This window comes from Pagrus major, chromosome 14 (assembly GCF_040436345.1).
Source record: "Pagrus major chromosome 14, Pma_NU_1.0".
NCBI lineage: Eukaryota > Metazoa > Chordata > Actinopteri > Spariformes > Sparidae > Pagrus > Pagrus major.
Genome location: NC_133228.1, coordinates 7,400,350 through 7,471,810, shown reverse-complemented (window position 1 = coordinate 7,471,810; position 71,461 = coordinate 7,400,350). Strand labels below are relative to the sequence as shown.

Below are 71,461 nucleotides of genomic sequence, written 5' to 3'. Positions count from 1 at the left end.
TATACTTTGCTGTCAACCGTACTTATACAAGTAGTTTGGTTGCCTTACCAGATTGAAAGCTTACTTACTAAGATTTGGCCACCTGTATGACTGACTACAGCTGCACAGAGCTGCCAGCTCTTAATGTTGTTGACCTACTAAACCTAGACATACAATGTCTGCATAAAAGGCTCTTCTCATGTCTAGATTTGCTACCGAGGGTGACCGTACATTTGCTTTTATGGTAACCAAACTGTTAACTACTGTTCACAATCCAATTTATTTAAACATCAGCTAGGAACATCTCATTTGGATTTTATTGTACTATTTTATTTCAACTATTTTATTTACTTTGACATTTTACTGAATAATTCTATTGCTGCTTGTCTTGTTCCCGAAGTACTGTTTATGTTCAGAAAAGGGCGATACAAATAAAGTTATGTATATTGTGAAGTCTTTGCTGTATTGAGGACATTGTACAGCAAATAGACCATTCCTGTGAAACAACCCCTGGATGATTCAAGGCTGAATTGTTACAACAGACACCTCGGACCAGTACTGTTTTATATCGGATTACTCTGTTACCACTTTATGAGGATTGAAGCCTTTTACAACGCCGACTGTTATCTTAATGGTTAGAGTAATGATATCCCTCTGAAGATTACTTCCTGTGGCTAAGATAAGATCCCAGAGTGACAAAAGGATTGTGACTCATGATGTTTTTGAAACAGAAGTTTACAATCCAAAATGACATACCAAACAATGATAAGTCATCTTTTCCTTGAAGTAATTTGAACAAGGCGTTCAGTTCAAAGGTCACTGCGAGACAATTTGTCCAAATGGATAATGTTAAGAAATAGACTTCCCCACATGAATGTGCCAAAAATTCCTCAGATAAGCTCCTAACAGTACAATGATAGGTTAATAAATTATAAATAGTCTTTGATTAATCACTTATTTCTTTATTCAGCATCAATCACTTTTTAAAGTAGGTGTTTATGTTGTATCTTCCATTGGACTGCTTTCTCTGTGGGTCTCTTATGAATGGCTTTCCACAAGAAAACACAGCCAAGTGAAATGTAAGTACTCATCAAAATTAGATGCATCTAAGATGACAGTTTACCATTGAAGCTTGGCCAAAGCTTCAGATGAAATAAAGAATTTACAGTAAATAGATGCTCTGTAATTTTGCACTTACTGTGACCATTTTACAATCTCCATGTCTGCAGTCCATCAACATGTAAACACATGACACGTCAATTGAAGGGACAAATAAAGCAGGCTGAGGCAAATGTTGACGATGATCTTCGTTACTACTATATTATGGGTTGTGTTTAGGTTATTGCAAATGCCACATTTCAATTTCACTTTAACATTTAAACATTTTTCAGCTTCAGTTCATACAGAAGGTTCAAAGGTCCATTTTTTCGAAGGTCCATTTTTCATTTGTTTCCAATGTAATACTTTATTTTTATTTTTTATATTTTTGATAATATCAGTATTATATATATATATATAGTATATATCAGTTTGAATGAAAATTAATCTTTAATTTTTTTTGGTATTTGGTGTTTTGCCCTTTGCTTTAATGACAACATGCACTTGAGCTAGCATGGACTCCACAGGTTTTTGCAAAACCTGATGACTCATGTTATCCCGGCATGATTTGACAGTGTTCCACAAAGCTTCCTGTGTCGTCAGAAAATGTTTGGCTTTCTCAAGCCTTTTCAGACAGAGATTCCGCAATATCGGCACAACGTTCGTCCACACTGGACCAAGGAGCGCCGGCATAAAGCCGCAAATTGTCAGTTAAAGTTTTTGCTCTAAATCACGTCACATAAACTGTCAACCCATTCCACCTCTGTAACTTTCATACAGACCACGAGGCAGAATAATGGCACATTATTCCCACCTTCAAAAGGCAGTGTAAAGGGTCTTCAGTCTCAGTGCACTCATGTTCATCATCAGAAACTTGTGGAGTCCATGCCAGCTCGAGCGCATGCAGTCATTAAAACAAAAGTGGGACAAACACTAAGATATTCTGAAATGTAAGAACATTTTTCAAAGTTCCAACTTTTCACTCAAATTGTCAACCTGATATTATCATTTATAATGAAAAAATAGTACAAACATTCATAACAAATGCAAACTAGAAGTATTTGACTTTTTGACCATAATGTACGTCTGAGTGGAGTTTAGCAAATAAGTCTGGTTCAGCTAGTTTTAACATAATTCTCTTCCAGATGCAAAACACAGCAACATCCAGTCTGGCTGGTGTGACCTACTCTTGCACATGTTGTGCAAGTTCCCACTTCACAAGTACAGAGTGCAGCTGACACAGGCTGGAATAAACAAGTTCAGGTTCAATCTCAATTTGGAATTTTAAAGTTCACTGTCCCGAAAATGAACTAGTTCACATTTATTTCACTCAACTTGTTGTTGACGAAGGTCCTCTACAAAATACTGAGCTTGACTTCGGTGGAGGAACTTTACAGCTGTTGGCTCGTGGCTACGGCAATATGGCTGACGTTGTTGTTTTTTCAGACCCAGTGGGCAGAACATGCATTAAAGTGTGAAATTTTGTTCTGTTGGAATCTGTATTGATTCCTGGTTCTGATAAATTCTGAACAAATAAACTTCCCATTAATTTCAAAAGTGAAATCAAATTGAGTCTTTCCATGCAACGCTTTTTAATAATTTTTAATAGAAGATCTTGTAATTTTTCAGCATTCTACATTCAGTTGACTGCTAGTCTTAAATTATTTTGCAGATTATTCACAAAACCCACGATGACTCACTGCTGTAGTTCAACTACAGTTTATGTGGTAGTTCAGTCGAGCTCCACTTGACGCAGCTAAAACTGTAAAAAAAAAAACTGTTTGCACATCAGTGTGTTGGCTTAATCACACAATCCTCAGCAGATTAATACGGCAAAATGTAAATTCCCACGATTTAAGATTGGTAAGGGGTTTAGGTTTTATACATCAGTTTGGAAACTGCTCACAAGTGCTCTTTCTGTCAATTCTGCTGGAAAAAAAGTAGTAGTCTAAAAATATCAAAATATTAAGTAAATGTGTTCATGTAATGGTTTCTCTTATGCTACATGTACACCATCCTTTGAAACGGTGCAGTAAAAACATCCCTGTGAAGCTGTCCTGTGGTTGCTCCACTTCATCTTATGAAGCTCCTCCAGACATTGTCGGATAACTTAAAAATGTTTTGTCGGCACGAGAACAGAGAAGGTATTAAACCCCTTTGATGCAAAACCAATATCTTTAAAAATTCCAAAACGGAGAGAGGATTTTGCGAGAATGTACAGTTGTCATTTAAAAAGGCTTAGTCGTGTTATTTTCATGAAAGAGACAGTCACAGCCAGAAGGAAGTATGTGAGTTATTGTACAAGCAGGGTGAAGAGATTCAGACGGAGTCAGTATGGAGCTCATAATGTAAATCCACGGAGCGACCGAGCACCTGATGGTACTTTATTAAAGCGAAAAAGGACCTCTGGCAGCACAAAAAGGTATTATCATTCAGTGTCTGTTGTGTTTGTTCAGTAGAGCTGCTGTTCACTCTGCTCTCACCCTCTGCTCTCTGCTGTTATTTCCTTCAGGTGCTTCAGTCTTCTTAAAAACCTGCCATGACATGGCACAATAAGATGGCAACGCTGGGTTGATGTGATAAAAAGATAAGTGAGGGTGGAGACCGGAGAACAATGAACACTATTGTGTTCATGGTGTTACAGGAAAAAAAGTGTTTTTATTTTGGTGCCATTTGGTGCCAAGCACTCTTGGCTGTAACATTTCGGCACTGCACTACCCATATATCACCTGTCAGTCAAACTATTAATTACTGTGAACTATTTTCTTTGCCAGTCAGTCATGGTGGCCAGCTCTACTGATAATACCAATGTATGAAACGTGATACAGATCTCTTTCCCTACTGCGGAGCATTTCACCAGAAAGGGATCAAACACAAAGTGTACAGCCAACTTTTCCTGAACTGGATTCAAAATTTAAACAAAACAAAGTTAAGCCCTTTCTTTCTTATAAAAAATGTTGCAGGCTTGTTTAACACAACGTGTCAAAGACACTAAATAAGCAACGTGAAGATATTTTTAACTTGTTATACAGTTTTGCTATGTCACCATGCATCATCACCAAAGGGGGTGTGTACTGTACACACTTATGATGGTTTATGTAAATATAAATCTTAATATAATCTGCCTGGGGCATCTTTGTCAGCTGGAAACTACTGCCAACAATTGTTCAGTTTATTCCCAATGAGGAACCTGTGCAGAACAGCAATGTAGCTGGGAAATGCAACAATCTTTTGGCTGAATTCACAAGACACCTTTCAGTATCCCATCATCATTTGCCTGCCAGAATATTGTGTAATAGTGCGTTCAGGCGATTATTACGAACAGAAAACGACATGTGATCCTATTTTATCTCATTATTCGCAGGCAAATGTTCAACTTGGAACTGAGCAGTGTGTGATCTAATGCAGGATATAAACAATGGACAGCAGAAATTAACTGTTAGCTCATGGCCTGTGCTTATTGTTGAGAAACATTTGCATGTGTGGATTTACAATAAACCTGCTCCACCGGATCATGTGTGGTTCAAACATCGCATCACGTAAACTCAGGTGGCACCAAGCTTGTCCCAGTTTTCCTCTGGTTTTTATACTTTGTTGACCATTTGAGGGTCACTTCCTAAAGGAGTGTTTCATAAAAGGTGGCTCAGAAAAGCTTGGCTTATTGTGAAAAGCCTGAATTAACCAAACAAACTTAACCTGGATCAATCTGTTTCATGTGGTTGGAGCAGTTTAAGTCTGGTTTATTTGATGACTTTGAAACACAGACTTGAGACATCAAGCAGAAGAAAACACATGTTCAATGCAGCCAGAGTAACACATGCAGTATGCAGAAATATATTTTCCATAAATGTAAATCAGAGGTGCTCAAACTTTTTCCCTTGGAGGGCCAAAACTGAAACTTAAAGCAAACATCTATTGTATTGTACTGTTGCGATTCAAAATGGTACGAAGATCCCAAGTTTCCTTAATTGACTTACTGCCTTCACTCTACCCTCCAAGTCCAGATCACCTTGCAGTGACATATTACAGTCATATGAAGAGTTGGCACAGACTTGAACATGTTGGAAACATTTGGGATCATTTAGGTACACAACTCAACAAAATATACAACACACTTTTAAAAGTTTTTTAAAGATGTTGCATGTTTTTTGAATGTGGGACAAAACCGGAGCACCCGGGGAAAAACCCACATCAACACGGGGAGCACATGTTAACTCCAGAAAGGAAAGGCTGAGAACATATATCATATGTTCAACCTTCTTTTTATGAGGAAACATGTGCTCAGTGCTGTCCTGATAGTCGATAGTTGATTGTTGAGTCTCATCCCCAGGTCATCAAATACTGACGCTTTGGATTAGCGTCTGACCCGAGCTGCCTCAACATCACCCTGATGTGGGCCGGATGACTGTGTCTGGTACAATGTTGCTATCTGGGCATGGAATGATTGGACTTGCAGAAGCAGAGAGTGGATGGGAGAATGCAGTCTGCCATTAAATCCTACACACTAGAAGAACTGAATGTAGGATCCCTGCGTAAGTTACTCATACTGTGGTCCACAGCCCATGAAGACGATAAATGATGTCACAGCCCGAGATATGCGAGAGAACATCCTTGTGATGGCGGGCCTCTTCTGCTTCTTCTGATGCAGCGGTGTTGATCCATTACCAAGTTGGAAGACTTCACTGTCAGGCACTGATGTGTGAGTCTCAGAGACTAGAGCAACGTCTTTGCTTTGAAGCTGACTATTAGAGTTCAGTGTTTCAGTCTCAACAGATTGAGAGGTGGTTGACTGTGTGATAACAACCAATTTGTGGTTCTGATTATCGAGCACTTCTTCCTCAACCAGCTGCGGCTGTTGTTCAAAGATGTAAGGTGTCAACTCTATGTCTTTATATTCCTCAACCACGGTGACCTCAACTGGAATGGATTCCTCCATGTATGGCTGCCTAGGTCTTCATCATTAAAGGTCTTAGCGCTCTCTCTGTTGAGGCACTTTTTCAATATTTGGGTGACATGATGATCCTGCTGGCTCCTGATTGGTTGGTGCCGTTGTGTTGGAAGCTGTTCTTTTTATGGAGAATATTAAAAAGCACTGCTCAAGAAATTATCCGTCTCCGTCCTGTCTCTTTTTTTATAAAGAGTAGTCCGGTCAGCACCAACGAACCCTCACGTTGCACTTATGTTATTATTGTGAGAACTTTTGATTATGGGCTTTTAGTTTTTTCATATAATTGCCAACTTGCTAACTAGTGAGATTTTTACTGTATGCTTCTTTTTTGTCAACTGCCCCCATTTGGTAACGCTAATCCGAGCTCTCTCTTAAAGAGTTTTTCGGTGAATTAGTTTGACTCAGAACCTCTGCAGATCTGTGCTTCTGAGGCTTTTTTCCCACACAGATAGTGGGTTATTAACGGTGACCGTATTCCTGGAATTTACCCCACTGTACAGAACAGTACAGTTAATCCTCATAAAAAGAAGATAGAGGTGAGGGAGGGGGGGCGCAGGGAGAAAAGGGGTTAGGGAGAGGTGGGTGGGGGGGAGTGTGCTGCACAGTTGCAGAGGAAAAGAGGGGAGAGGAGGGAGAGAGAGGAGAGGAGAGTGTCCGGCAGAGAAGAAAATAGCAGAGGAGCGGGGAATCATGAAAAATTGAAACAGGAAGAAGAAGAAGAGGAGCGCACGAGTCAAGGTGGGTTGTAAAGAATTTGTACAGAACAACATGTCTACATTCGGCTAAACTCACAAAGAACAAGCAGGTTGGTTTGGATTATTCTCACGGGAAGGTGATGAGTCTAATGTGATGTCGTGTGCGTTGCTTTATTGATTCAATTATTGAACTATGTTCTGCATCTGAACGTCCTTGTAGCTTTCGCAGCAGCTATTTCCGACATTCAGAAACAATAGATCAGCTTCACCGCCTATTTTCCCTGTCACACTATGGCACAGTCCATTGTTGGAGTACAATGATTAATTTCAAATGGCTGCACTCACAATGAGTCACACTTGGGCTGAACATCGTCTGCATCCTGATGTGTTATGGTTTGTTATAATGTGTCTGTGTTGCTATCAATCATGCGCCCAAACCCTCCCATCTGCTACCACAAACAGGATAAATCAAATACGAACAACAAAGTTGACTCCTGGGAATGAAATGGGAACACATAGTCATGCATACTAAGGATCCAGTCTGTATGGTCAACTGGATAATAGACTGTTTCTATACATATATGAGAATAGAGTGATGGAGTTACACTGCATTTAACGTTCATGCGTCAAGACAGGGGAGAAGGAGAAACCAAAGGGCAGAGGGTTGAATGTAAATGTGTTGATGGAGTCCTGAGCATGGAGGAGAGTGCTGACAGTACAGCGGGGTGAGGGGAGGATACAGCAGGTTATCATCCAGAGGTCAAAGCTCAGCGCTGTTGTGTAACCAGATTTACAACAAAACCGTGTGGTGGAATGTGACCTGCATCCTGATCTGGCGATGCTGCCTGCGTTCACACTCACTCCGCATGGCCTTCTCAATGCAAACACACCTGCAGCCTGAGCTACACAAACATGCCTGTGTAACCTCGGTTGCACAACATACTTTGGATGATTTCCATTTTGATGAAATGCTGAAGCATTTGCTGAGCCACACCTAATGCAAATTGTATCAGAGGAGATTGAACAGTCATCAGATCAATTTAAAGTACTGCGGTAAAAATATTGTGTACAATTTCATTCTATTCACCAAAAATTGAGCAGTTTGTAGGCACAGATTTACCTTTATCCGATCAATGTGATTGTTTAAGTTGGATACAAATCTTACTGGTGTCCAGAACAATTGACCCAGACGAGATGTTGCCAAACACTTTCTCAGCGGGCAGCATGAAAGTCCTCAAAAAACCTTGACATTAATGTTAGTGAACTTGATGACCATGACCTTACCAGTTTGCACACTGACGTAACAGATGGCAGATGTTTTTTCATTTAAGAACAGAAAAAAAAAAAAGTGTAATGCATTGTTAAGCGCATCACATTGTATGTTTTGGACTAGAGACGGACTGATGGGACTGGTTTAGAAAGTAAAAAATTCCAATATCAATGCGTCAGCCGATAAACACATTTTTTTGCAATGATACCTCAAATGGGGTTATCAAACTCTTTTGACAAGGATATGCAACGGTTGAACAATAAACTTTATTATCTAAAGTTACACAAGTGCACTGAAACAGTAAACCAACTGGGAATGTAATCATTAAAAATCAACCCAAGCATCTGTTTCTGCTTTATGATTCAAAAAAGAGTTTTCTTATCGGCAAATATCACAACATACACACTGATACCGATATTTCTGAGGTAGGCTGATAATATTGGCCAACGGACATATGAGTCGACCTCTATTTTGAACTTTAAATCTCATTCTGAACAAAACTAGTAACTCCAGTCATGTAGTCATGTAGAAATTCTCAAGTACCAATACTAAAAATTAAACTTTAATAAAACTATATAAATACAAAGTCAAATATAGAGAAAGAGAAGGAATAACTTTTTGGTAGCAAAAGTCATTACAGGTTTCTTTTAACTAAGCACATGACTTAAAAAAAAATGTTTTCAAAGGTGATAACAACATCTTCTTACAATAATGGATCATTATTATTTTATTATTTAGAATTTGAGGACTCCACTTTCCTTGTTTTTTTAATTTTTTATTTGAAAATATACTTGCTGAAAACTTTTTTCCCCATTATAACCATTTTCATGGCTCTCTATGTCCTCTATATGTTTTGACCAGTTTGACTTTGGAGCCCAGGTAATGTACTTGGAAAGAAATGGAAAGGTTACCTAACTCATTCCCTCCCACCACCTCTTGTTTTGATCGTCTGGGAACATTACAAGCTGGTGTTACATGTGAGCAGTAGATGCTAGCTAGACAGACACATTTATTACTACAGGCCTAATATCGTTTGATCATTATGCCAGAAACACGGCTTTGGTTGATGCATCATGGGGCGCCAGGCTGGACAGATGTTATGTAAGTCTTGGTTTGACAAAAAAGGATTCTTTTTAGTGTTTGAATGTGGCAACTTATTCAAAATGTGAATTACATAATAGTGCTTCTACTGTTTGTTAGCTTGCTTAGACTTGGAAATGTTCTTTATACAGTCAACAGTCAAAAAAAAACGTTTTCATTTCACATTTTTATTGTTCATCATAATGAAACAGCATCACTGATACAAAAAACATCCCCTTTGTTTGGGTAAAATTACAAATCTGAATGTTCAGCCGGATCCACAGGAAGCAGAGACACTGTGATCAGCAGAAACATCGAGCAAGTGCTTCTCCACGGCTGAGGGTCATACAAAAATAAGGCAGGTGGTTCTGCACTACTACTTTCTAAACACTGTCAAGATGAGCTGGGAACTGATTTTTACAAAAATCCACAAGACGACTTCTCATCTAGGCCAGCACGATATACAACAGCATTGTACAGCTTGGCTCAATCATGCAAAAGGTGAAGAGATGTGAAGTTATCTAGAAGTGAGAAGATAAAATTCATCCAGACTGAATACCTGAGATACTAAAGTGGGTAGAGGTGCTGGTGTTGAGCAGAATAAGCCACTGATGGCAGGAGGCTCATGAAGTTACAGCCAAACATTCCTTAAAAAAATTTAGAGAGCGTGGGCCTGATTTTCAACTTGAAAAAACAATCCATGATTGAACATTCATAACGAGTACTGAAGGGGCTTGTGTGGCCCCTTCGCTCATGAAGCTTGCTGACTTTATCAGGCCGTGGAAAGCTTCAGTTCAAGTAATGTCACGGAATTAAAACCTCAAGGAAACTGGGTTTAAAAAAGGTTTTTCTATGACAGCAGTGATATAAATTAAAAGCCACGGTAAGGTGTGAACTACAACTGTGTACGATTGTCCTGGTAGAGCTTCAAAACTGGCAAGCATGGAAAGGTTCTTGTGCATTTTTTATACAGCAGCACGTTAGCATAGGTGTACAGCTAAACGATAGCATAGGTGTAGTTATATGTTAGCATAGGTGTACAGCTACATGTTAGCATAGGTGTACAACTACACCTTGGCATAGGTGTACAGCTACACGTCAGCCTCGATGTACAACTACACGATAGCATGGGTGTACAGCTACACATTAGCTTAGGTATACAGTTACCCCTTGGCATAGGTGTACAACTACACCTTGGCATAGGTGTACAGCTAAACGTTAGCATAGGTGTGCAGCTACACGTTAGCACAGATGAACATCTACATGTTAGTTTAACTGTACAGTTAAACGTTAGCATAAGGGCTATGCCATGAGATAAATAGCAGAAGAGCCATGAACTCTTTTAACAAATGATCCAGATCCTCCCTGTAGTGTGGTCATGAAATACTTTCGGATGATCTCGTCTTGCCTCTGTCAAGCGTTACAGAACTGTTTTTGAAAAACACATTCAACATCAATACTGCTTACTTGTGGCTTTGATTACAACCCAGTGTTGGTCAGCATGAGCCAATAAGCTACAGAAACGCGTCGCCATGTTTCTGAGACTTCTGGGAAAAAAAACGTGTTTTGAAGTAGGCCGTTGATTAAAACATCCTGATATGACAAATTGACATTAAAACATGAAAATGGATATATAGAGACCAAAATTTCTACAAATATACAAGCTTCAAATAAAGGAAACAAACCTACTGTCATACAGCAAGAAAAAAAAAGATCTAATACATGTTATATATTTATATATATACTAAAACGAACACTGGATTGCAGAGGCAAGAAACCCACAACAACCCAGTCACAGACAATGAGTGTCAGTGTACCATAAAATAAAGATTATTTACAGAGCATATACAATTGGCCAAAAAGACCATGTTTGTAATCCAAAAACATGAACATTATACACTATTTCATTTGAAATATCTATTTGTTTCACGTACATAGATCCACAAAGGATCTATTAATGTTGTCGACTTTGGCTGGATATGTCCGTGACACGTAACGGCATCGGAGAAGAGGTGAGATGAGGTTAGGATGGTGATGGCGATTATTTTACCAAAGGCACCGGTATAAGAAGCCAGTTATAAGGAGAATATACCAAAGGCACAATTTTAAAAGCAAAACTGTTGAAGTTCTTATCTGATAATTGAAGACCAGATAATTTAAATCTTGATCTTGTCAACTAAACAGATTAAGGGGGCCGATGTTTTTAGCTACAAAATCTACTTGAATTTGACTTGTCCATTTAAAGACAGAGATAGATAATAAGCACAATTTATCAGCTTGTTTTACACAAAATAAAGGGTCACATCCTAGCTTAATATGAAGCTAGTGCGGTTAGCTAGGCCTGTTGTTAAGACTGAAAGCGAGGGAAAACAGCAAGCCTGGTTTGGTCTAATTTAAATCTGACCAACTAGCTCCTCTAAAGCCTTGTAATGTTGAAATATTATATTTCATTAGCTGAATTTGAAAACTAAAAGAAAACATTGACACTGTAAACAAACAATTGTGGTTTTCAGTGAGTTAGCTAGCTCTTTTCCTCTGCTTCCCGCCTTTTGGCCTGCTGGCTGTAACGTTAGCTTAATATGTCGCATCAAAACATGATGTATCAATCTTTTCATCAAGCTCCCGGGAAGAGAGCACATTCCCCAAAATATCAAACTATTTTTTAAGCTGAATAACATGAGAATGAGGGTTTTATGGCACGAGTTTAACATATTTCAGTGCGGTCTTGGCACCTTGTGTACGGATTTTAAATCAGCTTTTTCACGTTTGATTCTATTGGTTGAATTTAATTTATTTTTTAATTGACCAATTGTACTTTTCGAATTGTTTTCATCCATACTTTTGCCAATTATTTATAAAAAAACAACCTATGGTTTTATATACCTTTCAGTCCAGCCCTGTAATGCCTAATAAATTATTCCAGCAGGTGTAGATATGAGTGTTTGAAATGACCTTTAACTTCGTACAACTTGGAGAGCCGTACGAGGCCAAGTAAGATTATGTACATCATGCATTTTTTTCAGTAGACACACTAAATTATGTACATTGATACCTGGCGTGTTCAGATCCCTCTGTGACAGTAACACTGAAAGCATCCCCTTGCTTCGTGTGCACAGCCGGGATAACAACAGCCGTCGAGGAAGCCCCAGCATGAACCAGAACGACTAAATCTGTATGTGCATGTAGACTTTGGCAACGCTTCTGATTGTTAATATGTAGCAGAGCAGCAAAATAAAACAAACTTATGAATAAAAGTTCTACATGATTGAAGTTGTTTTAAGATGGACCGACTGCTTGATTCATTTTGAGAATTTTCCAGTTGCTTGAATGCACATGTACAGGGGTTGTGTGTGTGTGTGTGTGTTAGCTCTGCACACAGAGTGAAACGCTAGATGCTAGAAGGGCTCCTTGGTTCACGGAGGACGACACACTCGACCTCCAAATGTCTTCTTCAAGTGCAGAGGACTGAGGGACTCGTATCGTCTTTCCAGCCCTGCAAATCACAGTCCACAGATCTGCTCCATGTGACGGCTGCACGACGTGTGTTTGTTCTGTCTCTTTACAGCTGGAAAGAACAATGACGATGACAATGATGACGAAGATGATGCTTTCAGGCTGTCTTGGTGGCACGTTAAACAAGAGTCTGCTTCCCCCCTCTCCAGGTTTTGATTGCGTCGTTTGTGTTGTGTCACATCCATACATTTACAGCAACAAAAATAAGACAAAAAAATGAAACGGAGCAAAAACTCTCCCTCCAGTGATTCTCTCTGGGAGGAAAAAAATGAAGATATCTTAACCTGGTGCAGCACTTTATGTCTATAAGTTGTGGTTTTATGAGCAACGTTTAAAATCTGATGAAGGGAAGGGGACTGCTGCTGGTGAGCGTTGATCCCTCGTCGTTGGACCAGATGATGGAAAACCAGAAGAGAAGCGGTGCGGTGGATGTGGAGGGGGTTTGCTGCACTCTTTAATGCGAGGAGAGAAGTGGGGGTCTTAGTGACCAGAGCCGGAGCCTGAGGGGTTGTTGACCCAGTCGAGGACGATGAGTGACAAGCTGCTAAACATGAAGACGAATCCCACGACTAGGAAGATGGCCGCCTGAAGAGAAAGAGACAGAGGAGGGATTAAATGTAGTCGGACGTGTGATGACACACAGCAGGGGGGGGGGGCGATGTAAGTTCTCACGAGTCACGTTTGGAAAGTGTTATTCCCCTCCTCTCCCCTCCCCGGGGGGACAGAGTGAGAAAAATGATACAGTGAGAAAGGTGTTGATAAGAGTGTGTGTCTGTGTGTGCGTGGTTCTGCACACTCACCCCGATCTTCTGCGGGGAGCGGAACGGCACTGATTTTACCAGGCGGATGTAAAAGGCAGCAGGTAGGATGAAGATGAGCATGGTGGCTGCAGATGAACCTGTGATCAGAACCAGGAAGAACACAGAGTCAGTTCATCAGACATCAGAGCTGCAACGATTAATTCAATATTTGATTAGCTGATCAAAAGGAACTTTTCTAACTCTGCTAACTTTTCAAGCTAAAATGTCAAACATTCACTGCTTCCAGCTTCTTAAATGTGAGGGTTTTGGTCTCTTTTGGTCTCTGGGACAGTGTGATGAGCCTTTTTCACAATTTCTGACTTTTTATATTCTTACCAATTAATTAAATGTCTTTAAAAATAATCCTCAGATTAACTGACGATGAAAATATTTTTAAGCTGCAGCCCGTCAAAGTCGACACTTAAAACTTGACCTGAAACTTCGCTCAGCCGTGTGACATCACATCCTGTTAAAATACCAACAGTGTTGCATCCTACATATATTGTGTTGCATTTCACAGCCTGCAATGAACCCAAATATTAAAGCCCGGCCTTCAGCACCTACGAATAGATAAATTAATGCTCACAATGCACAGTTGTAGCATGTGATAACGAATGAATCTGGGAAAGATCTGTGCTGCATTTTTCCTGTTGTGATTGCAAAGAGCTCCACTTTTACAAATTTCAAGCACAAAATTCGTTCTATTTTTTTTGCCAAAATAGTTTAGACCTCATTTTCACCAGTGATCTTCTCTCCTCCCACAGATTGATTCACATGTCTTTGCCGTTACGACATCTTCCTCTCTCTTGGCAACTCCTCACAGTTTAAAAGTCCTCTTGAGATCTCCTAAATATTGGCCTGGATAAGAGTCATTTCCTGGGTTTGGGAAATTTGATGAAAGTAGAACCAAAACCTGAACCACTCTGAGAATGTTCTGTCCTCTTCCAACTAATTTCCCACTCTAACTTCATAAATTGGGCCATTGTTTGACTTGCTCACTTACTTGGTAGGGAAGTAGGACGCCTCTAATTTACATGGTAAACCATTACCCATTTCCCTTTTTGACTTTCTAAGAGTATTTTAACCTTTGAGATGTGGTTTGTGCAAAAAGGGCAGCGGCTAAATATCCAGCAGAGACGTCTACATGTGTGTGCTGGCGGAGTGAACGTGAGCGTTTGGAACTAGTGATCACAGACTGCTCACGCGACCGCACAGCTGACTCGACCCGACACGTTAAGCTGCTGTACTTCCAACGTCTTTACTTAATAAAATGACCCCTGAACTTTAGCTGTTAACAATTTTTCCATGCGGTGGACTCTTTACGTTCCACGCTTTTACTGTCTTGACATCTGATCCTTACATTACATTCATTTCAATACAAATTTTACTTTTTATACAAACTATTCCCCGTGTGTCAAAGCTTTCGGGGTTGGACTCACCGATGAAGCCGAAGATGTCTCTGATGGTAGGTACGAAGATGACCAGCATGTTGTTGAAGGCCAGGATGGCGGCGGCGATCAGCATGTGGCGAGTCCAGCTGAACTCTCGACCGCTGAACAGCAGCGTGGTGATGGAGGAGCGGATCTGGGGGGAACGCAATGGATTCACGTTTTTATTCAGTGCAAATCATATTATAACAAAGATGTATATGTTCACCATCAGCTGACGGAGAACAGTTTTGTTTGAATATAACAATATTGCATTCGACCTACTACACACTGGATTGTAACAAAACATGTGCCACTGGTGTGACTCTTCTGTGTACAATCTGTCTCCAAAACAGAGCCAAATCATTAACAACTACAGTCTGCACGTCTACTGGCCTTTCCCTGAGGCTGATTCCAACACTTGGCCACAGACTGAAGTGTGTCAAGTCCTACAAGGCTACTGTGTGTGTGTGTGTGTGTGTGTGTGTGTGTGTGTGTGTGTGAGCGAGAGAGAGGGAGAAAAGAAGCAGGAGATCCCAGCTAAGAAGCCTGGTGCTGCTGAGCCACAGGCAGCCTTATTCAAGCCTCCAGTGGGTGAAAGGTCGCACGGATCAGGTGAAACCCAAGGCACCGTCGGCTCGCAGGCCACACGGGGAAAGGTTGCAAGGGGCGGCGCTTAAGCGGCGCCCATTCAAAAAGGCAGGGGATTATCTCCCGCAGCGCAATGGAACCATGGGATTGCATCAGCCAGTAGTGAGAGCAGGGCGGGCTCGCCTGCAGGGGGGGAGGTGTGTTTTAACACAAAGCTATCACTTGCAGTTGACTTTTTTTTTTCCTCCCCTGCCAACTTGTCTTCCTTCCTCTCTTACTTACTAGTCAGATATTAAAAGCAAATGAGGGCCACCAGTCGCCATGACAACACTTTAATTACAGCTGTGGCTGACAGAAAATATAAGACGGAAGAGGAGTTTCAGAGAAAGTCACTTCTGAAACAAGTGCAGAGTTGTTCTTTTTTAAGAGCTACTGCTGGCACAACACCACAGGCCTTCTTCGGATCCTTTTAAGTTTGACTTAAGCACAAGATTTATATCCAGTTAGCATGGCACAGTGGAAAAAAAAAAAAAATCACATTAACTGGATTTTCTGCGCTGTCAGACCGAACCAAGTGACCTCCATCATGACGGTCAGTAGGCAGAAGGATGACGCCTGGGCTTCACTGCTCACTGCCAAAAAAGTGTCACCACTGAAGACCGAACTAATTTCTTATTCGAGATAATGACAAAAAATTTAACCGCATCTCTCGGTTAAGTTCTACACCGTACCCCCACCGCTGTCTCGCCTTCCCGTCGGCCATTGCATAATCAGGCCGGCTTGGAAAACTAGAGCCCGGACGCGGCATTTCTCTCCAGGGCTCCAAAGTATTCAGCACCCGCCTGTTACCTAGGGTAAAGCCTTTGGAGTTCACCGTGTGATATTTGCACACTATTTACTCCTTAGTCTTTACCTGTCAGAGGCCTGCACACACACACAGAGTATGTTGATGGACTAGTTGTAGGCAGCCGGATTGGCCCGGTCACATCTGGGTTCAGCCGGTTAGCAACAAACCAGGAACACAGCTACGTAAGCTACTTCAGCAGAATGTTTCCATCCTGGAAGCAGATGAACCATGTGCACCTCAGCTTATTTACTGCAAACAAGGCTTGTGTTGTCTCAGTTAAAGTCAGGATTTGTGCACATACAGTATGAAAGTGTGTTCATAGCGAGAGAGACAGCAGCAGGCACCGTGTGATAGCTGTTAAATATGAGTGTTGACCTGTCATTTGTACACCAGGCCACTGTTTTTCTTTTCACAGCCACGCGTTTGAGTTTGCACTGATGCTGAACGTGAACTGAAACTTCACGCGGCAGGGTAAAAGTCCCCTTAACATTAAAAATATGAACAGGAAAGCCATATCAGAGAGACACTTTCTGACCACAAACTGTGAGCAAGAAACCATACGTTTCATGAGGTGCACTTCACTGCAACCGAAAACAAACTCAAGAGAAAGACAGAACAAAACATGATGCCATGAGCTCTACAGTGGCAGCACTGATACTCTGCACCATTTCACACCCGCTCTCGCCCAGAAACCTCACTTTTGCAGAGTTTAAACCACACACAGTGTGTCACTGTTTCAAAGGATTACTATAAAATGTCTTTTGGGTTGCCAGATTGTGAAAAATCTAGGGCTGGTGTTAATCCTACCAACATGTACACCTGTGTTGTTTTAGGACCACTAATGACCGTTTGACCTCAGACCTTGAGGAGACGAGCTGCAGTGTGTCAGGACCAAAATGATTTAATAAAGTACTGATTAACATTTATGAATGGAGACTTAATAGGTTGTTATTAATGACTCACCAATAATTATTTCTGCAGACTTGTCAGGAAGTGACTCACAACCCTTAATTAATGACTTTATGAACACGTATAACTTCAGAATTGATCATATTAAAAATTAGACCCATCCATATAAATGAGTAGGGAGAACCGACAGCATGAACAGGATTTTACACAATCTGGCAACCCAAAGTTGTTTTTTTCCACTGGCTATAAGCTAGCCGCCATTTTGTTTTATTGTGGTAGATCTGTAAAATGTGAGTCAAGTTATATTAACCATTAACAGGAAGTGTGACCAAAATAAATGAGCATTTAACAGTGGCGGAGTCTGCCATTCCCATGAATGATTCAAACTGCCTTCCTACACAGGAGGGCTTCACAGGAAATGATGCAATTTAACTTATTGATATCAGCCTCAGTGTTTACTTGGAAGGAAAAACTACAGTTAAGACATTTTGGACTGGACAAGAAAAACATGTTATATTGTCCAAATGTCATTCAAAGGTTTGAGATAACTACATCATTTAAGCTAACAAATACATATCACAACAACACACAACAAAAGCCTACTGCTGATAGCATGGAAGCTAATTGTTACATGCTAATATCTAAGCTAAATATTATTGATTGAAAAGGGGATATAATTAGTGTTATTGTTCTGTGTAGGCTTAGAAAATCAAAGACCATTCAGACGATAATTAACTAGCCTATAAGTATTCTTCACTTCAGTCACCTTTACTCATGTTTAGTCACTTTTCTCAACGTTTTTATTGTCTAAATGTCTGTCACAAGTTTAAGCTAATGACTATTGGTTAGGCTAACAAATACACCTCATAAAAACAGTATACAGTGGGTTGAATAATAGCCTCCTGCTAATAGCATGCAAGCTAATTGTTACAAGCTAAGAGCTAACTAGATAAATATAATTGTTTGAAATGGTGATATAGTTAATGTGTTATTGTTCTGTGTAGGCTAAAAAAGAACAAAGGTAGTCAACTACGTTTTTCTAGAGAAATTACCAGGAAGAAAATGTTTAGCAGGATTAATTAACTAACCTACAAATATTCTTCACTTTAGTCACTTTTCTCATTTAGGTGATTCTACATGTGTAACAGAACTGGACTAAAAACTTTTTTAAGTAAGGTGAAACCATCTCTTGACATATGGGACTTTAGAGACAAGCACTCAGGCTCAGTTCCACATAAATAAAGGTGTGAATGAAGACTGCATAATGTGAAGACATAAAGGTGACGGTGGTGCCGTTAATCAGCTCGTTTGCGGACCTCTCCCATGGTTTCGACCTCCAGCTGGAGCCTGAGAACTGGGGCATGTTTGACTCCACATAAAGCCCTTTCATTATATACTGGATCCTGGCAAAGCCCTTTGTGATCTGGCCTCTGCTAACATCTATCACATCTTCACGTGAATGCACACCCACACACACACACACTTGCATGCCTAAACACATGTCTCTGAACCCACACACCCACACATACATTCTCTCATGTAGCACTTCCCCGCCGGAGCCGAGGACAGTCGCAGACAAAGCTATTGTTAATCTCTCGCTGAAGGTCGGCCCCATTTCCCTGCAAAATTAAGGTCAGGGGGATTCAAGGCGAGATCCTCAAATGTCAAACGGAAACTTGGCAGAGCGGTGTGACTAAGTAGTTCGCTTTAATCTGATGCCTTACATGCATCCATGTCCGTCAATCTGTCGGCCACGTTAGAGTACACCGTTTAATTTGCTGCAGGAACAGTGATTAGTTGATTAAACATTCCTCGCTGTGCACAAACGCACATATCCAATCAGGAATTCATGCACACATTAGCTAAGTCAGCCATTGACAGCAACTAGTGCCGACTTCACTGATTCACCGGTGTGTAACGCCGGCAGTGACTCACGTCTTCTCTTAGGTATCCATGCAGGTACACGCAGGCTAAAACCAGTTTTCTATACAACCTCAATAAAGGAATTTGCTTGACATTTCCTCCTGCACGAGACTGCAGTGGAATCTGAACCCCTAACCCTGGCTGTGTTACTGCCTTGCTCTTTTCACTGGGCTGCATTTCATCACAGCTGCTCGCGGCATCCCATTTCAGTCCTGTGCTCCTCTGTCCTTATCAAACTTTTATCCCCTCTGTTGTCTCAGTTCTCCTCACTCTCACTTTCTCTGCGTTTGTTACTTTTACACCCTCCACTTTCCCACATCAATTAGATTTATTATGAATTAATATTGAATTGGAATCGAGTAAGACTGTTTTATATCAAGTGCCCTCGCACGTGAATAACAAGCACGTGCCAGAAGAAAACAGAAACATGCAAACAACATAATTGCATATTTGCAGTTAACCACAGTGACGATGTGTGCGTTCCTTAATCCAGTCTGAAGCTCTACACCAAAATGAGAGCGTGGCTGTTCAAAGTATTAGAACATGCTCTTTCTGTAAGAAGTAACAAACGGGTCAACTGTCAGAGAACGGATGAATCATAAACTCTTCTATTGATACAATACACAAGGTAGCACGTCTTGAGCAACAGCTTGTATACAGTAGAGAGGATGATGGTGTAAGAGATGATGAGACATACTACTGTAACAATATGTCTCTCAAGAGGACTTATTACTCCGTCTAATGGGTTATGTTTTCACCTGTGTCTGTTTGTTTGTTGGTTTGTCGGCAGGGTTACATAAAAACTACTGAGCAGATTTCCACGAAACTTGGATGGAAGATGGGTCTTGGCCCAGAATAGACCCAATTAATTTTTGGTACAGATCTGGATAAAGGAATGGATATAGGAATTTTTCTCACTTTTTTTTTTTTTTTATCATTTTGAGGTGTATTTAGGTGGCTGGTATCTATGAGTGAGTAGAAAATGACTATTGACTTTGTCTTTTTGATTTACTGAGAAAGTATCATCTGATAGAAAATCCTATATCTGCCAATAAATCCCCCCTAACTTTAAAGGTGCACTATGTAGTTTTGGGGAAGACATTTTTTATCAAAAGAGACAGATCTTCATTTCCTACACAAACTAAATAAACAAACTGTCTTCATTTTCACGACTGAATAAACAAACTGACCCTAAAGGACAACACAATTTCATACTGTTTTGCTTCGTTTGTATTTGCTGGACCCTTCATATGGTTTTCTGGGGACCTTATTTTCCTCTGAGAACAGCTTGTTTATTCAGTCATGGAAAAAAACAAAAATAGTTTGAGTTTATATCATTACCTCAAAACTATATCGTGCCCCTTTAAAGTGAAGTTAGGCTACGTTTACAGGGACATAAATCAGTGATATCTGACTCTCTTTCACATTTTGCTAAATTCCAATATCCCAACACATCCCAGATGGGATTCAGGTGTTTTCTCATGGCCACCATCATCCAGTCATCAGATAGCTTCTCACCATCTCTGACACAGATGCAGACTTCTAAGCATTTTCAATCGTTAACCCGTTGTACGCAGAGATCACGCAATACTGCTGCAACCAAGACTTTGCCATTACACTGGCTTCAAATGCTTTATTACATGTGTGTCCTACCGACTATCTCACTGCTTTTACACAGTCGATTCAGCAGAACAATAACACCCCCCACTCCTTGTTCATATCTTTTATACAGACTGGCAAAGTGGAATAACGGTGCAACATCTCCGCCTTAAACAGGCAGTGTAAAGTCTAACACAACATATTTCGAGGATTGTGCACGACACAACCTGATAAAGGTTTGTGTTTCTGTCCCCCTCCTCTGCCAGCCCACCCCCCATCTCACTGGCTCCGCCTCTCTGTCTCCCTGATGGTAGCGGTCAGGGTGAGGGTTTTTCCACTGTCCGCTCTGAGGCTGTAAACTTCCACTGCAGAGAGAGGGGGATCCTCTCTCACATTCCCCTCCACAGAAAAAAAAAAACAGCAGTGGATGCCGAGAGAGGGGGGTGCGCTTGTGTGTGTGTGTGTGTTAATCAGAGCAATATGGGGGAGAACATCCAGTGTGAGAATGCAAGCATCAGCTAAATGACTAAAGACAAAATGTGACATCACATTTGACGCCTGAAGGTGTGTGTACGTATGAGACAGTGGATATATAAGAGTACAGATAAGTGTGTATATTTATATTCTGTGACTATGCATAAGTGCGTGTGTGTGTGTGTGTGCGTGCGCGCGCGCTGTGTCAAGCTGCGTATTTCCTTGGCATGCAGTCGCTGCTGCATCATTCTCTGTCAGCACTTTCCCGTGACCGAATATCAACAAATCTGCTGCCCCCTTGTGGCTGCCGGCTGTACCCGCAGCCACTTCAGAAATTATTCACAAATTATCAGCTGCTGGTCTTTACATGAAATAACACATGTCTGTGTGTGAGCATGTGTGTGTGTGTGAGTGTGTGTGCAAGAAAGCTAAAACGGGGCATGAAAGCTCCTCTGGCTGGCAGCCATTTTTGTTCTTCTAGTGTCAGACAAGGGCCAAGCTAAAATTAGCCCATGAACATATATGGACGGGGTGAGAAGGCAGAGGAGTGTGTATACGTATGTGTGAATGAATGTGACCGAGGCGACATCACACACAGGCTAACCTTTGACCCCCATCTTGAGAGAAAAGGGAGAAAGGGACATAAAATGAGCAAGAGGGGCGTTACTGTTGATATCTAAAGCGTGCGTAAGTATGTGTGTGTGTGTGTGTTGGCGTAATTAAAAGGTGTGGCCGTTTACGACCTCAGCCTGTGTGCGTTGGGATTTGCGATGAAGACACAAGCAGAACAGTGTGTTCTTTTTAAACCAAACTGCCAGGAAAAAACAGCTGCATCCAGAAAACGACAAAAAAAAGGACTGACTGCAGCAAACACAAAACACAGTCTGTAAGCAGAATGACACAAAGTGGCAGTAATGTTGCAGTGAATGAGCCGGTTTACAAGGAGCTGGCTGCTGTTGGGCAGAAAGCTCAGGGGGTGGTGCGTGTTTGCCCCAAGAACATGTTTGTGCGCTCTGACGTGAATCAGATTATAGCAGCGCTTAAATGAGGTTTAATTTAAAGGCGCTGGAAGAGATGACTCATGAAAAAGACGGCGGTGTAAAAACCCCTTGACATTAACCCCCAAAAAAACATGTTAGGCTTTTTAAGAGACAACACACGGACTTTGTTTTTCATGTGTGATGTACTTACAGGGAACAGCACGATGGGGACAGTCAGAGTGACGGCAGTGAGGACAGCCAAACGGACCATCAGCAACATGGTGTCGAACTTATAAACCTTAGTGAAGGTGTGGAGCAGCTCGGCCTCCACGTTGTCTGTGTTGGAGGAGAAAGAAAGGAAAATAATGTTAAAGATCTGTAAGAAAAATGTATCAGGAGCTACGGAAAAGCTTAATTTTGGCACAGCAGAGACAGGAAGAGTAGGATACTAGAATACTGTATACTAGAGTCAATGTCAAATTTGTAGCGGTGTATCTTCAAGATCCTTCTTAGATCACCAGACGATCAGTGCTGGTTAGTGTTCAAAGCTCTGTCACTGTTCCCTCACAGCTAAAGTCATCATAATGGTCTAGATAAGGGACCGACTCCGTTGGCGGTTACTTAACACACACAATTCTAGGCTATTTAAGGTCTACGATCAGATGTGACCATCGCTGCTTTTGCGCGTCGTCACTCTTACCATAAAAGGTGAGGTAGCCAAACAGCGCTGACAGCATGTACATGATGAGCATGGTTAAGATGGACAGGTTGGAGACGTTCTGCATCTTTTTCCTGCTGCGACTGTAGAAACAACACACAAGAGCACATTTCCCTTATTAGTTCCACCACACATTCAGTACATGCAGGAACAATACAGACAGGTTGAGATACATCCCGATGTTCAGGATTAGCTTTTTTTGTAGGACTAATGCATCTGATTTTAAAGAAAGCAACTTCAAAAATAAGTATAAAGAATAAAACAATGAATACAAGGTGGTTCTTGCTTGGAATACATAAAAAAATCGAAAAAAAGTGAATATTGTCTTAAAAAAGTCCCATTTATTTAACTGAAATGCTACTTTCTGAGCAATTGTGTCTTGTATTGAGTGGAAAATCTGACAAAGCGACTTTACTTAAAAAAATCATGAAAGTAGACTCAGTAGGCTCGTTCAACTATCATTTAATAGTCCACTTGGTAGTTCTGACGTAATCGGTTTCCTGACTTTTTTAAAGTAAACTGTTAAAATTTACGTCAAATTTAGACAAACATACTTTGTAAGATTTTGAGTTTCTGAAGTGTAATTCTTCTGACGCAGATATCCTGTTGCCACATTTTCACTGCATACCTGAGTGACACATTTCCGAATTCTTTCCCCCCTTTGTCACGTCTTAAGAGCACTTTTCTCATTATCAGGGAAACCACGTCACTGACCATTGTCACAGCTCATTGGAAAACAGAAGAAAATACTTCTGCACGTCGCCAAAAAAAAATTGTATTGTATTCATTGTTCAACAGCCTGCGCTGCCCAATGCCACAAGAGACGTACTGCATTGTCCTACACTGGTGCTTATTATTGTCACATTACTTGAAGTGGAGTACAGCTTGTCTATTCAGTTATGGAAAAAATAGATATTTCAGAGTTTGTATTATTACCTCATTAATATTAAAATAAAAAAATATATATAAATATTAAAATTCTGAGTTCTGAGTTTTCTCCAAACCTACATAGTGGCTGCATGGCTCCAAACCGGCCTTTACAGTTTGTTTTAGGAGGTGGTGATGGTGCTTCACTGCTTGATGTAAGAGGAAGGAAGTGAACTTACTCTTTCAGCTCGCTGTAGATAGGCAGGACCTCGGGATGGCAGACAAAGGCGAAGGCCAGGATGGGCACAGTGTACGCCGTCTGGGGAGGAAAGGACAGAAAAAACGAAGACATAAGAATTTGGCTCTGTGCAGTACCAGTCAACCATGGCGCCAGCATTTTATTTAGACCTTTACTACGCCTCATTATTATGTAACGGCAGTCAGAAACGTTCTCAGCATTTAAAGGTCTTGCTACTTCAAGTTGACAGATGCCATAAACATGTCAGGACATTGGAGTTGACATGTTTGTAGTTTTTGGTCTGAATCCAGCACTGTCATCTTTAGGTGGAACTGCTGGCGGGCGTTCTGACCGACCAACCTGCTCAGTCATGGACCGAAGCTAATGTCGAGCGTTTGATCAGTCAGGACTTGAAGGTTGGCTCGATGTCTCAGTGCCTTTAATGATTCGGCAAACTTTCACTGCAAGTGTCACTCCCCAACTTTCTCATCTGACTCACTCAAGCTGCAACTGGCGAGTGTTTAAAAGTCCAAAATAGCACAAAAGAAGCAGGTAGACAGTAAAATGACTGCTTCCATCTTTCGACGCTCAGACAATTACAACCTTGGTGAATCAAGTTAGCGCAACTAACCCTTTGTCGCAGTGTGAATGTAGCGTCGAATTCTTAGCTTGATTTATGAACACATTGGCCCAGGCACAAATCCCTACGCACACACAAACAGGAATGCAAAAACACGCCCTAAAACCCACCTTTACCAAACATGTCTTAGCAAATACTTGGCATTCAGTTTCTGTTGGATTTATAGGTTGTAAGATGCGTTTCCATGTGAAAACCAAACAGTCTGATATCGTTTTGTGCGAACGTAGTAGAATATTGTGTATCTCTTCATTTAACAGTGTACTAAGCAATGCAATACTTGTCTTTTATAAATGTGTAGTCACTGATTCAAATAGTATACTCAACCAACCACTGAGTAAATGACCCACAAACATCTCTACCAATGAGACTAGAAAAAAGTTAATTTTACACATAATTCCAGCTTTGCAAGTTGGACCAGTGTTTGCACTCAAAGCTAACCTGGAGCTTACCAGCCCCATCGTACCTGTGAGTTGAAGACAAAGTATTTGGGCGTGCACATCTCCTCGTCGTCGGGGTGAGGCTCGACGTGGACGCCGGTGGAGTGATGAGCGTCGTGGCTGCCGAGGCTCGCCGGGGAAACGTCGGCACGGGAGAAGTCCATGTGTGCCGTCAAGTTTTGCGACGGGTACATGTCGGAGACGTTCATGCTGAGGTTGGACGAGTGGTGGTAAAAGAAAGGAAGAGGGCAGGGCAGCTGGGTCTTCTTGTAGATCACCTGGAGAAGACATTATGACGTCATGTTAAAGATAAAGAAAATTCACTAATTCAATTTGGGCTTTCCACAAGAGCTGGCACTGTGACCGTTCTTCAAGTTTATTTGGGGATTTATTTTGCGAATCATGTGCTAATCCTACATTTCCTTCACAATGTTATGTTCTATAACAAGCAAACTACAGCGACAGGTTTCTAAACAGGGCACTCAGACAGTGTAACACACCCTGTAGTCACCATGTCCTCAACTCTAAGGCCAAGCGAGGACAGGGCCAAATGTCATGCTAATTGGTAAGCTAATTAGCAAGTTACCAGTCTGACTAGCTAAGCCTCACTGCTATGCTGTTTTTCTCTTTTTTAAGTTGATATGATGAACGTGTTTGCTCAAAAGTTCCTTATTTACGCATTAAGCGGACATGAAGCAACGTTCGCATTCATTTGGAGTCGTGTTTCTGGCCATCAGCTCTGTATGCTAACGTCTGAGGAAAACATCTGGCTTTTTAGCTGCTAAATGCACCTTTACATCCTGCTAATGCTGCCTGTCTGCCCTCTGGTGCTGGGCAGGTAGCATGAAGTTGATGTGAGGTTAAGTTTCAGGCTGTAAAACCAAAACACGACTTAAGGAGCTAAAAAGCTTTGACAAGCTGATGGAAACTGCTGAGTTGGCAATATATTTCTCAGACTTGAGACATGAGGGACCCCTTTAACCTCAATGTGCACAAAATCAATCGATCCATTCTTAAAATTCACATATTGATTATAACACCTTTAATAAATCTAATCAGCAGATGTAGACAAATGACTGCATGCCTTGAGGATAACTGTTCAGATGCCTGAATCCCACATTGTGCTTGAGTTTTAAGGAAGCTGAACTTACCACACCCAGGAAGAAGACCATGCAAGAAAGGGAGAAACCGCTGGTGTAGCCCAGGTAGCCTGAAGAGGAGAAAACATCAGAGATTGAAGAAAGAAACCCCAAACTTCGGCCATGACAACAGTATCAGACACTGATTTAGTGTAATGCGATATGCTATTCTTACTCTGCACTTTTGCACTCTGTACTGTCTTTTAAACATTGCCATCTATTCATTCTGGTGTCTATTCTCAGATGTGGGCCACACTGTTGTGACCTATATCCCGAAATAGACGAACGAAAATCTGATACGAGCAGCCGTTCAGATCGGAGCTGCAGGGTGAATAAATGTCTGTATGGGACAGCAACCATATCTAATACCTGTGAATACAAATGTAATGCCTGTGAACAACAAAATAATAACTGAAGTTGTCATTTATTTAATGAAACTTAGAGGTACAGTATAGATCCTGTCTGCCTCTGTACGTCTAATTGTCCTAATTACATAATCAGGCGCAGTGTGCAGCCTTTTTTGGAGCGGAGCCAGTTGAGGGGGCTCTGACTCTCACATTCATAAATTACGTCTGAGCGGCGGAGCTGACTACAGGCTTAATAGCAGTGTAACTTTACAGTAACTCCTAATTGCCAGAGCTGACTAAGGGCTCGACAAGTATTGCATTACTTCTGGTTCGGCAGATCACAGACAGCTGCAAGAGCGTGGAAGTGAAACGCTGAAACAAAACTGGCTCCGGACTGCAGGAAGTGACATGGATCACACCTTTTAAAAGTCAGTAGCAATCTCAGAAGTCTTTGAATTACAGCTTTTAGAGGACATGGTGAAAAATATGAAAATTAATGGCAAAATGGCATTTTACTGATCACTAGTGAGTCCTTACCCAGATTTTTAAGGAGAGACAAAGGCAGGATGATTCCGATTGACACGAACACCACCAGGTAGTTCCCGTTCAGGTACCACTCACTGCAGAGAGGTTAAAATGAGGTCAGAGCCGACACTTTATACGAGGTACACAAACAAACATGTTAATCTTCAAAAGCGCACACACTCACCCAGAGTTCTCTTCTAAAGCCAAGAAGGCTCGGATCACTTCGGGCAGCTCATACTTCACGATGAAGAGGTAGCTGGACATGGCTGCAGGACAGAGGACGTGACAGTGAAGGCTTTAGATTCACTGAGACATTAAATTTAGCTACCATATAGTTTTAGCAATTGTATTAAAGTGCAATGAACCATCATCATTTTCTAACCAAGCTTTAAATGACTGCCTACCTCCGATATTCTGCATTATTATCGATCCGAAAGCTGCCATTTTCCCCGGCCAGCCAAACGCTCTCTCTCCCAGCTTTTCATAAATGAGGGATCCTGTCAGAACAAGGTGACGGAGAATTAGTCGTGAAAAACAAACCAGGCATCAACAACAACAGTAACTGAGATACATCATTCTGTGTATTGAAATAAAGTGACATTTTCTGCTCTTTTTTCCTTGAAATTCCCCAAAGTAAACGTCATCTGTTGCACAAACAGCTTTTCAAAGACTTCTGAGTTTATGGCCGTGCATATATAATGCGGAAAATCCAGTTTTTCAGCTACTTCTCTTGATGTTTTCCTGCCTTTCAACTAATGCGGTCAGAGGGTGTGAACATTTTGCGGTCAGAACATGAAATTAGACATTACACCTCGGCAGATGTCGACAAATTAATGAAGTGCAGTCTTTTAAAGATACACTATGGCATCTCTATCTGCAGAGACTCTGCCCTGCCTGTTCTTTCTTATTGTTCCTGCTGTGTACAGGGTGCTTCTGGCCATCAGTGATTCCAAGGAAAGAAAGTTAACTGTTGAGTCTTGTTCCCTGGCTGTCAAACACCAATGTTTTGGATTGGCGAGCGACCAGTTGGGCTTAGTGAGTCATCAACCCAAACCGTCAGTCTCTGACAACCTGGTAATGACATTTAACAATCAACTATCTTTCTCTCACTGCACATCTGAATGGCATGTTTACAAAGAGCAACTGACAAATCCTGCAAAGCGTACCTTTAATTACACAACCCTTTTAAGGTGCATTATGTAAGAATTGGGCAACTTGAATTCATACTCCCAATGAATGGCGACAGCATATAACCAGAGTTCCTGCTGACTGCATTCTTTTTATATTCCCATGACTGTTGCTACCGTTAGCTTGTTAGCTCAGAGACATCTTTGACATGACGTCAACACTGTTATTTCTTGTCATGTCATGTTTAGTTCATTTTTTAAATGTTTTTAAGTAAAATTCTTACATACTGCATCTTTAATAATATCTCCTTGTGACTTCTTGTCATAGGTAGCGTTTCTACTAGTCCTGAGCAGTTTCGGTTATTTCATTTGAGTAACTTTTAGAGTCCTGAAGAGGTCAAACTGTTTAACATGAATATTATTTTGCAGAAAAGAAGCAAGACAGGGAGTAAAAATAAACATTGCAGTCGTATTTCTATGTGATCAGCTTGTGAACCCTTTGATTCAACTTGCGTTTAAGTGTAAATTCTTCAGAGGTCATTTGTGTTTGGTGAACCTGAAGTTAACATCAATACCAACCTCCTTCTTTAGCGGTCATAAGGAGCAGATGAACAGAGTATAAGGAGAGGATGGCCACAGCGACGAGGAGGATTCTGCAGAGACAGAGGGAAAACAGAGGTCAGCCGCCCGTGCAAAATTAAAACATGTCACAGTTATTGTCATAGCTCTGTGTGAACATTCGCACTTTCCAAAACATTTAACTTTGATGTGGCTACCTTGGCTCAGATGTGGCAGGCGGCCACTATTTCTGTTTCGAACATCAAAGTGTTAGTGACATACTGCAGCTGCTTAGACGAGCTGATTGTGTGTTTGAAGGGCTCGTCTCAGGAGAGGTGGTGCGTTTTCAACATGACTTTTATATGGTGCTAACATGACCGGTGCAGCGTCACGTCAGCGCTACGTCAATGCATCCATCCGTTGCATTCTTCAAATAGCGCGGTGTGTCATCGGGCTGACACTGGAAGGACTGGGATTTTTACGGCTTCCTGCAATGATTCTACCCTGCTCGGTGTGAGTTTTCAGGATAGAGATTTTTTTGCGCTGGTGATGCTTTCCAAAAATCTTTATGATACCTTTACTGACAGAAATTCCTTAGTATTCTCTTTCTGCAATCATTTTCCAGTGGCGAATACAATATTTCATACTCCATTAACACTCTGACATCGTTACGGTCATGAGGTGGTCACACAGCAGGGGCATGGAGGGGAGCCTGCATGGGTGGGATTGAGGGGGGTAGGGTGACAGCGGGGTGTCAGATGCTCATGTGAGTCTTCCAAGAATGCTGATAATGCATATGCACGGGACGAACTGAGCTGGGCGAGAGATGGCGGAGGAACCAAGGACATGGGGTACAGGAGTTCAAACATTTCCATGTGGTAGAGCTGCTCCGTATTTCAAATAGTAATGTGATCATGATCAGAGCTCATTTAGTCCGACTGACCAGGCAACACGTGAACATGTATCCTGATGACTATGTTGATCCCCTGAACTCTCCTTATTGCTACCACTGGTTATCATTAGTAGTTTTGGGTGAAATGTCTGAAAAACTACTGATCAAATTTGCTCTGCACACCAGGTGAACAATTTAATGCATCTAGTACTTTGGTTTATGACCAGATTCCTGCAAAACTAAAAATTTTAACATTAACAACCTTTACTGTACTTTTTGTTTAGGGCAATACTTATCAAATATTAGCATGCTAATACTCTAAACTAAGATTGTGAACATGGTAAATTATACCTGCTAACATGCTAGCATATTAGCAGAGTCATTGTCAGCGTGTTAGCATGCTGATGTTAGCATTTAGCTCGACACACCACTGTGCCTGAGCACAACCTCACAGAGCTGCTAGCATGGCTGTAGAATCTTTAAACTAAAATTGTGGTGTCATAGTGCTAACCCTTACCCAAGAGTGAGGATGACAGTGTAACTGAAACTAGTCAACTGCAACCGGCTTTTATTCAGAATTTTAGGAGAGGTCACAGTGCCAACAGTTTTGAAATGTAATGAACAACGTGTCACAAATCTCGAGAACAAAACAATCGATACACAGAAAATGGATAGTTTTCAAGAAATATTAAATTACATGAACATCTACTCTGTGGAATTTCTGTAGTAACTCCCTGCCTGTCCTGTCAAGTCATTTCATCGAACACACCCACACATGCAAGCTGTCAGTTTCTTTGTTCTGCTGCAGGAGTACTTACGTAAAGAGAACAATGCCAGTGTTCGCCATAGCGTATGACAGGCCCAGAATGCCGCTGCCCATGATGGCGTTGCTCAGGTTGAAGACAGACATTCCGAAGGAGGTATGGCCGGGATGCTGCTCAAAGAGAAAACAATGAATAAAGAGAGCTCTGTATGAGGGAAACAGATGAATAACACTGAAAAACATTTCAAATCTGCCTTATGAAATACAATCAGTCTCAAATAGTTGACAGCACATTTAAAACTTGTGTCCGTAATGTAATTGTTTTAAATGCTCACCCTGCATTGCAACAAGAGCAGTATTTGGCATTGTGCAGCAAACCACACACTGGTCTGTAATTCCAGGACAAACACACCCTCGCCTTCCCCGACACTGTTAGATACTAATTGTTTACAGCGTTCCCAGTAGTTATTAGGTTTTATTGACTGGACTTCTCTCCCTTCATTTCCAACTCGACTCGTAACTGCCAACATTTCCCAGAATATGACTGGTTCCCCCCTCGACTGGGAAAGTGCAAAACAATATGTGGTGGTTTGAGATTGATTGCACAGCACATACTTCTGATTTATTAACATACTATAATAACATCTTATCATAACCCTCATGCAGCAGGTATGGACTTCAAATAAACCCCCTTGTAACTGCAGTTAGTAAACTACTGTAGTGTTTGCTTACACATCGATATTTGAGCTAGTCTCATATCAAAATTCATTATGAGTATACTGCCGACCAGGACAGTCTTGTGGCTGCACTGCATTGTGGTCCATTTCCTGCTGCCTAATAGATACAACCCCCGATTCCAAAAAAGTTGGACCTATGAGTTAATCAGAAATTAAAACAGAACGCAATAATCTGCAAGTACACTGTGTTAAACCACAACCGTTCTGTTTCACACAGTGTCCCAACAGTTTTTTATAAACTGGGTGGTACAAATTGTACTGCATCCGTTTTTTTGAATACATGACAACACGCCTCTGACTGACAGACACGGACGACAACAGCGCTGTGACTCGTAAGATTTCTTACGTATTCTTCGTGGTATTCCTCATATTTCTTCTTCTTCATCATCCCATTTGACAAGAACTTCTGGCTTTCAGCGTCATCATTGTCATCCAGAAATTGACTGCAGGTACAAAAGAAAGAAAATCCAAAATCAGCACATGCACACACAGTCAACAGTTTGCTTTCTATCACCTTTTAATGGAAGAATAATGGCAGTCATGGAAAAGAAGATGTCAGGTTACATGACACTAACAGTATGGTCAGTCGGCGCTGGTTATCTGAGGTCAACTGGGTTTGCTGCGGGGCTAAATTTACCAGTCAACATAACGTTGTCAATCAACATGATTCTGAGCAGCCACCCTTAAGTCGCACTGCCCTGATAATGTATAAGTTAATGAGCTTCTATCCAAAAGTCTCCAACTGGAGAGGTGACCTAATTAATGACTTTGTCTTAATCAACCCTTAACCTATCACTGACCAACTAAAACATGTAAATGCAACATAACCTGCTAAGCTTTCGTCTGTCGCTAGTTCAAGTTACCATTTACACAACAACAAGGACTATGTTCCATTCACACAATGAATCTAATGAATCTAATGAATATAATTCATCGGGTTACTTGGATAAGTTTGTTTGATGCAGGAATTTGGAGAATGCATGTACATGCAACACCGTAACCCGGTTAAACTAAAACCCAGGTCTGTAATAAGATTTGTCCCCTAGACAGGCTTTGACTGCAGAAACTGAGCTGGATTAACTGTGTTTCTCTTATGTCATTCATCGAAACAGTGCCGCTAGTTTACACGATGTTTAAGACTGAATAATGCAACGAAAATGTTGGGATGGCATGGATAGTTAAAGTCACTAACAACAACGTAACCTCTGCTGGCATCTTGACCTCATGGTTGCTAACCTGTCGATAGTGGCCTTCTCAGAGTCAATGGGCTCTGTGAAGCGGTCGTCCAGGCTGTTGGTGCTGTCATCGTCACCCTCTGTGGAGACTTTCCTCAGCTCCATACGATCCATGACTCCCGGCATGGTGGTGCACAGAAGAACGAAAGGCAGAGACGTTTGGTTTTCAGGACCTCGGGGCTCAGAGTTCTCAAGGAGGAGATGTGCTTCTTCCTCGAGCGTGGCTAGACTTTTTTACCTATAAGAAAAGACGTGAAAGGAAACATCAGAGGAAAGTTTCAGTGACGTCTTTGAAGATGTTAAGATCAACAAGGGCTGTCGCTTCGCCAAGTTGTAAAGATTCACTAACTCTCAAGTTAACCACAGGAATGCACTTTTTAAGGCCTGCAGACGCATATATTGTCTGACCTTATCGACCTCAATGGAGCCCTTTGGCCTCGATGAAAAACATTTCAGAGTAAATGGGCCCCTCCACCCAGCAAATCAATCCGTCCTACTTCCTGGAACTGCTGGACAGTTTGTTATGTTACCTTGAAGGGAAAAGCTGTGAGATGATGCAACCTCGGTGCCTCACAGCTTCACCAACAGTAGCAAGACTGAACTCCTGTTAGCTGAACTACTATTTCCATTTTACTCCAGCTTGACTTGTGGTTTAAAAAAATATATTCTGTGAGCAAGATCCAGTATATATAATGAAACACAATGCCTCTCCAAACATAAGGAACATATTAAAAGCCAACGGTGACGTCCACAGATCGCAGGCTGGAGTTTAAGTCAACAAACCTTGAAACCAGGTCAAGGATGCAGCGGGTTCATGAGGCCGCCTGACCACCGCCATCAACAGGCCTCCTTGTTCATGTACGAGCTGGTTTACTCATCGCCCAGCACCAATAAAGAAGAAAAAAGCCAACAGCACTGCAGGGGACGCCAACATTTTCCATCTGTGGCGTTCATCATTAAATTATAAAAGGACGAGATCAAAGACCTGTATGATTATAAATGCTACTAACAGCCAAATTATTTAGTGCTGGATGTCACTCACACAAAGAGCTCTTTCATAAGGGTGAAAGGAAAAAAAGTGCTAGTCACTGACAAACAACGCAGAGAAAACACAAACCATGGCGACAATTACACAACCACAGAAACAGTGGAATCACACACAACAAGGGAAACACGAGAAAAACACTCTTTTGTTTTCAAAGAATTTACAGCAGCAATTAGTGGCGTTTCAATCCTGAGAAATGTGGCCAGAGCACTTTTTTTTAATGTTTTGGTACAAAGTCAAAGGAACAGTTCCACATTTTGGGATGTCTGCTTATTTGCTTTATTGCCAATATAGACTGAAAGACAGATACCAATCTCATATCTGTCCATTCAACATGAAGCTGAAGCCGGCAACAGTTAACTTAGTTTCGCATTAAGACTGAGAATAGCTACCCTTGCTCCATCCAGAGGTATGGTAACTAGGTTACAGTTTTTATGTTATACTAAGCTAAGCTAAGAGGCTGCTGGCTGTAGCATCATATTTAAAGTGCGTGGTATTGGATGGATCGTCTCCCCAACTCTAACAAAAATGTCCAACTATTCCTTTACAGTAGTCATGGGATGGCATAATAAGATGCGTTAAGCATGTTAACACAATATGACAGTAGCTGAGGCAAGATGGGATGGTTTTTTTAACACAGCAATAATTAATTTTAAGGTAAGGAAACGTGTTGGAAATTAGTATCTTTGGCCATTTTAGGACTAGAATTAGATTATTTGTGAATCAGAACAAATTTGGCTTCAATAAAAAAAAGACAAAGGGGCACTATATATACTAAAGCTCTCACTAGCCTCACTCTCACTCTTTAACTAGTTACGATACCATCTCATTTGAAATCCAATGCCTATTAATGACCTACATAAGTAAATATGACCGTCAATGAGAAGATTGGCTATATCCGAATAGTTATTATTCATCTTAATGTCAAGGTAAGGCAAGTCATACATTTCAAACTACTTTTTTTGAAGTGCTGAGGATGAATTAAAGAGTGATAGCCTGAGAAAGGAAGCTGCTCTGTAGTCTGGCGGTACGGCACTAAAACAATGTTTACTTTGTTTCACTTTTGTCCACAGGGGGCGCCAGAATCAACAACAATGAAAGTTCCTCATGGCAGCTTTAAGCTTATTGGTCTTGACGAAGGTGACTGTCTGGCCATAAAAAGCAGAGAGAGGTGTGTGAGAGTTTGCAGCTGTTTAATTCACGTTATCTCTGAAAGTTATTTATTTAACTGGAAGCATCTAACAGTCTCCTCCCTGTATGAACATAAAGAAATGAAACTCACCAATGGATGTCTGTTAAGCAACTGTTCCTGACATCAGAAACAGGATCTTTTGCATCACAATGTGTCAAGAGTGTTTACAGTCAACATGCCACTATGCAGCCGCAGAAAGCTTTCCATTTTACAACAAGGTTATCAGCAGAAACAAAGTCAGAGGTGTTAAAACTCTCCACCTTGACCCGATCTGGAAAACTTTCTTTGAAATAAGGTTTTTAGACATTGATAGGCCAGTTGTCTTTTCCCCTGTGATCTTGCCCTTCGGAAGTAGGCTTCTTTAAAACCATATGCCTTTGAGCCAACAGAGATTAAGCATCTATATTACCGTTAACAACCGCATCACACACACCAGTACACCTAATCTCTCTGTGTCGCTCTCTGCTGTGTGGCGAGGGAAAGATGGAGAATGGTGTTCATTTTTCATCGCCAACAGGATTAACCTGTCTGACTTGGTTAACTTCACGCGATGCCGGGTTTAATGCTGCCGTTGTTACAACCATAACATTATAGAGGCGCACGTTTGGCAGCGTGCCATGCAGCAAGCTCGGTATCAGACCGGCTGAAACTGGCTGCAGTTCACACCTACAATTAACATAATGTTTGGAAAATTCGTCTTGAGTGGCCACTTAATGGTGGAAGTAGTTTTCCTGCTTACATTTAATCCTCCCAGCCAGAAGAAAAACATTTGCAAACGGCCACTCGATCTAAGGAGAAGACTTTTGGGGCTATTTGCACTCTGGATAGAAACCACACAAAAACACAAAATGCCAACGAAACAGCTAGAAACAAAGGTGACAAATGAGATTACAGAGACAAAAAAAGTGAACACTGTATGCAGACAAATACATTCCTGAACACTGTGTCCTGGGATGCCCCCCACACATGTGTTTACAGCTGTTCATTTGAATGTGAATGAAGCCAGACTAAGCACCGGCCAAAACACACTGCTTCATGCTTCAGGTAGCTTTTTAATGATTACATTTTTAATGAAATTCATTCAATTTGACCCTCGGTTAATCTGAGGGATGATCAGCAGAGAAGAAATACGTACGAGTTGGTAAAGCCTGCTGCGGAGTTTAAAGCAGAAGCAAGCATGCAAATACAGGCATGGTCGCTTGTGAAATTAGAAAACAGGAAGAGGCAAGCAAATCACACTTATCAGTTATCACACTTCCTGCTGTCTGCAGCTAAAACATGAAAGAAAAGCAAGCAAGGACTACTAAACTTTATCCTGAGTCAAGATGTTCAACAAGTGTAGAGCCAAACGATGACAAAAAATGCTTAAATTAGAGATCAAGAGGCTGAGATGAATCTTGATTTGCAGAATATCCTACAGCTTCCATGTGGTCAAACATTCATTGTGAAAACAAAAATTTAGTGCACTGAAACAGAAAAGCTTCAACGACAGGAAAAAAAAAAAAGATTTGCTCTCAATCTCTATGTTTTTACATCCTTCCAACTAAAACTATTTGAAACTCAGAAATACTCATCCATGTCTCCGCTCTGAAAGCACTGCCTCACGCATCCTCCACCCAAACAAACTCTTGCATCAGCCACTAACTTCCAGCAAAATTCCTTCCAGCAAGGCGCAGTGCAGAAACTCTGGTCTGCTTGACTCACAGTGAAAGACTCAACAGAGGAGCAACTGTGTGTTCCTCAAACTCACCCTGCAGCAGCAACAACAGAGAAGTCAAGAAAAGGCTTTTGCTTAAAAACAAAACAAAACAAAAAACAAGTTCTGAGAAGAATTTCCATTTCTTCCTCGACTCCACTCAGTGTCTGAACTGCCTTGTTTTCATGCATTGTTTTCATTCTTCATGCAAAGCAGGCATACTCACTTAAGGACTTCCTTAGAGAAGGACTTCCAGGATTGTTCCTTTATTTTCTCTTAGACTAAGTGTGTGTTCTGAGACGGGTGATAGACCAGTGAATGGGCGAGGAGCTGCGGCTCTTTTGTAACTCAGGTGAGAAAGCAGGCTTTTAAAAGGGAGGAGGGAGGGCCTCTGTCGACCAATGAGAGCGGTCGGGGGATAACTCAGACCGCTCCTCCTTTTAGCACACCCTTGTTAGTCCCCTGATACACGGAAACACACACACACACACACGCACACACACACACGTCTGCCTTGACAAAAATGAGCGAGAAGGCCAAATACTTTGGGAAACTCACAAAAAAGAAGGAAAAAAGTATGAACTCTTTCATTAGAAAATTATATAATGATTTTGAAAGAGGATAGATAGATAGATAGATAAATAGATAGATAGATAGATAGATTAGACTGAACACTAACAGACACCAGTGAGCTCCAATGCTGTTTATTACCCAGAAGCCCCTTCAAGATGTGATCACATGATGTGCCACATGACCATCCAGTTTCATACAAGTGCATTATGCAGATCAAACTGGACGTTGACCACAGGTGGACTGATGAACTGACACACACACACACACACACACACACACACACACGCTTCACTACACTCCTTCTTTTGTACCTACAAAGATACGCACGATTGTTTGCACGTTCAGCCGGGCACATGCAGAAGCCCACGAGCTGCAAACTGTCAGAGGTTTTGGGGTAGGCTGTGCCACCGGACGGCCAATCAGAGGACAGTGTGGGAGATGTCGCTGTGCCCAAGGTCATGTTCATGTCAGGGATGAGGCTTTATCTCCGTCCACTTTGTAGCTTTGTCCAAATCAGAGGAACACGCACGTGGCATGTGAGGAAAACGGCAACGCTGTCTTTTTTTCTTCAAAATCAGCTGCTGAAAGGTTTTTGAACAGTGAGCAGCTGAGATTCTACACTACTCCATCATGAATAAAGTCTAAACTGCTCGATACAAATGGATTAATTTTTATCTAGTTGGTCTTTTCTCTGCTGACAGTGCAGCAATCCTTCAACTTTGGCTACAACAGAACAGAACAGAACAGAATAGAATAACTTCACTGTCCAGCTGAAGCAGGAAAATTGTCTTTGGTCTCATCAGGAAAAGGAGTGATTATTTGCATGAAAGCTTTTTCACGGATCAGTAACGTGGAAATAATGAACCAAACAGGCATTCATTTACAGCCGCAACTAACAATTATTGTCACTGTCGATTAATCTGTTAATTATTTTCTTAGTTCTCAGATTAGTTGTTTGGTGTATGAAAATGTCCATCAGTGTTTCCAAAAGCCCTACAGGACGTCCTTAAATATCTCGTTTTGTCCACAACCCAAAGACCCTCAAATCAATTCAGAATTATTGGTTTGGTTTACTGTAATAGAGGTGTTACAAAGCTGTGGCTAAACAGCAGCCACTGTATCTACAAGTGACAATAATGTGCTAATGCCAAAGCAGTAATACAAATAGAGAGGAGTAATAAAGTCAGTGAACTCAACTACGTTTCTCAAAAAGGTTGCTCACTTTAGCTAACACAGCCACCATAAACTACTGGTTACACTAGACAAGCTAAAGCCTGTAGCAGCAACAGCCCAGTTAATTAGGCTCAGTACGGGTGTTTTTTCTTGCTTATAAATTCAGCTTTTCATTTGTAAGAGGAGGAATGTGTTATTTCATCTTCTGAAAGTTACATAGTCTCGCTTTTAATTCAATCAACATCTATCTGGTTCACAAGGTCAGAGACTTCAGAGAGCAGCCAGCTACAGAAGTGACTGAGCTCCGTCATTGAGGTCAAATACATCACGTACATGAAAACATCACGACTTAAAAGCGTCTAATCGAGGCAAAGAAACATCTCTGACTGACGTCTCTGTAACAGTACTGTTGTTGTTGAAGCAGGAATATTGCTAATGATTTCTATACATCTCAAAGACTGATTCAGTGTGGGGACTTCTGTTTCTATTATCAGCAGAGCAAGACTTAAAGGGACATTCCACCAGTGACACATGACGATCAGCTTGTCATGAGAGGCACTATTTAGACTGTGAAAACTGTTGCATAATGTCTTCTCTCGCTGTATAGGAAGAGTAACAACGTCCAACAAAACAACCCTGATGATGTCATCAGCAGAGAGTCATTTAACAAGCAGAGAAGGTCTAAAAAGTGATGGAGCATGATGGGAATAGTAGGATTTTGGGGAAAATGAGGATATCTCAACCTCTTTGACCAATGTTTTTGTTTTTTTTATTCTGTCTCTTGCAAATACCACAACTTCATGTCATTGCAATACAAAAATACTTGATTGCCCACTTAAGTGCAGATTACTTGACACATTTCGGTAAAACTGTACTGCCCTACAATAACTCATTAATATCTTTATAGTGTAAAAGAAATCCTAAATGAATTCTCACATTTTCTATCTTTGAAATCATGTTGCATCATGTTGCATTGTCAAGTGTCTGAGTTCATGCAACTGCGTCCTCCAGACTGACATGTATGTTGTATGAAAAGGACACTGAGTGAAAACCACTTTTGATCTGTTTGAAACAGGCTAACCCAACATGGATGGATGTTTGTCAGGTCTCCCACTCTTTCGGTTCTGTTCTGACTCTTTCCAGTAAGCGTTGATCCTCCTGTCCCTTGTTTTCTGTTCCGTGCCAGTGTACATGAACCAAACCTTCTTGTAATAAATATTTTTGCAAATCTTACTAACACTGTCCACCTTGCTTGCCAAGACATTTTGGTTCCCTTGATGCTTAGCTCAATTTTCCACAGAATGTGTCCGTGTGGTGCAGTGTCTTCATTTTAGGTTCTGTTTTGACACATGGGTTGGTAAAGTGATTGCTCAAATAAGCTTCAGAGATGAGGCAACACTGTTATTTCACCCAGCTGCTGATCTTTGAGGTAGCTGGTTCACGGTCAGTTAACATAAGGCCATCGAGGATGTTTCCGTCATGTTTTGGGGGGTTATTAACCTCCTCTCTCACGTGACACAACAGGGCACGACTTGTACCTCTTGTGGATCAATCAGTCCCCAACACACACTTGCATCCAAAACCACAACAGCCTGTATTTTTTTGTTGTGCAACCGGTCGTCCCAACAACTCCGTCAGCTGGAATTTGAAGGCCTCTAAATTAAGCTTATACATCTCAACCCCATGTGACTGGCTGCAAATACCACACAGTGTGCTGGTGAGTCACTGGCCAGATGACATCCAAAATCTGCTCAAATGTTAAAATTAAAGACAAGTTTTCCTGAGACTATCTGAAAGGGGTAAGACATAAAGAAAGGTGAAAAGGAGTATGAATTCTAAACAATGCTATAAATCTTTGAGCTCTTTGAAAGGAAGGCGGCCTCTGGAAGAATTTCTCAGGTCAAAGGCAGCAGATATTTCTGTCTCCTGCGTGTAAAATCTATCAGCTCTTCGCACTTGTTTGCGAGTGGGCGACTGTTCCGTGATGTGACAAACATCACGACACTTGAGTCATTATTATTTGTAGATTTCCTGCCACAAACAAAGTTGATTTTATAAACACCACACATCTGATAAAACGTATTTAAAGGGGACCTATTAAGCTTTTTTAACTTTTTTCCTGTCCTTCAGTGTGTTATAGGGGCTCTTGTTCACGTAAAAAGGTCTTCAAAGTTAGTCCAGGGCTCCTCCCTCCCACAGAAAACACTGCTCCTGAAGTGCCTGAAATGCCTCGTCAGTAGTCCCGCCTTTAATTCAATTACTTATTACATCACTACGTCACCATGCCACACATTTGCATAATTTATGTCTGTATTCGCGGCAGAAGTGAAGCTAACTGGAACTGAAAACAGGACAGAGCCGGCCAGAGGCACGGTGAGCGGTGCTGGCTCAGGTGTGTGTTGGCTGACCAATCAGAGCAGAGGTATTCGGGAAGGGGGGGGGGGGGGGCTGTTAAAGAGACAGAGCAGACAGACAGAGGGGGAATACAGTGCTGCTGCATCAAAGCATGGAAACCTACTAGTAGTAACCAAAAATAAAATGATGAACCTGAAAATGAGCATGTGTCCTTTAAAACAAATTGATTTTAACTTTATTTAAGGTCCGTTGTAAGGGTCGCCCACATCTACCTTGATGTGTGGTAATTGTGGTGATTAACATGTTTCTTGTTTAGTCTGCCATAATTGTCATTGCCATGATGGGTTCAAACTTATCAGGAGCCTATGGTAAGAACATGGATTATTAATACGGACTGGTATTATTATTTTTTACTCTGTTTATTTTTACCAAAATGTGATAAATGGGGGAGAAGGGAAAGGTCATGAGAGAGATGACGCGCGCGGCAGGATGAGATTTACGTTGGGATTTGGACGTTTGAACTGTGGGGATTTTCTGGGTCATTGTGGGCTTTTTGGCCAAATGTTTGTTTGTATTGGAGTGTGCCTCCCTTCTTTTGTTTGGTGTGTGTGTCCGGGTCGGACGTAATTTAATTTATTTTCTTTTAATACATAGTGATAAATCAAACCTTCTATGTGTTTTCATTTCTTTATAATTTATTCCAACATTATCGTAGGTGTAAGGGAGAGATTTGCTGTTTGTACTTTTCCTTTTTCGAGTAAATAATTGAGGGAGATTGTTACACAGGTAAGGACAAACAAACTGTATTTGCAACTGGTGTTCATGAATAAGTGTTCTCAGAGTTAATGGAAAATTATCGAGGCATGCTTGCTTCACATTTCAGTTTCACAAATGATCACACAGCTGCAAATGCAACCACAGTTTCTTTACTGGAAGCCACAAAGTGAATGTAATATAAAGGTTTGGAAATACAAATGTAGTTGTTAATGGGAAATGGAGATCATCAGCCCACTTGTCTGACCACTAGTGAGTCAATTATATACAACAATCCAAAACTGTCAATCAGAAACTTACTCGCCTAATTGGCTCCAGCTGCATAAGCATCCATAGCAAACTAAACATGCTGCTTCTCCCTGAGAGGACGGTGGATCTTGGGTCCACTGGATGAGTTGTTAAAATTCACTTTCTATTTGATATTCAGGATCTGGGCTGAACCCTAAATCCCCCAACCCTCCTCTGGGGTTAAGTTAAAGCAACATTTCGACATTGTGGGAAATACCCTCATTTGTTTTCTTTGCCAGTAGATGAGAAGAGCGATACCACTCTCATGTCACGTCATGTAAGCCAGCAGCTGATTAGCTTAGCTTAGCATAATGACTAGAAACAGGGGGAAAAGCTAGCCTAACATTTTATATAGAGTTTGCTTAATATATACAAAAAGCAAAGTGTTAAAACATCAAGTTGAGGTTTTTCAGGAGGTTATGTTGCAGACTATTTCTTGGGCGGGAGCAGTGACTTGGAGTCGCCTGGCAACCTATATATACTCGAGGATACAAAGATAGTGCTAGTAGGCAGTCTGGACAGAGCAAGGCTAGATGTTTCCACCTTCCTTTCAGTTTTTATGCTAAGCTAAGCTAAGCTAATAGTTTACTGACTGTAGCTTCATGTTTAACATTAACATATGAGAGTGGTTTAATCTTCTCACGTAATTCTTGTCAAAATACAGATGGTCAGTTTCCCAAAATGCACTTTTTCTCTAAGCTTAAATCTTTACTGCCTCACTGGCCTTATAAAGTTGAGGTTGGGGTTGATTGAGAAGAGTGGTAACAGAAAGTGAATCATAAGACAGTTGCAAAATGTGAAATGCTGTCTGCTTGTGACCCTGTTGAGGCTGTGGCTCTCATGTAAGTGGTGAGACCATACCCAACTAATCATAGCTACTAATCAAGCATGTCATGTAGGGCAGATTTACAGCCGTGGTGCCTCAGGAGGCTGCTCTTCTTAAGTCATAATATGTAACATTTCAGTCCTTGGGCGGCGAATGGTGGGGCTACCAAAATACAACCACATCATACAGAGCTGGGAGCCACACACATCTGTGTGTGAACGGAGTGCACATGCTCCTCCAGATGATCCAGGCTGTGCTTCCACTTGGGAGGAATTTATTATCTGTGACAAGTTGAGACGACTCCCTCTCTCCTTTCTCAGAACTTTTTTTCTCTCACCATATTTAACATGTGGACCATCAGGCCATGTCATGGTCCACTAGTTACATCTGGTTCCAAGAAATCATGTGCTCACTTCTGTATTTAGGTTAGAGCTGCTTAGCATTTCTTGTAGATTGCCATTTAAAATCACTTTATTTCGTTTTGCACTACATTTTACAGCACATTTAGCCCAGAATCCCCTCATCCTGGAATTTACTAAATCTGATCCAGCCCTCTGATATTTTTAAAAGATGGCAATGGTCATAAAGTACCAACCTGACAGCTCTGGTGTCTAGTATTGGCACTCAGCTGCATATTTCTGACTCTCCAGCTGTACACGTGGAGCGTATGTAAGTGTTTCAGCCAGAGCCATCATTTATCCCCTGACAGGTTCTGCAGGCCCGTTTCAAACCGACACCTGATACGCCATTTTATGTTGCTATATTACAATCACAGTTGCAACCTACTTTCCATTTTTCTTTACAATGACTTCCATTACACTTCATGTTCTGTTTATGTATATTTTGAATGAAGGTCTGTAGGAGACATGTTTATCTCATGGGCTGACAGCTTATCAGCTCTGTGATACTGTACTAAGGCACAGCGGTAATTTGAGCTAAATGCTAACATAAGCATGCTCACAATGAAAATGCAAACATCCTGCTAGTGAGGGTCCACAAAGTCAGTCGGATTTATACTCAGAACATCATAAATCACTCTACCAAGTTTCATGGCAATCCAATACATGTTGAGCTATTCCAGTCTGGACCAGAATTTTCCATCCCTACAGCCACGCCATGGCACATAGAAATAACACGTCTTTCAATAGCGTACAGTACATATGCCCAGTAAGTCCAATTTTTCATGGAAAATTACATTCTGTGGAAAACAGATGCGTCCAAAAAATGTCAGTTGACATAGTATGAATAGAGAGAAAGTTGAAGTAAAGTTAAGGTTGGGGTTGATTGATGGATTAAACACAGGACTTTCATCCAGGAGATAAGTGTTCGTGTCCCGTGTGAAAGCAAGAGTTTACGTATGTAACAGATTTAACTTACATCGTGTGAACCATGTTTTGACCAAGTTTAATAGGTTATGGCCATGTTTTCCTAAACCCAACCAAGTCATTTTATTGCTCAAATCTCACCACACAGCAAACATGACGTATTTATTTTTGCTACCATGATACAAAGGTCACTGAACAATTGATCTGCTCTCAACAGAAGTTAATGGGAAGAATTTCCTATTGGCTCCAAAGTGAAAGTGTAAATGTATTATTTGTTTGCCTATTAATACCTGGTAGCACTGTACTCTTTAACTGTTGTAATAACTTGTTGTGTGGACACCTGGATTTGAACACCTGAGTTCAAACACGTCAGCCAGTTTCCTAAAAGCTGAACTAATGACAAGTGTTTAACTAAGCAAGACATTAAAAGAGCTCAATAATCTTTCGTGCCAAGCTTATACAACTAAAATGTACAGATGTATGATACATAAGGAGAAGTAATGAGATCACAGTACTCCCCCGTAGAAATCACTGAGCAGGATTAAGAAAACTTTGACTTCCTCTCATCCCATCTCTGTTGTCCGACAGCATCTTCAGAGTAAGTTTGCACAAACACAGTATTTTCAGATATGTTTAATTTCTGGCCAGTGTTACCTCATTTTTATCTGGCCTGAAACAAAAATGAACATCTAACTGTTCTAAGCATTTACTGACTGTTTAACCTGACCGTACTTATGAGGAAAACTGAAACTAGTGGGTTAACTATGATGAAAAGTAAAATTCCTGGAAAGCCGGCAGAAAGTCACAAACAAAGAACATTACATAAACCTGAATCAGGATTTCTAATTCCACCTAACGCTATGTCTTTGTGTTATAACTGACACTGAAACTTTGAAGTTGGATGATTCAAAAAGCAAATGGAAAGTTCTAAACAATCAAAGTGCAGTGAAAAGACAAAAAAGACAAGGACTCTGAATCCAGTGATGTCATGTGACATTAAAGGCCAGTTGGCCCTCGAGCAAACACCATACTGGCCTTTTGTACACAAGCCTGGTGTGTCCTAACCCTGTTTGTGAACCCATCTTATCAGTCAGTATTGATCTGCACGCTCGTGTTGGCTCATGTTGACGGCGGCATCTTGCTTTGTAACAATATGTAATTCTTTTCAAGCTCAAGGTTTTAACATTGACGTCGGTAGGAGGAGGAGGAGGAGGAGGAGGACACTCAAAGTCTACTGGTCCTGAGGCTTTATTTAAGTTTATTCCAAAAGCACAGATTTAGATGAAGTCAGTTTATGTTTGACCAAGAGACCAAGAAAGTCTGTGCTATTTTTCACCACATGTGCATTACAAAATAACACCACTAAGTGTAATTTGAGAGGGTACAGCCAGTGGTTTTGTCTAAATACCTAAGCTTGTAAAGTCACCTGTACAAAGATGTCATTGGCCATCAAGCCTGTGGGACAGACTGCTCATTCAGCAGGACGCCACATTTACAGAATAATCTGCTATTTTTGTTGATTCTCTGGTTTGTCCCAATGTTGAACTGTGGCCAACTTAAACAGAGCATGACAAACACTCTGTACAGAACATTGTACATGTTCAAGTCAATTAATGCTGTACAAATAGTGCCATTCAAAGCAATGATCTGACTGCTTATTTAAAGATGTCAAATGGCATGACTTGCTGTAATCAGAAATTAAGTGAAAAGAATACAGTTAAAGACATTTTGAAGGTCTGAAAATACAAAATTCGTCTCAGCAATTCAACTTCCAGGAGCCCTGACCCTGTCTACGATCTCTAGCAGGTACAATAAGTGCGTCTTTTAACATTATCTAAGTACGAATTCAAAACTTAAAACACATCAAACACAGCAAAATGGGTCATTAGAAATCCCCATGCTCTGACACACTTCATTATCTTCACTGATAATTATTATCTTCAGAGTATAACTCATTTTCTGTTGCATCAGTGACCATTAAACTGGCGTGATCACAGAGGCCAATAGTGGGACATTAGGGCACTAGTAAGTTTTGAAAAGCCAACATATTGAAAGAGTGATAACGAGGATCTAATGACCTAACCTCCCCGATCATCATCCCTGCCTAGGTTTATGTATCATTCAGATTTTATTGATTGAAATTCTACTTTTAGACCTAAGTGCTGATTCATATTGAATCCTGGTTCAGTTTCCTGGCAGTAGGAGATGGACATGTTCAACTCAAACGTATTTTATCAGCGCTGGCGTGATTCTTTTTGGTTTAAATGAAAAACAAAAGGTATAAATACAAAGAAACGTATCAGCAAATTTTAGCAGTTTGTGACTGTTTGTGACCTTTTTACCTTTTACTGGAAATTCTGGGAGATTATTTGCTTTCTGGCAGAGAGTTAGACAAAGATACTGCATCTATGGTGAATATCCCTGAGTTTGTTGTTTAGGTTACAGGGGACACGATTACAGGTGACACATCCGAATGCTTTGGTGGAACTAATGTAGGTTACACAGTATCATAATAATTGACGCACCAGTGGCACTTTCAAGGCTTTAGAAGTGTAGCAAAGTGGGCTAAGCAATAGAAATAGTGTCCCTGGACCCTAGATCTTCAGGAATGATCGATACATTGTAGCAACCTCTCTAAGAAAGAGGATTAGCGTCCTGTTAGCATGGAGAATGTCAGTGCCTGTTATGTGACAAGGATTCCTATACAGGTTCCTTGTTAAATGAAAGGATTTCATCAAAAGCTGTGCCCATATTTCAGGCCCATAATTCGCGCGCAGGGTATCACGTGAGTGAGGAATAAAGTGGATAAAGCTATCTTCAGTAGCTAGCTAGCTTAGTTCAGCAGAAAGACTTCAAACAGCGGGAACAGCTAGCCTGGATCTGTTTGAAGCTAACGAAAGCTGCCGACTGGCACCTCTAAAGCTGACTAATGAACACATCATCTCATTTGTTTAATCTGTGCACAAACTAAAGTGTAAAGCTGTTCCCCACTGTTTCGAGACTTTATGCAAAGCTAAGCTAACTGGCCGCTGGCAGTAGTTATGAGAGTGTCTTCTTATTTAACTCTAGGCAAGAAAAACAAGTGAAAGTGTCCAAAACCATTAACTCTTCCTTTAAACCAGGCTGCAGGAAATGCTTTTTCATGTCAGGTAGACTTTGTGATTGAAACTCAACATATAACTCATAACTCATATTAATGATATACTTTTAAAATAATGTGATGGTAAGCAGCTGTAAACTCAGTCAGTAGCAATCACAAGTTGGGTGTCTAGTGAACCAGCAGCTGTGTAGGCAAACACTCCTTCAAGTATAGGATCTTCAGCGAGACACAGAACCCCTGCAGCTGACCTCTGACCTCCATGTGGAGGCCGTGAAGAAAAGGGAATTTCCCCGCGCCGATGAACAACTTGTCACATTAAAAAAAGGCTTAGATGCACATGGCTGCTTTGCTCACATCAGGAGAGTTGTCAGTTCCCATTCCAAGTTATTGAATAATGCAATCCAGCAGGTAAAAATAGGCGGCTTTGCATTGTAGCACCATCTCAGGTTTAAATCGAATGTGTTGACAGTGTTTTGGAAAACTGCCAACTGCTTCTCCACATTGTGGCACTGCCTCACTGTGTCTTTGTGTTATTGATATCGCCTCCTTTGAAACTGACTCTACATCTGGCTCATTGGCTCATTCACGCTCCAAGTTACATCAGCCAGCGCCAGCAGAGCCTCGACCCCCCCAGCTGTCCAGAAGGGTCTGACCTACATGTGTCATTCAGGTCTCCCAACAGCCAGTGAGGAGCGAGGATCCACAGCCAAGCTCTGCCCTGCTAACAGGTGTTCAGACCTGGCATCCCCCTCAACTACAGCCTTGGAAAGTTACTGAGGAGTACTCTGTTGGGCGCCTTCAACTAAATATTTTAGACTTTACACATGAAGGTCAGTTTGCTCATAATGAGGAGCGATCATAGTTGCATAATATCTTCTGTGGCTCTGGAAACTTTTTTTAACTTTAAGAAATAACCCTGATGATGTCATAGTGATGTCATCAGGGTTATCTCAGCTTAGAGAGTCCAAGTTTTTAACAAATACTGTGCATTGCAAAATTGGGGTGTAGAGTTTGAAACTTGTAGGTATGTACTTGTCTGATGAAAGATACTATTGAGTTGCATTATGGGAAATGTAGGATGTAGCGTGTTTAGTGTTTGATCCATACTAGGGGCTAAAAGTCATGATATCTTGACTTCTGCTGCTTCAGTCTTGATAAAAAAATTGTCTCTTGCAAGTTTCCAGACTTATGGAAGTGCAACGCTAAATAGCTGGTGTGACTCTTTAATCTTAAGGATGTGGCGGACCCTGCCACCTTTTTAGCTTCAAACAGTGTTCTGGGGACCTTATTTTCCTCTGAGAACAGCTTGTTTATTCACTTAAAGACATAAACATAAACATTTACTGTGTTTGCATTATTACCTCATTAATGTTGTAAGTATTAAAATTCTGAGTTTGAAATACTACATCGTGCCCCTTTAACATCACCACAAAACACACCCAGTTGAGGTATTATTACAACTTACTACTTAAAAATCCATGTGACAGAGACATCAGTGGAGCTTCATTCAGAACTGTAGACGTTACTAAATCAGTTATGTAAGTTAGGTGCATGGAGAACAGGGGGGGTCTGAAACTTTAGTGTACATGCACAGTCACCGTGTGGCAACCGGGTATTTTTAGCAGTCAGAAGAGCGATGATCGAAAGTGAACTCACCACTTGAATATGCCTAAGCCAAGATATTCTCCTGGCTGAGTCTACTGTTTGTTTCCAGTCATGAGAGGTGGCTTATGACTGGGCTGGGATTAGGGTGTGTTGCTTCAAATGACTTGACTTGAAGTGTCCTAAGACGAGGATGAACATGAAGTATTACTGCGGAGAAAGTGACAACAACCGGGCAGATCTATGAAAAGCATCAAAGCTGAGGAGCATTTGGGAAAAAAATCCTTCTCAGGACCAAAATGATGCGGTTCTGTCAGATCTGTGTGATTACCACACAGAGTCAGAGACAGTAGAACCTAAATTAAACAACAGAAAAAGCAGAAGAAAAAGACAAAAACTCTCTGAAGGGAGAGCCAATCAGCTTCACTCAGAAGTTGTTGGTAATCAAATCAAGTTTTTTTTTTCTTTTCTTTACATTATTTCCATCCAGACCCTGATCCTGGTCCTGGTCCTGGCAGTGGCTTGAGCCTTTGATTGCAGTCATAACATATTTATTAGTCCTCAGTGAGCCCTGCAGGCCACACTCACCATGCATGCTGCTGTCTGCTGTTACATAAACCCATGATCCATATTATACCTTAAATCATCTTCCTCCTCTTCAAAATAAACGTTATCCCTTCAAAATAAACACTCCTTCTTATTTCTACGCATTGTGGCATGCATGTGCACCGGGATCAGACACAAAGCAGCCTGAATGATGCAAACAGAAGAAAGGTAATAGTCGCCTTTGTTTTTTTTGTTTTTCTCTCTCTCAGTAAACGCGGAAAGGCAGCAGAGCATGCAAAACACAACATGTGAGGTGCAGTTTGAGTCCATATGATCAACCGGTGACTTGAGTGGAAACGTATCATTTTGTTGCTAAAGTCAGACAGTAAATTATGACCGTGCAGCAGAGTGAAGAGTGATTCTGTTGTATAAATAAAGACGCATGTTTGGCGCTTAACGCTGCTTTATATTGACTCCAGGCAACACCCTGCAGGAAGCGCTCCACACGCTACTGTTCAACAGCGCGAGTTAGTGAGTCAATACAGGGGACATTAATTCATGAGGGAAAGGGAGGAAAATAAAAACTCTTTCAGTTTTTACCTCGTCTAATTATCCTTAAAAAAAAAAGAAGGAAAAAAAAAAGAAAAAAAAAAACTCCGAGCCGCTTCTCCCAATTAAATTAAACAACAATTAATTAAACCGTCACTTTAAATGGTGCGAGTCAACCATCACACAGGTTAGCGGATCAAAACTCAAAGTAAAGGATCAGATGTGTAAAATGTGTGTCGGGGTCTTACCTAATGCTTCAGAGTGGCGGACAGCTGTAGCAGGCGGAGGAGGAGGCGGACTAGTGGAGACAAGAGTTGGAGACCCTTCCCATTTAACAAGCAAGGAGTCTGAGTGGAAATTTCCATCTGCCATGTGATGATGGCAACTCCTGAAGCGTCGTGTTACACCGCCGGGCGCTGCTGGGGGGTCCTCACTCCCTCCACCCTCCTCTCTGCGGAGCCAATTGACAACTGCCTCCAATTGACGGCTTCTTGTTCCCATTTGTTCGCCATGAATATATTATGTGCAGATATAATAATCGGTATGCTTATTGACTGTGGCTGGAGGGTGTTGGTGGACTGTTTCGCATCAGGTTAACGGGTGTATTTAATGATTGTGTCCGCTTCCAGCCCGGGATCCTTTGTTTACATTCCGCCCCGGCCACGTTGTCTGCAGAGAAAGGAGCTCCACTCTGCCCACTCACTGCAATTATGTTTTAAAGGGGAAGTAGGGAGATAAAAACAGGAGCGTTCACAGAGGAGGAATTTAAATTACATTCTTTAAGGTTGAAGTGTCGGGCACTGTCATGACCAGAGGCGGACAATACCTGAGGACTCAAAGCTATGTTATATGTTCCTTTAAATCACCCTTTCAGAGGGATATCATCTACTTTTTATTACATTTATCTGGCAGCGATGGTTCATTATCAGATTAGGATGTTGCAGTTTCAAAATGAAGACATAATTAAAGGAACACTTTGCAGCAAAACAGCGCTGTAGCATTAGCCGAAACAACTGAAGTAGATGGGGACTTGTTTTTTTTAAAAAAAAAAAAAAAGATACAGAAAAATGAAAAATAAAATGGCTCCATACAGCTCGTCCAGCATAATCCAAGTCTCTCGAAGCCAGAGACAACAAATTGATTCTAAAGGACATTATTTACTCCTTCAAGGGTGGAGGTTAACGCTTTCATCTTAACTACAGTAGGTGTACATAGTTTAGGAGAATGATGCAACACTGTTCTGCTGTGAAGCTCCAGAAATGTTTTTCTGGACTACGAAACTTCTCCCTACTTTTCATAAGCATGGGAGTGAGTAGATATTCATAGATGATTTCCCTTTTTTGGGTGAACTGTTCCTTTAAGGATCAAACTACCTCACAGCTTCTAATCTCTTTAACAGTAGCTTCATTTTGACCGGAGCACTGAAACACTGCTCATATGTTTTTACGAATCACACAGCTGCAATTAGTTGATAAATTAATTAGTCAATTAAGACAAAATGACTTTAATTTGAATCATTTTAGGGGATGAAGAGAAAAAACTCTTCATCCCTCCCTGGCCGAGACTCTAATCACCGTAAACTGACAAGACATTTAAGACATCACCTTGGATTCCATTTTTTCCTGACATTTTCAAGACCAAATAATGAATCAATTAATCAACAAAATTAATCAGCAGTTGACTCAATAATGAAAATAATCATTAGTTGTAACAGTAATCTAAAAAGAGGTGATACTATGGTACTACAATTCTAAAGTGCACAAAGGCCAATTTTAGTACTTTTTCTTTTGATTTTTAATATTATACTACATTTTTTCATGTACCTCAGCACATATACCTGAGAAGCTACAATTTTGAATGCAAGAGTTGAACTTGTAATGGAGCATTTCCACCAGATGGAAGGCCACGACTACTTCAAGTAATCATCCATGTAATTAATAACCTATAAGATATGTAAACTCACTTTCCTTTTGCTCTTTTTTCCACCTTCTTTTGTGTGCTGCATTTCACAGAGTTCATCCGTCAATCATCAGTGTGTGTTACTGTGATTTCTTCTGCGGCGCTCCTGTCTTTGTTCAGTCAGAGGATATTTGCTCTTAACAAAACCAAATTTTTCTTCTGTTTACTCCAGACAAACCTCACATATAAAACACTTCCCTTTCTCTGTGCTGGAGGATTTTTTCCCTGAAGAAAGAACTACCAGACTCCATTTGCAAAACAGGCATTTTTATAGTCAGCTTATATTTCTGTGTCATGTCAAACATGTGGCCCATCCAACATGGTATCATAAAAACACTGCAGTCTACGAAACATAAAAAATAACATACAAAGCCAAAAGAAAAACATCATTATTATAATTGAAATACATTAATATACTTTCAAATGACGTAGAAAGAAAGACGAAGAAAGAAAATAAACACTGTACGCTCAGACTTTATCCTGGTAATGATCCTTGTTCCTCATCTCTCAGGCTTTTTCCATCAGGCCACCTTTAATGTTTCTAACTGGATTTTTTTTAACTCAATCTTTGTGAATCATTCATATTTTAAAAGACAGTCTTCTCTTCATCCCAACAAACAAAGTATCATGTGGTTCTGATTAAAAGGAAACAAAATGAGATTAAGATGGAACATTGATGCCACACCTTTCTTCTTCCTTCACTTTGTATCTGATGTCCTCTGCTGCTTCCTCCTGCTGTATTAACGGGGTGGAAAGAGGAAGTTGGTGTTAGCTCGACAACATCCGCCCACAGTGTTCACCTCTTAATGTGACAACATCACTTCCTGTAGGATGTCCAAACAGATGATTGACAGTTCTCTCCCCTTCCTACCTACATTACTCGTGGATGAACACACTGCTCATGTGTGCAACATCTCCATCAATTCATCCAGTTATTATATGTGTTTTTGTGTAGAGGGTTAAAGACTGGAGCCGTCTCATATTAAGTAGGGCACATTTATCTTAACAGGCGATATTAATGTGTGATAGTGATGCCAAAGCCAACAGGGTCGACATGTTCTGAGCAGATAATTTGAGATAATCCATCACTGGCCACTTTTTTAGGGCTTTTCTTGGAATGCATATCAGCATCTTGACAAACTTACGTTGTTGAAACAAGCAGAAATGCATGAAGTCATCTTGTCTTTCTTCCAAAAGACACAAGACCTGAGTCCATACAAGGGTCGTATTATGTTAAGACACCTTTTGCAGTTCCAGCAGAGGAGTTTCTGATCTTAACGTCTCTCTCTCTCTCTCTCTCTCTCTCTCTGTCTCTCTCTCTCTATATATAATTAATTTAAACCTAGGTAGTCTTAGTCCCCTGCTTGCATGGGGTCTATATATTAATCTGCGCCAGAGCACAGCCACCAACTGTGGGAGGTGTAATATTTTTGCCTCACCCTCGACTCCAAATCGTCGAATTTCATATGAATTAGATGTGATGGTGTTGACTGAGATTACGTGTCCGACTGTCCTTCATAATTAAACCAATTAGGCTAAAATAAATCTGAGTCACATAACCAGAAATGTTAACCAGGTGTGTTTTGGAGCAGCAGCTGCAGACCCACTGCGGGGGAACTTCTCCCTGCTGATCCGAACGTCAAACACAAGTTTATCACTGTCAGCGAATGTGCAGGAGAGAGGGAGTCAGCTGTGTACACTTTGTTCTCATTTTTGTTACTAGCTTTCTGTTATGATGCAGAATAAAGGAGCGACTGTTGAGGATTGTGAAGAAATGATTCCCTCTTTAGTAATTCCACAGGGTCCACAAGCATTGTGTTATTCAAAATTAAAGTAGCTACAAGTTTGATGGTGATGAGGAGAATAAAGCCCTAATAAAGATTGATTCTCTGCCCATATAAAATATACCTTTATGATCCATGGTGCACATGAAAGCGGTCTTTCTGATGCAGCTGTTTCATCTCTTTTTTATACAATTAATCTTACAAGGGAACACAGTTTGAACTAGATTAGACTTCTGGAGTGGGCAAAAACAGACCCAACCCTGCTCTCCCAAAGAAGTCAGACTACTAAGAGAATGAAAATGCAGTGCCTTACCCTTTTTAAATCCTCCCAATAATAATCGTACGGCCCCTAGTCATCCACACAAGGCCCCACTCCAGAGTCACCAGTGGTTAATTGCATTGAATTGATTCACTTCCTGATCTTGGATAACTTTTCACACACACATTGTTAACCCAGGGTTAACCTAGGCCCAGGGGTTATACGCACATTGCTAACCTTAAGACCTCAGAAATAGGAAGGATTTTGAAACCAAAGGTTGGTTCTGGGAGTCCAACCCCCAAAAAATCAGAGATTCAAGGACTGTTTCCTGCACTCTGGTGGCTTTTAAAAATGAAAATAACAAAAAAATAACACTAATTATATTGTAGATTTAATAATCAGTATGCATATTTATTCTGGCTAGAAGGGTGTTGGTGGAACATTTACAGATCAGATTAAAGGGTTTATTTAATGATTGTGGTCGCTTCCAGCCCGGGATCCTTTGTTAACATTCTGCTCCAGCCACGTATGCTGTTATTATAACAGCATTTTTATATCAAATAATTGAAATTTTAATTAAGAAATGTGAATTCTTATCTTCATTTCTCTGTCCAACTCTCGCTCACTGAGGAGGACGAGGCGCGACAGTACAGCAGACTACACCCTGTACAGTGCCAGAAACAGGCTATGATAACATACAGGGGGAAAAGTGTGAGAGATTGTCATCAGTCAGGAGAAATACAGGAGAAACCGGGAGAGGGCAATGAAAACAGCTCTCCTGGGATAATCTGAAGGGTTGGCAAGTATGGCTATACGAGTCACACCGCATTTCTACGAGCCCTGGGTTAAATGTGAAAAGTGGAGTATGTGACTAATGTTTACATTTCAGAATGACGCATTACTTCTGTTTACTTCGGCCTGTACTGGCACCCTTTACCCCTGTTTTTAGTCCATTTTCAGGGGCAAACCCTGCTCTGGAGCAGGACCAGCAAGCCCTGAGCTAAAGTCAGTGTTAGCTCACTGAGGAATGTGCCAGTGTGAAAACTTTCTTAGCCTGGGGTAACACCTCCCTTATTTTAGCATCGGGCTGAGAAGGTTGTAAGATTGATTTTAGCCCTGGGCTAAGTACAGTGTGAGGAGCCCTGTTGGGTCCTTGAAGTCACACACATGTAGACTAAAGCGGACTTTTCATTTCAAGGAGACAACCATTACTAGCACATTTTATTAGCTGTAGCCAAAGAACGTAGACTGCAGACAGTTGGTCGGATATTCAGGCGTCTGATGCTATCAGTGGCTAATGCAGCCTCAAACTACTAGCGTCATCTGTGTTTTGTCAATGTTTTGATCATCAAACTTGCAGTCTTCAGACCCCGGTGACATCACTTGAGGATGTTTATCAGACGTCACACAGCTCCCTCTGCAGCCACAAAAAAACTACAACTTTTACATGTGCACGGCGGTACCCTGCTCCCCAGCAGCAGCCATTGATGTGTGAAATCTGTGAAATTCCCCTTAAATGTATTTGAAATGTTTTTTTGAGTATACGAGGATATGGAACTGAAGAATAACCTATGACTTTGGCAAACATAATACTAGCTAATGCAAGTTTGGCTGAAATGTAAGGAGCCAATAATAGCCTAAACTGACTTAGTAGCATCCACCCATCAACATCCCTATGATGAGTCTCCACAGCAAACAAATACCCGTGTTGGATAGTGTGGGAGTTGTCTCATGTTCTGAATCACATCACACAAACTCAGTAAAGCGTCTCACATGAGAGAAGGCCTCGTTCAGCTGACAATGATTAAATGCTCCCAAACTGTCAGTAACAAGGTTTAGTTTCAGTCGGTAGTTTGACAGAATCACTCGTCACGACTCGTCATCCATCCCCTTAATGCCGTTGGTCTAACAGCTACTTAGAGTCAGGGCAGCCAATAGTCTTGTTCGAGCCCAGGTAGAGCTGATCTCCAAAGACCCGCATGAGTTCCTGGGCTCTCTCATGACCCAAGACCTGGTGTTCTCCCCTGTCCGGTGGTCCTGCATAGAGCTCATAGAGACTGAGAGTTTGCAGGCTGAGCTCATGACCCAGTTAGCTGAAATAGAAAATGCCTTTCGCTTGTGAGAGGTGAGAGGTGAGACGGTTGAAGCTAGGATGACATGGTACGAAACAATGTGCTGCTCTTCTTCATTGATATCATTTTCAGATCCAATATACTACTGTGCTGTCCGCCTCAGGAGAGCAGAGCTGCTCACGGTGTTCTGCAAATACATGTAGTAAAGTTACATTGAATTAGTTACATTTTAAGATTAATTTTGGGCGTACATTTTTCGGATGATGGTGATGGGGCATGGCCATTTTGATTTTAAAGACAGCTGCCCACACACTATAATGTGCTGATTTGTTTGTATGTATAAAAAGGAAATACTGGAACAATTAAAGCTCTTTGCTTTTATATTACAGGCAATACATTGACTTTATGGTTTATATTCATGGGTCTTATTAAGCTCATTTCCCACAGCAGCAGGTAGCTGTTAGCTCTAATAAATTGACTGTATCCTACCTACATGCGCTCATCAAATGTGAGACAGATGAAGGTAGAAACTGATATTCAGGATGGGGAGGGTGATGGAAAAAATGTATTCTGATACAGTTACTAATTATCTGTTAAAGACTGTAGTCAGTAATGTAATCTGAGTATCACAATATTTAAGTAATGTGACTCGATTACTTTCCATTACTAGGATTACCCACTACCAAACATATGTTAGTAAAGATGAGATACAATAAGTATCAAGAAAGAGGATTAGCATCTTGTTACCATGGAAAATGGCGGTTCTGATGGAAGTTGTGCCCTTAATTCGTGCAAGGCATGTGGGCAAGGAATAACATGGATAGAAAGTATTAAGCAAGCGCTGCCTGAAACGTATGTAAAACGTCACACTGGATGCTGACCCTGCTGTGTTACATGTCAGGCCTCTTTTGCTTCTGGAACACTGGCATGCTATCCAAAATGACCGACCGCTGCCAATGTTTATTTCAGTTTAAAAAATTTTTTAAAAAATTTTGTTAATGCACCCTCAGAGCTCTTGAACCTTACCTTACCGTTGTTGTACTGCAGGGCTACTCGGAGGTTGGCTTAGATGTGTCCTTGTGATAAATAAAATCCTTGGTTTAACTAACAACATGCCTGACGATGCCCCAGTAATCCATGTGATTGAGCCTGCATGTAAAATCATGTGTGGTAACTGGAACGGACACAACCGGACATGTGATACGGAGCCATTCTTGAATTTTGCATCTGCAATTGACGAATCAACATTTGGGAGAAATATGCATGTAAAGTCATGAAGCATGGGGATTTTTATCTTTACTTTAAAAGACCACTTCACCTGAAAGATGTTGGATTAATATTAGCATTATCCTGAGTTGTTGTTTTGTTTTTTTACTGTTTATCTGAACACTCAAGTGACCTGTAGGTAATGAGGTAGTGACCTGAAAGGTCCTCACGTGCATGAACGTGAGCTTCGTCAAGAATCAGTCACGATGCTTTAGCCCTTTAACCTCTCGTTATAAAGATAATGGAATCAGTGAAGTCAGACTACATCTGACCTACATGATGAAAGGAGCAATGAAGACACTTCCTCCGCTGTGATTGTGGATTATATTGCTCCTTTAACCTTTGTGTTACAAACACTCTGTTCCATTTACTTTCTGATCAATTGTAATGGAGGAAGTCTGTTCTGCTCCACAGAGCTTCACCTTTCACATTGGATGTGAAGTCTGGTCATCTTGGATTTCATGTAGTCCTTGGTTCACAAACTAGATTAAAACTTGAGTCACACACAATTTCTAACATGAGCATTGATTTGTAGGAAATGGGCAGAATTTGAAGGTCGCTCCAAAACTACAAATACTGGACTTTGCTGTATCTAATTTTGGCTGTAGTGACCACCTGCCATAAGCAAGTAGCTCAGTTAGCCATGGAGCTAAGTTGCACAATTACCTGACAGGAGTCTGACTGCCCAGCAACCTCTACAGCATATGTACTTATATTTCTGTTTATTCTGTTAATGCAACTGTGATTTTGTTGTTCTGTTCTGTACATGTGACATCTATTGCATGTCTGTCCATCCTGGGAGAGGGATCCCTCCTCTGTGGCTCTTCCTGAGGTTTCTTCCATCATTTTTTTTTCCCTCTCTCGAATCAAAGATCTAAGGACAGAGGAGGTTGCTCACTGTACAGATTGTAAACTTAAAAATTGTGATTGTGATTTTGGGCTATATAAATAAAATTGATTTTGCCCTTTTTTGTTTAGTCAGGAAAATAGGTTTAAAAATATCTCCTTTTGTGACATTTTGTGAGTTTACGGTGGCTAACTTGCTGCTGGCATACATCTCTCAGATGAAACTATGGGGGCTAGTGGACTATTGTCTCTTGCAGCACAAAGTAGTATTATGAGACAGGAAGGGGTTTGGGGGGTGACACAGTTCATAGACATCTTTGACACAAGTTCAACACTGTTGTTTCTTCACCCTCTGTCGATAAAATAAGATTCTGGCCATATCTGACATATCCCTACTTGGTACAGTATATAACAATTGGCAATTGTCAAATTCATACTCAAATACAGGGCAGAATATCACAGTTACTCTGCTTCCTGCTGCTTACTGTAGCCACCTTAGCTAGTTAGCTTAGTTAGCTGTGCAGCTAGTGGTTCAAACCGGGAGCTCGGGGGACCAGCAGAGTGTTAGTGTTAACACCCCTAGCACAGGAGCTGTGGACCAGCACGGGCCAGGGCTAGCATGTTAATTTCGGTAACTATCTCTGCAACACAATAATGTCAAAACTGATATTTATTCACATTCTGTTGAAAAGTTTGGTTCATTTTAAAACATATTTAAATGAAATTCTGACATATGGCCCTTTCAATCAGTAACTAATAAAAAGTCGACTGTGACTGCTCAGTTGCTGTCGGTGTTTCCTGAGATAACAGAGTTTAATTTGCACAGTGATGACAGCAGCAGCCTTCTGCCCACTCTGGTCAAACAGCGTTGAGCTTGATAGCCTGGACTTGAGGATAATACAGACAAATAGAGCTTACATAAACCTCAGACTCCAGCGTACCTGTTACTGGGGGGATGACTCCCATTGAGCAAACCAGTCAAACAAAAGCTCTCGTTATGTAACCAGCACAGAAATGTCACAAATGTCCTGAGCAAATTTCTCCTTGTTTGAACGATTACTCAGAAAACTTTTACTGCACATGAACTGGGACGGAATCGAACTGTGAGAGCGCGGCAGTCCTGTTTCCTGGATAATAACCACATCTGTGTTTTGATGTGGTTTGATGGACAAGCACCACAGGAGGGTGAATGCTCGGAACTATTCTATGTGTTTTCGTTCAAATCCAACATCTGTCGGCTTGATGTAGAGAAAAAATAAGTCCTCATCTGTGAGAGGGAGAGAGCACAGACCCTGACGAAGACCCTTCACCTCTCACAAATGGATGTTTATCCAGATGGGTATTATTTTGACCACGGGAGCAAAGACAGTCTAAGAATAGCCTCTAACACTAATAACTGAACAGGAAAAGCTTGAAGTGACCTCAAATTAAAAATAGATTAAATAAAAAGATTATTATAACCAACATGGAGTCAAGAGAGTCATGGATCCCCTGTAAGTATTTCCGGCCCCATTATAGTGGTCTAGAGCAGCGGTTCTCAACCTTTTCGAGCTGGACCCCTCGGAGAGATCAGGTTTGTGTTTTATCCTAAAAGTGCGAATGCAAAAAAAACCCACTTTGTTTCTCACAAATTCACTCATAAAATCTACTTTAAAGGTGTTATTGATAACATTCGGCCACTAAATGTGACAGTCAATCTCTGCCCTGCCATTTCCTTCTCCTCACACCACCGCTGTTGTTGAAATCTTTTGCCCCCTCGAGGGGTTGCCAGGTTTTTGCAATACTTAACATTGTTAACACCAGCTAGCTAGCTTTTTTCCCTCCACAAAATGGCAACTAAGACACTTGACAAAACACAGATATCACGTAATGCCAATGCTGGTATACTATTGGCTCACAAACCCTGTTAGAAGCTGGAACCAACTGTTAAATTCTTGCACAGAGATAAACAAAATAATCATTTTGGACCTGACGACATTATTGATTCCCAATAAAAAATATTTTTAGGGGAAAAAAAACTTTTATTCGCATCTTTCTGCAAGCTCTGTAGATGTTTGTTTTTTTTAAATGATTTCTCTCCATAAAAATTTTATCAATATGCCCTTTAAGGCAAATTATACCACTTGTACAGACAATGTAATGTAAAAAATATTCCTAAAATATGTTATTTTGTTTCTCCACAACCATCTGCCGACCCCTGGACATTAACTTTCATCCCCCAGGCGGGTCCCAGGTTGAGAACCAGTGATCTAGAGGAGACTTAATAAAACTCAACAATATGTTTACTTAATAAAAGCTTCCATTGTACACGTTTGTTAGATATTTATGTTCAGTGAACAATGATAAGGTAGATTAATTTCCAAATGTACGATAACAAAGCAAAGCAATTTCCCTTTTAGCAACCTTTATCTACACAGAGTGTCAGGCCTGGATACTCCTCTTCAATAACAGCAGGCCTACCACTCCCACAGGTGTAAACATTCAGTCTGTCAAAACTTCAGCTTCAAACTACATCTGAAAGTGCAGGAGATTACTGATTCCAGCCAGTGAAAATATTCTCAAGAGGCCATAGAATTTATCTTCACAATTTTGACAGCATATTTCATTTGCATGGATGAAAAGTAACTAATTACAGCTATTTAAATTACTCTAGTTAAGTCATTCTTTTAGGTATTTTTTTCATGTCTGTAATTTCACTCGTACTTAAGTATGCATTACACCATGTAATCTACTGAGTTACTTTCAAAATCCTATTTAATTTAATTTTACTTGTACTTGACTTCTCAAATGTTTTCCATATAACCTCCCCTTGCAGCAACTAAAGCATGATTACTGTTTGGTTGTGTTCAGGCTCTCACAGCACTGAGGGAAAACTCGTGGCCTCAGGTTAAATGTTGAAAAGTGAACCCTGAACCTCAGTCAGAGCGAAGCTGCTGCCTAAATTTAACCACACACAGGACTCAAGCACTGTCTGAACAATATTCAGGCAGAAATTATGTATTACAATTCCTGGAAATCTATTTATACAAGACAGGGATGATGGAAGATCACCCAGGGTTACGAGCGTCAAAAGTACCAATCTTTCCTCCAACTGGCTCAACGGGTCAGCTGAGCGACTGACCTTCTTGATTACACACTTATTAAAGAGTAGCTGCTGGTGTCAATTTCACGTCAGTAACTTTCTGATTCAAAACTGTGATACGGTATTCTATAATCTCACGGTGCATTGTTTATGTATTTGCTATTCAAATCAGGAGATGGTTTTATGATATTATAATTTGAATGTAAGAAAATATGAGTACTACTGCACGTACACAGTATGTGAGTTCAGGAACCTGAGCTGAAGCCTCGGATCAAAACCACAGACAACATTAGATTGTGCTGTGTACAAGTTTTAAGTTTTTTGAACAAGTGCTACAAAAACAGGCCAAACAGGGTTTTTTTTTTAACTGTTTGTCCATAAGATAAAGGAAACTAAACGTCTGTGGGTTGTTTTTTTAACAGTTTATAGTTGAAATGATTGTCTTGTTGTTGACTAATCAATTTTTTTTCAGTTGCTAAAGCAGCAGCCACACTTCCAGGACTCAACAAGTCAAAAATAATAACTTCATTTATCACACATGAGCATCCATGTGCCGCTCCACATGGACGTGAACCTGTGGCTTGGTTATCAGGAACAATCACTGACATCTCTCAGAGTGCAGGAATGTCACTGCCCTTTCACACTGTGGAAACAGAGGTAAGGAAACCGGTTCCTTCTTATCTCAAAGAAGACTGAAGTGGGTTGAAGAGGTGTGGTTTTGCGCAGACTGACAGTTAAGAGGATGACAGGACACAATTTATTCAGTGTTCTTTGTTTTCTGAATTGTCCCGATAGTTAAATCCCAACAACCTGTCACTCGCGATGGATGAAATGAAATCATTTCTGCAGCAAAATGACCAAGATTTATCTTTTTTTGGTCGGTGGTCTGACTTCACACACAGGAGTGACAACTTAAGGTGGTTTCAAGATGATTTTAAAAAATGTTTCCATAATGTGACAATAAAAACTATTTAATATACATCTCTGATTGCTGACGCGAAGGGAATTGTGCTGCTGTGTAAAGTAGTCTTGATCCCTTCATGTTACAATGTAGAGGATGTTGTTAAGAACCTAACACTTGTCGCACGTTGTCAGGTTTTTGTCCTGCTCACAGCGTCTAGCCATGACAAGCAGTTAGCATTCCTATCCATGAATCCTCTGATCCCTCCTGTGTGCCCCTCATGCCCGGACGACAACACAATACTGAAAGGCCTCGACATAATTTCCCGATTCTTCCGCTCCTCTGCTCCACCTATTAATTTCGGACGCTTGTTACATAACATATTATGCAATGTGTTTTTCATGGCCCCTGCTCGCTAATGGGTCTGGGGGGGGGCAGGTTTTTTGGTGGCTGAAGCTGCTGTTGACATTCACATGCGCATGAAAGGAGCCACCCGCTCCTCTCCTGCTGTCGGGGTCGGGCCACCACAATCCCCAAACAGTCCAACGGTTGGCTGGGTTGAAGGGACCACCGCCATGACGCCCACGTGTCCCAGAAAGTTTGGAGAAAACAAGGGGGACACGTGCAGTTTTTGTCGGTTGCCGCACAGCTTGGGTTATCCTGATTGTCAATATTATCGGCTTTGTTGTTAGTAGAACCTAATTTCTGGAAGTGGAGCAGACAAAAGATTTATTCACAGGCCATCTGGTGTGACATATTTCAGATCCGGAGTCACACTTTCTCCTTCTGTTTTCTTTCTCAAAACATCTACATGTACGCCGGAAGGAAACAGGGAGGACGTGTATTTGTTGCATTCATGACATCTTAAGTTTAATTCAATAGTTGTAACATAAAGTCTTCTGGCTCTCATTCCATCACCATGAGTCATAATCTTTAGCAACACAACATTAATTGAACACTTAATGGTAGCGTGACGAGCTAAATACCAAAGTGCCATATTATCTCCTCAATATCATGCAAATCGCTTAGCAAACAGTTACATAAGTATTTGCTTATCAATTAGGTTTATTTTTTGGCTCAAAACAGCTTTCTGCTGTCTCTCCGTCTAGCTCTCACTCTCCACCAACTATTGAGGGAAAAAAATGGTTGAGTCCATTTTTGAGTTGATAAAGCAGACAAAAGATTTATTCGCAGGCCATCTGGTGTGACATATTTCAGATCTGGATTCAAGAAATGAACACCAAACACTCACGTTACTGCGTGCCTAATTGATAAACAAATACTTCTGTAACTGTTTGCTGAGAGATTTGCCATTTGAATGTTGAGGAGATAATATGGCACTGTTGGGTTTAGCTTGTCACGCTACCATTAAGTGTTCAATTAATGTTGTGTTGCTAAAGATTATGACTCGTGGTGATGGAATGAGAGCCAGAAGACTTTATGTTACAACTATGGAATTAAACTAAAGATGTCATGAATGCAACAAATACATGTCCTTCCTTTTTCCTTCTGCCGTACATGTAGATGTTTTGTGTTTGAACAATCGCCTTCATCTTAAACAACAGGCAGAAAGAGAAAGTGTGACTCCAGATCTGAAATATGTCACACCAGTTGGGTGATAGCTCTCGGTGGACTTTTCACTACATGTGTCGCCTTTCAGATTACATTCAGATACAGTCATTTCTGTCTTTGCTAATATAAAACTATTCATTAGTGCAGCTTTAAAATAAGCTAACCTGGTTAAGGTGATTAGATCTTTTCCTCATCATGATCCTGGGGTCGGTCATGGGAAATTAACTTTGGCCTCCTCTGTGTCATGTAGCTGAAATCTCTGTGGCTGACCATCCTACAGTCTGTATTCTAACCTAACAGAACTATAAACTGTAAAATCTGTAAATTAATACCAACCAAGAATAGCCTTCTGCAAGACTGTAACCATTAGAGTTCACCATCTGCAATATAACATCTTAATATAACCATTCCTATACACAAATATATATCTGGTGGAACTCAACTTGCAATATGAGTCTTCAACACAAGACCCAACAAGCAGACCTCTCATTTTCAAACCCAAAAATAGCCATCAGCTATCTTTGTCCTCACTTGATCGACAAAGGTAGCCTGTAGTCACCTTCACTGGTCACATGCGCTAATCGCATTTGTCCCTTAGTGTCTCCTGCCATCCTGGAGCCAGTGGGGAATCAATGTCTTGCTCAAAGACACATAATCAGAGTGGATTTGACAGCAGTGGCAGATGTGACCTCCTCTGGCTTCACTTCTTGCAATGCCGACACAGAAATGCATCAAACTCCTTGTGGGAGTGAGCGTTCAAGGCCACTCAGGCTCTAGATACGCTATCAGAATACAGCCCACATGCTCCGTCCATCAAACATCTCTCTGTGAGGAGAAACTCAGTGGAGTGCTGCCAAAGTACATGAGACCATGAGCTTGATCTGAGAGTGCCTTGACTTGGCGTGATAGCAAGCAATTGACATTTTACACTTCCAGCAGATACAGAGTAATTTTTCTGCCCCCGGGTCAAATGTAAGTCCATTATTCATTCTGTATTTACTTTGCTTTAGGCCTCACCCAGTCCTGAGGGAGATATTAGCCTCTTTAGCTGCTAAATGAGCTATATTCAGTAGCTAGTTATTAACTTTATCTGCCATGTCATGCAAGGCAGGTTGCACACGGCGAAAAGGACGCAAGGAAGTATTAAAGGTGCAATATGTAGAAGAGAAAGATCGTCAATCACTGATTTCTGAGGTTTATTTGTTTTCATTAACAAACAATCTGACCTTAAAGGACAACACAATTTCATAATGTTTTTCTTTTCTTTATTTTTGGTGGACCCTGCCACCTGTCTAGCTTCATACAGTGTTCTGGGGACCTTATTTTCCTCTGAGAACGGCTTGTTTATTCAGTTACGGAAAATTTATATTTCTGAGGTTATGTTATTACCTCATTAATATTGTAAATATTAAAATTCTGAGTTTGAATTTCTTCTCCAAAACTACATAGTGCCTTTAAGACTCAACCAACACAGCAAAGTTTTGATCATGAGTTAAAAGATGCTCTGAAGCTCAGTAAAGCAGAGGGGAAACTGCAGAGTGGGGTGAAAATCAAGTAGACTGATGAGTTCTGACTGTCATGGCGTTACACTCTGTACAGCATCTGACACCCTTCTTCCTTAGGCCCTCGGGAAGAGCGACAGAGGAGAGATCCCTCTACCACGATGGAGAAACACATGTAGTGGATGACGTGTGTACAGACCAACAAAGTCCCAGTATACAGAGTTCCATTATAAAATTTCTGATACGTGTAGATTTCAAAATGTATGTAAAGAATGTGGATCAAGGAGGATATTGAGCTACATCAGGTGTCACCAAGTGGGACCCAAACCATGCAACCTCCTGTCCACCATGGAGACCCTGACAGCCCTGTATTATGAATGCGTAATGCACTGGATGGGATTTAAGGTAGTGTTTGTTAAAATATCATTTTTTGAGATATACATTTGTTAATTCAGGTTGTGAAGTGTGCATTTGTAACAGTTTTACATGTGTTAAATTGTGTGGTATTTGTGTGCGGGTCCCAAAAATTACCGTTGGACACATTTGTAAATCTTATTTTTTATTTGCAGATCACATTTATGACCATTTTCATGATTTCTATTCATAAAATCCTGATTGGTTGATGGAAGTATGTGACCGAATCCCTCCCATTTCAAACCAGTCAGAGACCATAGCAGAGAAGACAAATACAGAAATCTCTCATGTCCAAACATCAAAACTGTTTTTGTCAGAAAGTCGTGTGTTTACGACAGATCCCTTTGCTCATAGTTAAAGATAAATTCAGAAAGAAAGTGTTTGGGGCCTTTTGCTGTGATAGTGTACATTTCTTCAGTGTCCCTCTCTGTCCTGTTTTATTTTCTGCTGTGTCACCACTCATGATGAGAAGTCGTCCCTCGTGAGAGTGTCTGCACAAACAGGGATTTGTCTGATGGAGCGTCATGCGCCATTTGTTTTCACAAATTGAGTTGCGCTAATTCTACACACTGAGCCGCAGCTCATGAGGACGAGATGCTACCATACAGGCGAGTGGGCGGGTGGCGGGCCGAGGCGCTGTACTTTTCCATCAGGCAGCTGAACAAATGGACAGGGCCTCTGGAAGTTTATAAGCGGCCTTGCCTTATCAAGGGGAATCTGTTTTTTTCACTCCTCCTCCTTCTCCTTGGGCTTTTGTCTGGACGGTTGAAGGGGGGTTGGGAGGACCAAAAGAAGTCCCTGAGTGAGAATGTTATTGTTTCCGGCGGTGCAGATGACATGCTTCTTAGCGTCTGAGGGAGGATCTGCTGAGTGTGAGGCCGTCGCTTTGTCTGAACGCCCGGCACCTGTATGGGCCCCGCCAACTTCCTGTCAACATTATATTTTTGGATTTGACCCTCTGACCTTATAAACCGAACACAACTGGAGGCGACTTAGCTCAAAACTATTGGGGGAAAAGAATCTGCGGCTTTAAAAGCAGCATTTCTGCATGTTGGACAACAGTATGGAGTTACGCAATAACACAAACTGGATGCTGGTGACACAACTGAAACTGCTTTAGCCCGGAGTTTAACTCAAGGACGGGCCCCATGTACTCTACCTGGAATGTGAACTCTCTAACCTCCATTAAGCTACACCTTTCCCCAGTGGCTGCTGGGTAAAGGCTGAACGAGGGAAATATGTGTGCGTGTGTGTTGAGGTGGGGGGGTTGTCTTTACATTTATGCGGTGATGATAGCATGACATATGACGTGCACGGCCCTTTTCACCTCCCACAGTTGTCACTGCGAGCACACGTGTGTCAACATGGCGGCAAAAATGATCCCTGACAGGGAGGGCCACACACACATCTCGACAAACATGCTCAAAACACACACCTATACATACAGAACATACAGCTACACAAACACAAAACAAATATGGCCACACTGACTGACTGCATAAAAGTAGAACGTGTACATATAGTTGAGCATTTATAAAAAACACGAATGAGCTGAAAATTTCATCCTTCAAATTCTGTGAAGAAATCGCCAATTAGCAGATTAGCAACTGGTAAGTGTATTGTCTTTCTACCAAATAACTCATAAATGGCTCCCCCAAGTGTTCCCACATCTTTGTGTCTTCTACTTTTTGAATAAAAAGTGGTTTCCTCTCACCATCTTCACACTCAAACTGTCCTGAAACTGACTTGATACAGTAAAAGGTTACATCAATAAATAATGCAGTTAGTTAAGTAATTAAAACAGAGTGCAAATAAATAATGCATGAAGCATGAATATAATGGCACAGGTGGAGAAACACAAGTAAGAAATATTTTTTTTCCTTTTTTTCCCCTAAAGTACATTTGACTCATTTAACTTTCTCTATTTTTCTTATGGTTATATGATAATGAGAAGGGCGTGTCTTGTATGTCCAGGGAGATGATTTATCTAATCTGTGTGTGTGCGTGTGTGTGTGTGTGTGTGTGTGTGTGTGTGTGTGTAACATGAGAACTGTGGCAAGGAGGCTTCACTGAAGACACTGGAAGCTAGCTGCAGCTAACTTTCTTTATAAAACTACACTCACCAGTAAAGCTAAGGTTAAATCAACAGTTTCCGAGAGCAACACCACTGTCGGAAATACAAATCCCAGGTCTGTAACAGTATGTCAGAGGAAATTTAGGCGCTAACTACAGAAACTCATTACATCTTAACAATGTTATGTGTTGAAGTAAACATGTATGTAACACTGTGATCCTACCCTCTCTCTGAAGTTACATAGTTCAGACACAAGTGATAGGGGTGCGGAGTGGCTGAGAACAGAGACACCATTCACCCTGTTACAACACACTGTACCATCAACATGATTTTGAAGCTGTTATTTTAAGGTGAAAAAGTTACATAAAGTTGCTTTTATTAGCCTCATGCTGTGCTGTGAACTACCGTAACATCACTGTATAAACCACTGTAACAGCAGCTAATCAATTTAGCTGGCAAGCTAACACTAACAAGTTCTAAGTCAAGTGAGTAATCTGATTCATCACATAGGTTTATTTGACATAAAAGAGACAATAACTTTACAATAATCCAGGTTGATGCTGCACTGTCTGTATGCAGACTGGTCTCTGTCCCAGATGAGGCCGATGACTGTAGTTTTGTCTGCAGACTTCAGGAGTTTATCAGACGGGTCTCCCAAGGTGCAGTCGTTGGTGTAGAGCTAGAAGAGCAGTGGAGGAGTTAGGAGAGCACACATCCAGTGCTGGTCGTCCAGGTGCTGGATATGATTTCTCTAACCCTCACCTGCTTCCTCCTGTCTGTCAGGAAGTGGAGAGCAGGGATAAAAGCATGGTCTATGAACTTTGAAAGAAATGGTGATTCCAGCTTGCAGATTTCAGGATATTCTGGGTTTTTCATCAAGTTCCCTCATGAATCTAAATGATACAGTAAGAGGCAGCCTGAACACAGATTCCTCACAGTGACTGCAACGACTTGTATACAGGCGTCCTTTAAAATGCTCATCTCTGAATCATGTCTGTCACCATGTCAGATACAAACAATGTGAAGGACATCCTCAAGTGACACTTCAGATCTGAAAGGCTGGACCGGCTCCACCTCTCGCTCTTGAGTTTTATCTCTCAGCACACCATTGTACTGAGCCTTTGTGCTATCAGAAAAATACTCATGTCTTCTGTCTCTGTGTCAGACAGAACTTCTAATCAACCAATCGTCTACACATTCTTAGTAATGCTGTAAAAAAGGTAAACAAGCGCCAAGTACAAGGACGCGCTATCAGAAAACAAGTTTTTGGGATTTGTGCCCAGCATCAGTTCGGCTTGGTAAACACACTGTGTTTATATTAGAGCGTTATTGATCTCAGACATGTGCTGCCATTTGGAACTTGTTGGAACAATGTTATGTGTTACAAAAGAGCAGTATCGCAATCACACCCACAGGTCTATTGATTCTTTTTGGAAAGGCTTCAGATTACAGCCTGCCATGTACAATGCGATTACTCCAGAGTTATGTTATCTTTCATACTAACATGACCAACGGTTGAATTAAAACTACAATATAAATTCTAAATCTAAATTAATTGCAAATTACCAGATTATATTGCTCAGCAGGTCATACATACCCTGTAAGTATAGAATGGATATTCAGTAGTTTAGTGCTTTGTAACATCCTGAATTGTTACACCCTCATTCCACAACATCACATCTTGTTCCACAGTGTTTATATGTGCCAGTACATACTGTACCTGCACACCATTAGTACAAAAGGTTATCTGACTCTGGAGTAGTTACACTGTATGTTGAAATTCAGATCAAACCATTTTATACCACTTGAGGAATCAACATGTAGTGGTGCAACAAGTATTCAGATCCTTTACTTAAAGCCGCTGTGAGTGATGTATTTTTGTTAAAATAAGTATTTAATAACTCTATATTCCAGTAATCACTGTTATAGAGCGAGTAACCCATGCATCTCCTCCCCCTGCTCATACACTAAGAGAAAGGAAATGTTCTGGTTTCCCTGCTCACTTTATCCAATCAGGGCAGAGAACTCCATGAAGTGTTGGTTCTGTCTGGTTATGCAGCCCGCAGAGAGCAGGATCCCCCTCTTCTGGCACCTCCACTAGCAATGGTGAAACAGGGAAAGTTACATGTTCCAGTGCTCACGGTCACAGCTAATAACAGGCCAAGTGATGAAAAAACACTTGATGAAAAGAAAGAGGTCATGCAAGTGTGGTGACGTAGAGAGGAGGGAGGGAAAGTAGCTAAAATGACGACAATGCTTACAGCAGCATTAAGTAACATATCAGTAACAGATCACATGGTTAAACTACTTCACTGCAAGTCAAACTCCTGCCTTTAACACCTTACGTTAGTAAAAGTATGTACCATCCACAAGGATAACTTAAGGTATCTAAAGTAAAAGTACTCACTGTGCAGTAAAATGGCTCCTGTGATATTAATAGCAATATTACTGCTGCATTAATGTGATGTTGTATTTAATTGCTGTGTATGTTCGAGGTTGAGCTCATTCTAACAGCTATATACTGTGTATTGTTTAGTTTAATCTGCTGTCACCGTCCTGTGAGAACCACAAGTCTCTGTAAAGTCAACTTTTCATGAAGTCAGAGCAACAGCTCTGTTTTCAGCTCCATGACAGCATTTTTAAATAGTGTATCTTGCATGAGAAGTAGGAGAATTTCCTCAACCCAGAAAGTCTATCACAAGGACAAGAATCTGAAAAGTACCCAGTAATTAAAACAGATAAATGTAGTGGAGTAAAACGTGTAATATTTCCTTAGCTGTAGTGTAAAGCTGCATAAAATGGAAGTACTCAAGTACAAGCGCCTTTCACTGTCAACATTTAAAAGGAAACTTTTCATTATTATTGATTTTAAGAAATGGCAAATACAAAGATATGTCCGGTCAGTGCACAGTACTGAACTGAGCAGTGAATGAGTAGAAATACCGCATGTTTCCACCTGAGAGCGCTGTTTCTCTACAATAACAGTGGTGGCAGAGTTCAGTGTAGATACAGACACTTACTTGTCCCCACAGGTCTTTAGAGGTTTTCCTTCTCAGGACAAACCAAGGTGACAGTTAATCCACACTATTAAACATCTCTTGAGGCCCGTATGTTGCTGTGTGTGAAGTGTTTTGAGGATTTTAATGGTTTCACTCCAATTACAGAATCCAGTGAGATTGAAAAGGATTTCAAATCCTTTACAATCCTACTGCGTAAAGCCAAGATGCATTCTCATCACAGAAAACAAAGCTTGTGTCAGATGTTGGATTTATTTTTTAGCTGCTGAGTGGAAATAACCGTTTTAAATGAGACAAATGGCCAAAGATGAAATATGATTGTTCTGTTTCTTTTATTGGTTCCGGACTGGAGGATAAGAGCTGTCTGTTTTTCAGCTGGGAAATAGAGAATAAATGCTGACTTGGTTAACTGCCATCACAAAGACCTAAATCTGTCTGATCTATAACATGTAGAGCAGCGGCAGGAAGATGGTCCACTGAGCAGTACTAATGGAAACAGAAGTCATTTTCATTTCTAGTTCTTCCAGCTTCTTTCCTTACACTTCATTAGCCCGACTGATCAGAGGAACTTCTTTGTTATTTTCATTGCATTATAATGGCGATGTGGAAATAAAGCTGATATTAATCCAGTAAATCACTCTGCATGAGTATGTGAGATGAATGGAAAACAGGATTTTTAGGATTAGGATCTGCTGTTTCTGCACAGACAGACCTGTCAATCAAACACTGATGGTGGCGCTGTCAGTTGTTTGTCTTTGGTTGTTCAGTTGAAGTCTAGTTTCTGAGGTTGGGGCTGTTTCCTTTGTCTGTTCAGTGGTTATTCTAATCTACCCGCTTTTATTCTACTTATTAAAACCAAGCAGACCCATGATGAAATAAATGACACTAAAAATGCTAAATTGCATACTTAATGTCTGAAATATCGTAAAATGTGATGATTTGTGTTCCGGCTTTTTGATCCACTTTGATTCTGTGTGGTCATGCATCTGCAATAAAGTAATATTGGATCTAAAGTGCTGAATTCTTGGTGCTAGCTACTTGTCCGCTAACAAGACGAGGAATAAGAAGAGTCTACAGTGATGCTGGCAGCTCTGTGAGGCCACACTGGTGCTTTGAGCTTAATACTAACTTTAGTATGTCCACATGCTAATGAGGACAAGGATGTCAAACAGGTACAATGTTAACCATGTTCGCTGTCTTGGTTTAGCGTGTTAGCATGCTAACATTTGCTAATGATCACTAAACACAAAGTGATTGGTTTAACTGCTGTCTTTAGTGATGGTTGGTTGGGATGATGTGTATGGAATTGAATT

General features: G+C 41.0%; 1 protein-coding gene across 1 annotated transcript; it reads right to left on the bottom strand.

Annotated features, from left to right (window-relative positions):
* Positions 1-12,009: 12,009 nt before the first annotated feature.
* slc38a4 (solute carrier family 38 member 4) lies at positions 12,010-36,605 on the bottom strand. Its single transcript, XM_073480488.1, has 16 exons — positions 36,516-36,605; positions 32,358-32,594; positions 31,468-31,564; positions 30,440-30,555; positions 28,751-28,824; positions 27,449-27,541; positions 27,229-27,310; positions 27,057-27,139; positions 26,185-26,243; positions 25,060-25,311; positions 23,958-24,037; positions 22,834-22,934; positions 22,345-22,469; positions 14,823-14,967; positions 13,384-13,481; positions 12,010-13,168 (listed from the first exon to the last, which is right to left on the bottom strand). The coding sequence occupies exons 2-16, from the start codon at positions 32,480-32,482 to the stop codon at positions 13,064-13,066; spliced, it is 1,635 nt and encodes a 544-aa protein (XP_073336589.1). The 5' UTR covers positions 32,483-32,594; positions 36,516-36,605; the 3' UTR covers positions 12,010-13,063.
* Positions 36,606-71,461: the final 34,856 nt, after the last annotated feature.

Coding starts and splice junctions, on each gene's coding strand:
- slc38a4 (XM_073480488.1), bottom strand. CDS start 32,482: ATGCCGGGAGTCATGGATCGTATGGAGCTGAGGAAAGTCTCCACAGAG. Junction 26,244..27,056: donor GTCTCTCCTTAAAAATCTGG/GTAAGGACTCAC, acceptor TCTCCTCTTCAG/GCTACCTGGGCTACACCAGC. Junction 22,935..23,957: donor ATCTACAGCGAGCTGAAAGA/GTAAGTTCACTT, acceptor TTGTTTCTACAG/TCGCAGCAGGAAAAAGATGC.